Here is a 72,089-nt window from a genome sequence, read left to right as displayed (position 1 = left end):
GAAAATTTAAAATTGTGCGAAAATAATATAGAGGTAGAATATCACATCACACTACACAACTTTCAATATTTGCGTATATCATTTAAAAAGAAAATAATAGTAACAAAATAAGAATACAGTGCTAAATGAAAATTTAAAACTCACAACAATTCCAACAAAATATACAAATAAATTATATATATAGATGTATTTAAAATCGAAAGATAAACTTTATTTATAGATATTAAAAATAAAAATAATTAATTCGAATTGTATATAGGCTCCATAAATATTATGATGATCTTATAATTAAATTCGTAAACTCATCTCCAAAGCCACTCAACCCAGATTAATGAAGAAATTTTCTTCAAGTATTCTGAAATTAAATTCTTAGACTCGGAGAAATAAAGAAATTTATTTGAACCGTTTTCTATTATTCACAATTCTCAATGGAATCCTCAGTCACATTATTGATTGAGCATAAGAAAAGAATTGTTGTTTAGGTAATTGAATCTACTTCCTCTCATTTTGTCTTTCTCATCTTATCGTTTCACCTGAAGCAACCAAAACAAACAAACCAACCAATAATCAGACAAGCAAATCAACTGGAGATAAAAAAGAATTCAAAATCAAGTTTGTGAGCAATGCAAAACTGAGACAGTCGATTCCAAACCTAAAACTCTAGTTGCAATTACAGAGATTTGAGAGATTATGTGAAAAAAAAAAAAAAGAAGAATAATGTGATTTACGGCTCAATCTCCTTACACTATTGTCCCTTATTAGTTCACCAATTTTTATAGTGTTGGATAAATATTTTTAGATAGTTGAATATTTTTATTTTTTTTTTATAATTTTTATTTATGCCTTTATTTATTTTTAAATTTATTCTAATCTTTTCTCAACCGTTTATACCCTATGATATTTTTCAATTTCATGGTTAATCCATAATTTTTTTTTATCATCTTATTAAATTTATCTTATACTCCCTCCGTCCCATAACAAAGTATCAATTTTTTCATTTTAGTCCGTCCCATAACAAAATATTCATTTCCTTTTTTTAGTAACTGTACTATCTACCTAACATTACAAATACCCTTACAACTTACAATATATTACACAAATGTCATTACCTTTATATCACATATACTAATAAGGTTATTTTAGTCATTTTTACTTTATTTCTACTATATCCCAATATAATACTAATATTTCTAAAACTACGTGAAAAAAGCAAATGGATACTTAGTTTCGGGGCAGAGGGAGTATATTATTTTAATTTTCTATAATCAATAGATATCATCTATCATTAACATATTTATGCATATAATTATATAGAGTTAGGAATATTTAATAATTGGTACTGAATTTGAAAATTTGAAATTGTGTGAAAATAGTACAGAGGTAGAATATTTATCACATCATACAACTTTCAATATTTTGTATATCATTTAAAAATATATATATATATAGTCACAAAATAAGAATAAAGTGCTAGAATGAAAATTTAAAACTCACAATAATCCCAACAAAATATACAAATAAAATTGTATATATATAGATGTGTTTAGAATCGAAGGATAAATCTTAATTATAAATATTAAAATAAAAAATTTTAATTTAAATTATATGGGTTCCATAAATAAATCAACATTCAAAAAAATCAATATATATATATTATTGAAATTTTAGAAAATTAATATTGCACATGGTGGAAAATAAACCTTCAAATATCTATATATAATAAGTATAATATTTCATCCGTCCGCCTCTAAGAGTCATATTTACCTTTTGCATCATTGTATTTAATAATAAAAATATTTTTATATTTGTATAATTTTTGTATAAATGTACTTCTATTAGTATTATTATAAGACACTAATGAAAATATTTTTGCAAATTTTTCTTAATTTGTACTACGTTTTGATATAATAAATAATATTCAAAGATCAACACTTAAAAAGTAAATGAGACCCAGCTCTGTAGTATTAAATAATATAGATGAAGAAATATGTAATAATTTTTTTGTTATAAATAAAAGTGTATATTTTTTATGAATAAAATTAAAAACAAGAAGAGAAAAATAAATATATATTTGGTAAATAGAATGAATAATACCTTTTTCCGGCAAACTTTTTAACAGTTAGTTATGCACATATCTTCCCGATGAATGTCCCAAAACCTATTTTATTTTGAGTTGACATATTTTGTTTATGACTTATTTTGATAAATTTTTGTTCATGACATGTAGAAATGTTTCATGCTCCTTTTAGAAAATTTTTATTCTCCTTTTAATTTTATTTATATTCTGAACAAAGTAATCTAAATATTACAAGTTATTTAAAAAATTAAAATTAAAATTAAATAGGATCAAAAGTCTGAATTTGAATACATTATAGATTACCATTAAAAAATTTGAAATTGTTATATTTTATATAATTGATGTATATAATAATAATGAAAATGTGAGAGATGTAAAAAATAATTATATACATAATTAGATGAATAATAAGTAAATACAACATTTTAACAATATTATATTAACATATTTCAAATTAAACTCGAAATAATGTCATAGAAGTCCTTTTATATTAACTAAATAAAAAACTAACAAAAAGTGAATAAAAAATTGGTGAATACAATAGTAAAGTTAATTACCATAAATTTTTTATTGTAATTCTTTACGAGTCATAGGAACTCTAAAATAAATATTATTAAAATTCTTTAAAAAATTATTGTCATAATAGATCCTCTTTAGGGTTACAACAAAAACAGTACCCCCTTATGAATAACATGAATTTTTTTAAAAAAAAATTATAAAACTCTTCAACACGTTAGGATTAGAATAGAAAGTAGAAAATAAAAGATTCTTTATATTCACACATTGCAATAGTTGTTCAAAACTATGTCCGGTAGCAATTGTTGATGCAATAAAATCTAACTAGGGTGAATATGCACATTGTGATGATCTTAGAATTGAATTCTTAAGCTCATGTCCAAAGACACTCAATTCAGATGAATGAAGAAATTTGTTTCAAGTAATTTATTATGAAATCAAATTCTTAGACTTAGATGAATGAAAAAAAAAAAAAAAAAATTGCTTGAGCCCTATTCTATTCTTCACAATTCTCGGTCGAATCCTTTCACTCTCCTTCCTAATCGAGCCTTATAAAAGAATTGTTGTTCTGATACTCGAATCTACTTCCTCTCATTTTGTTATTCTCATATCATCGCTCCAACTGAGATAGTTGATTCAAAACGTAAAACTCTAATTGTAATTGAAAGAGACTTGAGACATTATGTGAAAAAAAAAAAAGAAAAAAAAAAGTGATTTACGATTCAATCCTCTTGCACTCTTGTCTTTAGGAACATTTGATAATTGATACTAAATTTGAAAATGTGTATAAATAATATAGATGTAGAATAATACACTATACCACACAACTTTCAATATTTTCATATATTATTTAAAATGAAAATAATATAGTCACAAAATAAGAATACAATGCTAAAATAAAAATTTAAAATTTACAACTCTCCCAACAAAATATAAAAATAAAATTGTATATATATTGATGTATTAAAAATCGAAAGATAAACTTTATTTATAAATATTAAAAATTAAAATTAATTAATTTGAATTTGTTTATGTTGGTCCCAAAATAAATTAACTTGCCAAAAAAAAAAACAAAATAATTATAAAATTAATATTGCACATGGTGAACTATAAACCTTCAAATATCTATATATGATAAGTGTAATAATATTGAATAATATACAGACAAAAGTATGTAAAAAAGTTTTTTTGCTATAAGTAAAAATTGTATATTTTTATTAAGAAAAGGAAAAAATGAAAAAAATAATACATATTTGATAAAAGAAAGGAATAATATATATATATATTTTATCACAAATTTTTTAGCAGTTAATCATGCACTTATCTTTCAGATGAATGTCATTTTTATTATGAACAAAATCATCTAAATATATATAGAAAATTAAAATTAAATAGGGTTGAAATTTTGAATTACCATAAGCACAATTAAAATGATTACATTATACATAACTTATGTATATATTAATAATGAGGATGTGATATATGTACAAAATAATTATGTACACAATTAGATGAAAAATAAGTAAATACAACATCTTAACAATATTATATTAGCATATTTTAAATTACCTAAAAAACACTAACTAGAAGTCAATAGAATTTTGTTAATACAATGGTAAAGTTAATCATTATAAATTTTGAATTATTATCCTCTACGAGTAGTAGGAACACTAAAACAGATATTATTAAATTCGTTAAAAAATTTAGAGTCAAATAGATCATTTTTAGGGTTACAAAAAAAAAAAAAAAAAAATAGTACCCATTTACAAATCACATGAATCTTGAAAAGAAGATTATAAAACCCTTCAACGGTTATAATTAGAATAGAAAATAGAAAAAGAGATATATTTCTTATATACATACTTTGCAACAGTTGACTCAAAACTATTTTCGGTAGCAAATATTGATGCAATAAAGCCCGACTAGAGTGAATGTGCATATTGTGATATCCCAATTTGAATTCTCATACTCATTTCCAAATACACTCAAACCCAGATGAATGAAGAAATTTGCTTCGGGTAATCTATTATGAAATCAAATTCTTAGATTTAGATTAATGAAGAAATTTGTTCATACCCTATTATATTTTTCACAATCAGTTGAACCCTTTCACTCTCTTCCTTGATCGAGCCTCATAGAAGAAATATTGTTCTGGTACTTGAATCTACTTCATCTCATGTTGCCTTTATCATTTGATCACTCCAACTGAAGCAACCAAAACAAACAAACCAACCACAATAAGGCAATCAAATCAACCAAAGATGAGAAACCTCAAAATCAAGTTCGAGAGCAACAAAAAATTGAGATAGTCAATTCGAAAGCTAAAATCCAATCGCAATTGCAAAAGATTAGAGACATTATGTAAAAACAATAATAAAAAAAAAAAAAAAAAGGAATCTATGGTTCAATCCCCTTGTACTCTTGTCCCTTAAAAACACTCATTAGTGGTTCATCTATTTTTATAGCGTCAGAGAGATGTTTTTAGATAGTTAAATATATTTTAAATTTTTTAGAATTGTTATTTGTGTCTTTATTTATCTGTCAATTTATTCTAAATTCTTCTTCACTTTTTATATTTTATGATGTCCTTTAATTTTTTGGTTAATCTTTTATAGTTTCCTTTTTTTATTTCTTATATATATTTATCCATATTTTTTTTATCATTTTATTCAATTTATCTTATAATTATATCTTATATAGTATTTTAATTTTCTATAGTTATTAGATATCATCTATCATTAATATATTTGTGTATATAATTATATAGGGTTATGAATTCTTGATGATTCGTACTGAATTTGAAAATTTGAAATTGTGCAAAAATATTAGATGTAGATAACAAACCACACCACACAAATTTCAACATTTTCTTATGTCATTTAAAAAGAAAATAACATATCCAAAAAATAAGAATAAATTTTTAACATTCACAATTCTCTCAAAATATACAAATAAAATTTTATATATATGGATGTGTTTAAACTCGAATGATAAACTTTATTTATAAAGATTAAAAAAATAAAAATTAATTAATTTGAATTGTATGTTTAAGCTCCATGAATAAATCAACCAATAAAAAAATAAAAATTTTAGAAAATTAATATTACACATTGTAGATAATAAACCTTTCATATACTAATAATAATAAGTGTTGTATTAAATGAATAGGTAAAGAAGTATGTAAGAGTTTTTTTTTTTTTTTTTTTAAGTAAAATTTTTATAGCAATTAATCATGGGCTTATCTACAAATGAATATCCTCAGAGCGTATTGTCTTTTGGATTGACATATTATTTGACCTATTTTGATAAATTGTTCTTGATACATAGAGATATATCATTCTCATTTTATTTTTATTACGGAAAAAACAATCTAAATATTACAAATTGTAGAGAAGATTAAAATTAAATAAAGTTAAAAGTCTGAATTTAAATAAATTAATAGATTACCATAAGCAAAATTAAAATGGTTACATTTAATATAATTTATATATATATATATATATATTAATAGTGAGAAAGTGAGAGATGTACAAAATCAATAAATACATAATTAGATTAAGAATAAGTAAATAACAATATATTAACATATTTCAAACTCAATGTAATGTCATAGAAGTCACTTTAAATTTCTTTTTTAAAAAAAAAAAAAAAACTAGAAGTAAATAAAAATTTAAAATTCTACTAGTCATAGGAATTTTGAATACAGTGGTGAAGTTAATCATCATAAATTTTGAATTATAATTTTCTACTAATCATAAGAATTTTACAAAGAATATTATTAAAATTCTTCAAAAGATTTTGAGTTAGAGCAGGTCTTTCTCAGGGTTACAACAAAAATAATATCCATTTATGAATCACATGAATTTTGAAAAGAAATTATCAAACTCTAAAACAATTACGATTATAATAGCAAGTAGAATGAGAGATGATTATTTATATACATACCATGGAACAGTTACTCAAAACTATATCCGCTAGAAAATGTTGATGCACGAAAGTCTGCCTATGGTGAACGCGAATATTGCGATGATCTTAGATTCGAATTTCAGAGTCATCCCCAAAGCCCTCAACTCAGATGAATGAAATTTGCTTCAAGTAATCTATTATGCAATCAAAATTTCAAACTATGATGAATAAAGAATTTATTATTATTATTATTTTATTTTGGCTAAACAATATTAAAGAATGTGCTTTAGCGTCTTTGTTCGATTGTTTTTAAATTTTTTTTTTTTTTTTTTGTGTGTGTGTATGTTGACCGAATACAATTAAAAAGCCTAAAAAGTATCTTTTGAATGTGATGCGCAAAATATAAGAATGATTGAATAAGAATAACGATAGTGTTGTTGGTTTGTTGTAATCGCATTGGTGTAAATTATAAGTCCTATTTGTCACTCAATTTGCATATTAATTTGTTGTTAATATTATTTTTATCTTTCTTGTTCAATGTTTAGTCGATCAATTCATCTTCTTTCATCCCCCTTTTTTTTTTCATTTATGTTGCAATTCGAATTGCTTGTGTCTTTCTTTGAATCATTTTTCTTGTTTTACTCAAGTCAGTTTTTATTTGTTTTGTAATGCGCTTTGAATCGATTGTCTTTATTAAAATCACTCATCTTGTTTATCTTTGTTTTAATAGTGAATGTGGTTAAAATTTTTACATTTGCTAATAGATTATGTTATACAAAGTGTGTATAATGAGAATATCGTCTTTGTAATTCAATTCTTTTTTTTATTTATATATATATTTTTGGTAAACAACAATACTATCTGTAGTTTGAGAGGTTAGAGATTATATTTTGCATTGTCAACTCATTAGCTTTAAATGACATAATGCATTTTAATACTTTGATCATGAAATTACCATGTTTTCTATTATATCTATCTTGGATATTGTAAAAACAATATTAGATGATATCAAAGTCTATAGAATTGATACGGTTGCGCTGAACCATAAACCATAGAAATCCAAGTGACTTGGTTTTTGTTTTCTTTTTCCATTTGATGTGCTTTCTTGTAGATATATATATATATATATATTTGATATCTAAAACAAGAAAAATTATTGACTTTATTGTCGAAAAATATGTATATGTTTGATGTCTCAAACATGGAAAATTATTGACTTCATTGTCGAAAAATATGTATATGTTTGATGTCTCAAAAATGGAAAATTATTGACTTCATTATTGAAAAATATATATATTTGATGTATAGAATAAGGAAAATTATTGACTTCATTATTGAAAAATATATATATTTGATGTATAGAATAAGGAAAATTATTGACTTCATTATCAACAAATCAAATGTAAATTTATGATATGTTTTGTAATGAATCCGAAGCATATCTTTTTGGAATATGATACATTGATGCTTATTAATGTCTTTGTTGATTGATTTATTTATTTATTTTTTTATGTATGTAGATGATTTAATTACAATGAATATATGAATTCACTAAAATTTCTTACCCAATGTGCTGTATGGTTTGCCCAAATATGCTAAGATGCTTTAAATCATACATTTTTTTCCTCATCTTCTTTTTTGTTGGTTGTAATAATTTTCTTATAATGAAATTTCAATTGTTGTTACAAAATATATATTTAGATTTACACTGATAAAAATATAAAACACTACATATTATTGTGCTATAAATATATTACAACATAAAATGCAGCATCTAGTAGTGAAAAAGTGTTATGTTGTGTGATAATGTAAATCATTTATTTTTTTTACTAGACATACGTATTGACAATCAATTTCTTTTATTCTACAATATTTTGTTTTTTCTTTTATTTTACAATCTTTTTTTAATGTATGCTTAGTGTGTAATTGTAAGCAATAGAACAAACATATGCTTAGTATACTTATCTAGGCATTATATTGTGCACAAATAATATATAGAACTTGTTCTATTTAAAATTCTGCAATGTATTGTATTATCATAACACCCTATGAGAAATAATAAATGAGTGCAATGTGTTGATAATAATAATAATAATAATAATAATAATAATAATAATAAAGCTTGCCATGCTTGAACTCAAGTTATCTATTATCATAACACTCATCATTTTGCAATACTTCTAATTTAAAATTATAATCATACAAGATCACTCCTCTCTTTTCTATTGTCTTAGTCTAAAATAATGCAATTTTTGTTAAATAAGTCTAGGCAAAATTGTTCTTAAATAAAAAGGGTCTATGACAATAATTTTAATTATGATAATTTGTCTTATGGAGTTATGTCTACGACATATGTGTTGACTTTTGCCGTTATACATTGTGCTATTTGCTTTTCCGATAGAAGATTTACTGTCACAATAAAGTGTAATAATATATACAAGTTTATCTCATTTACGTGACTACATATAACGTTATGGTTTTCTAATAATGGATTTATTTAACTATATATATTGTATTGGGTTTTTATATTATATAAATAATTGAATAATTTATTTAGTAAATGTACTCATTTGTACAAGTTCTCATTGTCTAGACATAGTTGGATCCTAAAAAAAAAATGATCTAGAGTGACTTGATCAAGTAAAGGAAAATTGAAATTGAAATTATTTAATGATGGCTTAAATAATACTATAAAAATATGCAAATTTTTGGGATTAAAACTCAATTAAAACAATGGTGATCTAGTTGACATTATATATTATTATTTGTTAATTTAACTTAATCAACAAATATTTATAAATAAAATAGATATATTAATATAATATATAACAATTATTTTAATAGTAAATTATGTAATTACATATAATAAACAAATTATACAACAAACACAATGTATAATCCACAAAACAAAATGTTAATACAATATAAATATCATAACACATTATATATATATATATTTGTATGTCGGACAATATATATTGATTTTATCACTAAATATAATACACACAACATATATTTCTATATAAAACAATATGTGACAACATGTTATCTGTCTTGTGATAATTTACTAATTGTTTTAAATTAATGTGCTAATTTAATAATATCTTATATATCTTGTAATTATTGACTAATTACTTCAAATTAGTTTGTTAACTACAGTGCTGATTTGACCAAATCCACATCTAACTATTGTCATATATATATATATATATGTATTTATGTACGTAATTGGATTATTAATTAACAAAAAATCATATTTACTACGGGTGATTGATCAAATTTTGATTTAAGTGCTTTTAATTTTCATTTCTCACTATCAATTAAATAATAATGCTTATAGGATTATGTATGTATGTATCCCAACGTCAGTAATTAGCTAGGTTGATTGATACTTCAGAATCTCCTAATTTAGAAAAAGGAAATCACAGTACATATATTATGCCAATAAATAGCTTTTATCGTATCAATTAAAAATAGTACTCCCTCCGTCTCAAACACATGCGACATTTCACTACAAAAAAATAGTATATTTGTAACGGAATTTCATTCCTAAAGTTCACGTAGCTAACGTAATTCCGTCCCTAATTCCGTCTCTAATATTATTAGTAATGGAAAAAGTGGATTTAAGAACGAAAAAATCTTGTTACAAAATTGATATTTTTTTGTAGTATTTCTTTTTTTATTTGTCCCAAACTCACTGCAATATTTCTAAATTTAGAAATAATTAATAATATTTATATACATATATTAATATATATTTCATTTTATCTCATTGCATCACTCAAATAAAAAAAAGTAAATAATCATTTATCTCTCCAATCACATCACTTAATATCCAAATTATCTCAAATTACCATATTTAATGGGAGGAGTATATCTTAATCGCGCCAATATTTGATACCGTCACATAAATGTTAATATCATGTTAAATGTTAAATTGATAAAAAAAATAATAATAATAAAAAAAAAAAGCATTATTGTTGTACCTGGCATTTGAGTTTTTTTTGGAAGGCTAGTAAATTGGATTGGTCAGAAGGTTGATGCATAAGGATCTTCCAAAAAACTCCAAAAACCTTTCGAGATAATTGATCTTAGTTAATCAATTCCCAAAGTAACTCACATATAGTGGTGAACAAAATATGCGAAATCCGAAAATTCATGTCGAAGCAAACCAAATTCTAAAATTTTGGTTCGAATTTTTGGATGAAATTTTATAAATTTTAGATTTTCAGATCAGTTTTGATTGGTATATTAATAATTCGAACCAATCTGAAATTCGAAATATAATATTTTAATATATTTTATTATTATATCTTTAATATTTTACTAGAAATAAAAACTTAAATTATTAATTATATTTTAATGCACTTATTTTTATTTATTATATATTTGATATCATAAAACAATTATAAAAATATAAAATAAAATTTAAAATTTAAAAAAATAATAAGAAAAAAATTAAGATTTCGTATATTTTGAATTTCAAATTTTCGGTTTGGTTTTTTTTTTAAAATTTGAATTTTGGGATCGGTTCAGATGCTGATTCCTACTCACATATTCAATGTTTTCGGTTATGTTCTATTACACCAAGCTCAATTCTTCCTCTTGATGGTTATTCTTTAGGGTGTGTTTGTTTGGGATTTGGATTTTGGATTGAGATTTAAATAGTAAAAAATTTAAATTGAAATAGTTGTATGATGTTATATAAATAAGTATTGATGTGATCTATGTAAAATTGATTTTTTCTTATAATATAAAAATAATAAATAAGTATTTGATTTGATATTTTGAAGCAAAAAATTTGGTTGAAATAGTACAAATTACCCAAAATTATTCAAACAAACACACCTTGACCAAATACTTGGGCTACCTTCTCACTCCATTTCTGAATTCCACAAAAATACTCACTTTGGGCTTGCCCCACATCACTTTCTAGCCCAAAAATATACCCAACAAAAGTAGGGTGTGAAACTATGATGACTTACACACTATTTTACACCTCAGTTTTTTTGGACAAGATTGTTGGTGCAATCTCCACGAAGAGGAGAAATCGTTGTTCCTTGTCACCAAGGTGTGCTTGTTTGAGTGTTTGGATTTTAAGTTGGGATTTGAATAGTAAAAATTTTAAATTTGAATAATTGTATAATATGATATAAATAGGTGTTGACGTGATGTTTTGAATATAAAATTAATTTTTTTTTGTATAATGTAAAAAATAAAAAATAAAAAATAAATATTTGATTTAATATTTTTGAAAAAAAAAATTAGATAAATAGTAAAATTTTACCAAAATCCTTCAAATCGAACACACCCTTGACAGAGAGTTATTTTCCAATTCGAAGACTGTCATTTCCCCTCGTTTCGGGCATTATCTTCACTTCCTTATTCTTTTCACAGCAAAAACTACATAGTGAAATATCGAATTGAATCAACAAATATTGTCTGCTTTTCGTTTATATCGCATTTGTCCAAATATTGTTCTTCGCTATATTTACACACACTGATATTATAACTACAATTTAAAAGCTAGTGTTGTGTTTACTTTTTACAATTGTATAGTGCTGCCGCCCAGAAATTCGAAAAAATTGGTCTCTTGTACAACAAGATCCAATAATTGTATACTATCAATAACTTTCTAAAAATATTATAAACACACAGCTGTACTATATAATTTATAGTACTCTTTTTGTCGGCTAAATTGCACAAAATCCACCCGTGATTTCATGAAATTGCATCAAATCCTCATATTTTTAAAATTGCGTCCAACTTCCTCGTGGTTTCATAAACTTTGCATCTAACCCTCTCAGCGGTCATTACTTATTATTTGTAGCATGTTAAATTTTACTTTGTATAAAACAATATTTATATTAAATACTTCCTTTATCCACTCAAATTTTCTAATATTTTTTTTAGTAAAATTATACTCTACATAAATATAAAAATATCTCTATTTTATTATTATATTATTACTTTTATACTAAAAAATAAGGATAACATTATCTTTTCATACATTATTTATACTATACTTCAATAAAATATTAATATACCTACATCCGTATGTCAAAATTAAATAAGAAGATATCCTTTAAACAACGAAGTATATGATATAGCTTTTAAAATATATTACTTCAATTAAATATATTTTAATTCAATTTAAATAGTGAATTTAATTTCAAATAAGATTTAATCATCAATTTACTATCATAAAACTTAAGTTGTAATAATATTGCAACTATTATTGTTATTATGAGAATATAATAAATACTAGTTTTTATACTTATCAAATTTTATTATAAACGACATTTATAGTCGGATAAATTATTATATAAACATTCAATTTTAAACGCATATTTCACACACACATATATATATATATATATATAGTTGGAATTGTTGTTCTAAGCCATCAACTCAACACTTCTTAGAACATTCGCAAGGGGGATCTCCAAAGCCGATTAAACAATGTCCTTCATCCAAGTTTTTTCTCTTACAGGCTTTGTCGCATTGGTCCAGATCACAATGTTGTCCAATATTAATCAACATCTTTGAGCATATTTTGTTAGATGTCTCGGCTATGGCATTAGATCACCTGAGTGGAGGTTGTCTGTTGCCCCTGTCTGGAGGGTAAGCCATGTCAATGCTTTTTTATTTAATTTTAAATAAAATTTTTCATTTTGCATTTTAGTCCCTCGTCCTTTTTTTTTGGCGGGTTTTTTTTTGTTTTTTCTTGTGATATTCTATTTCACATTATTAAGCTTACTTCTCATTCAATATTTTATAATTGATTTTGCCAGCGATTCACACTCGGTGGTTCTTGTATTTATATTTACTTTTTCCGGAGCTCTCGAATTTCACAGTCGTTCCAGCCTTGTTTTTTTTTTTTTTAATCTTCAAATACTCGGTCATCGTCTGTGTATTTTAGGTGATCAGAAAGCATATATCCTGACGAATTTATTTCTTTTTTTCGTGTTTTTTACTGCTTCAGGCTCTATTATTATTATATTTTTTTTGTTACAGTTTTTGTTTATTATTATAGTTGAAAGCATGTTTGTAATCACCAAAGAAAGAAAAATATTAAATATTTGTTGTTGTAGAAACACATGTGTATAGTTTTTATATTTTATAAAATTTAAAGAACTTATTATATGAATTATTTTGAGTTTTTACATCAATTGAGAATCAATACTAAAGCCACGACATCAAAATTTAGCACAAGATCAACAAAACCTAAAAGCCCTAAATCGACAAAATCAAAACCCTTTCGAAATTGAAAAATTCAAAACACGTATTCAAATTAGAACCAAGAACAACGAATCCTAAACCCTAAAACAAAAAAAAATCAAACATAAATTGCAAAAAATCTCAAAATTTTACTGAATTTTAAATTTTCTAGACACTAACGATTAAGACTGCAGACGACGACAGAAAAGTGGGTTGGGCTCAGCAACCGACAGCAGCACGACAGACGGACAGAAGAGACGACCGCGATGATTTCTGATCTCTTAATCGATTTCAGAGTGAATAACGTTTAATCATTATTAAATCAATGTGAATCCCAAATTATTAGAGGGCAAAGTGTAATTTTTAAAAATTTATGAATTTTAAAATAAAAAATAAAAAATAATAAGATTGTCATGTATCTCCCTCTCATAGGATGAACAGAGGCCACAGGAAAACCCTCCGGATAGGTGATCCCATGCCCGCGGCTATAGACATTAATGTCACTTCCTCTGCCAAAGAAACAAATAATTGCATTTTTTTATTAATGACAACCTTGCGATATATATATAAAAATAAAAAATAAAAATAAAAATAAAAAAAAATTAAAAAAAAAAAGAAAAAAAAAGGCTTACCACAAAGCAAGACAAGGAGAAGAAATAAGAGAAGATTTCGAAGTTTGAGCGCCATAAACAATAATGTTATTATATCGAAATTACAATGATAGGAATACAATGCATATGTCTCGTCCTTCCACCTGTTTTATAGATAAACATAATTATATTTCATTGTAATATATTATATAGAATTGTATAATATGATACTTTTTGTTATTACTAATATTTTGTTATAATTTTACTAATATTTTGTTATAATTTTAATAATTTTTTTGTAATATATTTTAATTTAAAAGAAATATATGAATATAAAAATTACTTTAATTATATATTTTAAGGTTTATTAGTTGGATAGAAGAACAAATTTATTCAATTTACCTAAATTTTATGATTTAAAATTGTATTTGATATATTTATAATATTTTATAAAAAAATAAAAAATTGAAAATTGAGCTTTTTTATTTTTTTTTTTCAATATTTATATTGGACTTTTTAATGTAATTGAATAATTTATAAAATTGTTTTTTAAAAAAAAATGGGTATAACTAACTTTGTTGGAATAAAAAATCATCTTTGGGCTATAATTTCAAACACAAATTTATACTATTTAATTTACACAATTTTCAATAAACCATTTCTTTCTTATTAAGAAGACATATACTTCCTCCGTCTATCGCTTTATTTTGTCTCTCTTTTTAAAAACAAAAATATTTTTTTGTTTCCTTATATTATAAAAATTTTATTCTCTACAAATAATATCTATATTAAATATATTTTTTAATTACTATATAATTTTTAAAAATTTTATTTTTTACAAATAATATCCATATTAAATATATTTTTTAATTACTATATAATTTTTAAATATTTAAATATATATTTTAATTTTTTTAATTATATATGTTAAATTTATTTTAAAATTAATTATAAAAATAATATAATAATATTATAATTAATTATTATTAACATCAGTTCAAATATCCTATCCCTAAAATCACGGGAATTAAATGGTTCAATTGCTGTGAGTGCAAGCGGGAGGGGGAGTATGAGAATCACAATCCCAAAATTCAAATACTAATACCAAAGAAACTATATTTAAAAGAGCACATATACAGCAACGGGAATATCTTCTAACCGTCGTCTACATTCGCTAAACCCACCCAAACTACGTCGTTTTGATCTCTATCCTACCCTAAACCGAAACTACGTCGTTTTGATCTCTACCCTACTCTACCGAAACCACGTCGTCTTGATCTTCTTCTACCCCTTCCCTACCCGCTGGACAGGTAGTTGGTAACAGCTTTGGTGCCCTCGGCAATGGCGTGCTTCCCCAACTCCCCCGGCAGCACCAGCTTCACCGCCCCCTGCACCTCCCGCGACGACATCGTCCGCCGCCCTGTCTGCTTCTGCAGCCTCGCCGCCTCCTCCGCCAACCTCTCAAACATATCTCCCATCAGATTGTTCACTATCGTCATCGCCTTCCTCGATATCGCCATATCCGGGTGCACCTGCTTCAGCACTCTATGCACGTACGTCTTGTACTCTCCGCCGCCCACGAACGCCGCCCCGACCATCCTCCGCCGCCGCCGCCGCCGATGCCTTCCTACCTCGCCGCTCGCAATTTTCCCCTTGCTCTGCTTCCTTGACTCTATTTCACGCCGCTTCTCCCCCGCCGCCGGTTTCGAAGGCCGCGCCTTCCTCACCGGAGTCGTCGCCGCCGGCTGAGTGTCACTGCTGTCGATTTGGACCGAAACCGACTTTCCGACCGGCGGTTCTCCGTCCGTCGGGGGAGGAGAAATCCGCACGCTGTGGTCCTGTTTGGTGGAGGAAGAAATCAATTTCACCCTCTCCGACTCGTCTCCGTCGGGGCTGACCACCAGTTGTACGGTCTCCTCCACCACCTTCTTGGCGGTGACCACCGCCTTCGCCGCCGACCGCCGCTTCGGCGCCATTTGTGCACTAATTTGATTATTTTAAAATAAAAATTTACTGAATATTCTTCCCTCTCTTTTTGTTTTCTGAGTGACCTGTGAACCCTAAAAAGGGACGGCAGACGAACCTAAAGCCTGCCACGTGCACAGCACGTGTCGACCGGTTATCATGTTACTGCTACGTGGTTAAAATGTGCCGGTGGCGAATTTACCGTTTTGGGCCTTTGTGCATATTTGAATTTTGGCTGTCAATGCTCAATTATTCCTGTGTCTCATCTAATATGGGCATTTTACTATACATATATAAATTTAGGGAAAATGAAATTAGTAAATAATTAAAAAATTTATTAATAAAAATAATTATAGTATAATAAAAATAATTGTAGAGTAAAATTAATCTAATTAAATAATTTAATTAAAATTAAAAAAATATATAAAATCTATAATTTATAATGAGATTAAAGTGTATGAGACTGACGAAAATAGACGGAGGGACTATTATCTTTAATATAATGCCGAAATTTATTTATAAAATTTAATGATTGGTTTTTGTATTATTGTCTTTGAAGTGTTGAGAAAGATCAATAATAGGGCAAAAAATAACAAAAGTTCATCGGACAAGGACACGATCTTAATTTTATTATTTTAAAATATATATATATATATATATATAAACAAAAAATTGAAATAAAATCGAATCCAAGGATAGAGCCATGGCCTTCGATATTCCCCACAAAGAATTGAATTAAATCGTTGGATAGTTTTGACAGGAATTTGGACAGGCAGGTTATCGGACAATACATACATACATTAATAATCAAATAGAGAATATGACGTGGAATTTTGATTTAATTTATTTTGTTCCCAAACCATGCATTTCTGTTCTTGTGCTACATACAAAGAATCCACCCAAATTAAATATTCAAATGTTTATTATTATTTATTTATTAACCTTAAAAAAAATTAAATAAATAAAATTGATGCCAGATATGGGATTAAATTTTACTTATAAACGGCATTTGGTATAAGAGATTTCGTAGAAGGTGATAAGATTGGATGGAATCAATTATTGCATGAACTATGGATAATTACGACCACGTCGGATTAGCCACCACATATACATTTTAATTTTGCTCAATAAATAAACAGTAATATACTAATATTATAGTGTAGTGTTACTGAATTAACTCAAATTTTTCTTACTTACCGAAATTAAAAAATATTGTATCTGTTAGAGTCTTGGGATTTTCAAGAACATAAGAAAAAAACAAATTGATTGATTTATACGATTTAAATTATTTATAATAGTATTGAAATTGATTCAGAAACTATTTTCAAAGGATATTAGACAAATTTTTAGTAATGTTTGCTTTGAAAATTAAGTGAAGTTTGTTTAAATATATTTTGGAAATATTTTCAAAAGTTTTGATAACTCCAATAAATTGTGTAAGAAAACAAATATTCATATATATATAATCAGACAACAAATTTAAAATGTCAATTTTATTTTATTTTTCTATAAAATATCTCTATTTACATACACATTTTAGGAGATTTTGACATCTAATAAAAAGTAAAATCAGTAGACTTGATGGATTAGATGGTTTTTATTATAAGACTTCACTATGGTTTCATACACTTAAAAAGTCAGTGGTTTAGTTATTTTTCTGTTGTATTTTTCTCAACTTTAATTTTCTTCTTCAATTTCCAAAAAAAACAAAAAAAAAAAAAAAGAGGGAATCCAAGAACACATACGTGTGCCTACAATAATTAATGCATCCTTGTCCTAATATACATTCATCAAATAATAATATTAAAATCCAAATTAAATAAGCAAAACAATTTCATCAAAATTTAGTCAAAAGCATTCATTAATTATTTAATTCTATAGAAATTACAACAACGAAGTATCACTAATTGATGATCATATATATTTGCTATAACTATAACCTAATTTGTATACAGAATTTGATAATGCCTAAGTGATTAACAAATGTTGGGGAAAAATTAAACAACAGCGATTGATACCTGAAATTAACGCAGCTGAAAATCTTCCTTCAATCAATTCGCCTCTTCTTCGCGGCGGTTATCGCCTCCGCCTCCGCCTCCGCCGGAACCCTAGATTCCGCAACGAACGATTGGAAGAACAATTCCAGCGCTTCGTCATCGAGCGGTGATGTCCCCAACCTCTTCGATTTCTTCCTGTGAAGAAAAAGCCTCTTTCGCTTCCTCGGCGCCGGCGGCGGACAGCTCCAAGCTACTTCCGGAATTCTGTGCTCCTCAGACGTCGGCGTTTCGTATCCTCCTTCAACGATGCGATTTTCCGGTTGAGGCTCCTCCTCCTCCGCCGCCTTGCTATCTCTTCCGTCTTCGGCTTCCGAGGCTGCGCGCTGATCGTTGGACATGATTTAACTGACTTTGGAGAGGTAATTTGGATTTTGATTGAAGGAAGGGTTTGTAGGGTTTGAAATCGGAATTTGTGGGGAAGGTGTTTGACAACTGTGGCTTTTGGGGGTTAGCTCTAAACTATTTCTATATATATGTATATATTAAATTTTTTTTTTTATATTTATAATAAATAGTTTTCTTTTTATTTATTTTTTCCTTATTATGATAAGACAGTTGTACACGGAATTTATTAATTCTATAATATTTTAAACATATTGTTGTAAATTGAATTACGTTATACTACTATTAAGTAACAATAAAAGCAATATATATATAGTAATGAAATTAAACATATTACAATCATATAATTTTTAAAACTTTATTATTATATATTATTAAAATCTGTATACAAAGATTTTGAAGTTTTATTTTAAAATTCTGATAATAATAATATAAAAAATGTTTAATGTAAAATTAATAAATATTTAATAAAATACTTTTAAAATATTATCATTGGCAAATAGTATTTAAAAAAAGAAAAAAAGAAAATGTTAAGAGAATATAATATATTACAATATATATATATATATATATATTATTGTATGTGTGCACGTGCACGTATATGGTTAATGAATGATGAATTGTTCAAAGAATAATTTACCTTTGCTATTTATGTTACAAAAATTATTTTAACACTTGGCTAAACTTATATATAACCCTAAATAATTTCATCTACATACAATTTTATTACTCTCAATTTAAAAATAATATTCAACTTGTCATTATTTATTTTATTTACTCCAGTATTTTATTATTAACCAATACTATAACTTTATTTTTACCTATTCAATTTTTATATTAAAATACTATTATTTTTTAACCCATATGTCTGAATATTGAGACATAATTAGCTCAAAACGGAGTGGGGTATTTTGTAAAAAGAAAAAAGATATATGAATTTGTTTGGTTGTATTTATTTTTTCACTATTTATTAATATTAATTTAATTTATTTTCCTTTAGAATAACGAATCTTACATCTATTTTTATTTAACATACAATATAAAATTTTTATTAAAATTATCACATTAAATAGTATATATTATCAATATCATTATAATTTATTTATTTTAGCATTATAAAATGTACTAAAATATCAAAACACAACCATATAAATTTAATATTAATTTTATATAAAATCATAGAAATTATTAATTAAAAGGTTAAACCAAATTTTTTAGAACATCTGTTTATAGTTATTACCTTAACTTTATCATTTTTTATATATCTCATATCTATATCTTATTTATTTCAATTTTTACATTACCTCATTTATCATCATTATAGTAATTATTATAAAATATTATTCGCAATACTTATATATTTTTATCATGTAATAACATATATATAAATAATTTATTTATTTATACATATTTCTATATATTTTTATTGTCTGATAATATTTTTATATAATATTATATTTTAACTTTTAAATATTAATCAATATAAATTTTAATAATTTAAAGCATATAATTTATTATGTTAAAATTAAATATTCTCCCCGTCTCGTATTTATATATCAATTTACTTTTTGCACAAAGTTTTAGAAATATTAGTATTATATTAGAATGCAGTAGAAGTAAAGATAAAAAGACTAAATTGCCCTTATTTGTATTATATGATATAAAGACAATGACATTTGTGTGATATATTGTAAATTAGAAGGATATTTGTAATGTTAGGTAGATAATACAGTTACTAAAAAAGGAAATGAATATTTTGTTATGGGACGGAAGAAAATAGAAAAATGAATAGATTGTTAAGAGACGAAAAAGTATAAAAATAAGAGAAAAAAAATAAATTTATAATATGATAGATAAAAAGTGATAATTTTATAATAAAATTTAAATATATTTATAGATAATTTCCGTTGAATTTAAAATTTAAATTTCTCAGATAATATTTAATTATTTTTTATTATTTTTCTTAAAGATAATCAGTTTTTTTAGAAAAATAATAAATTTATATAACTGTATTTGTTATTAAAGATAATGAATACTATTATAGTAAAAACTGAAAAAAATAATTATAAAGACAATGAAGAAGGTAATCATAAGTTTGTAAAGGAGGCTCTTTAAATACCTAGTTGATTCTTATTCTTAAAAATTCTTATGAATTGCAATAAATTAAATAATACTTCATCTGTCTCACATTATTTATTTGTTCATTAATTTTGTTTCTATCCATCTAATTTTATTTGTACTTTTCTTTTTTTTTTAAAAAAATATATATATATTTTAATCTTATTTTAAATTTTATAATCAATAATTTTTAAATTTTAATTTTAATGTAATTAATTAATTAACTTAATATTAATATATAATTATTTATATTATATAATAATTATTTTTACTAATATATTTTTTAATTATATTTTATCTAAATTATAATATCTACAATATAATAGATATAAAATGTGGGAGGAGGAAGTACTCCATTTCACTAACAAAAATTTCAATATATGGTCTGTTCTGTCTATTTTTTTTTTTTTTTATAATAATGATTGTTAAATAGTTTCTTGAAAATCAATAAATAATGTTATCCTAAACCAGCTCCAGTTTAAGTTTAGGGTCTTATTTTGTTTATTTGTTTTTCAACAAATACACTATAAAATATATATATATATATATATATATATATAATACAAGTGGGTTCAGTCTTGTCAACGATTAATTATTCACACTTAGATTTCTTGCTCACATTAAATTCTTAATTAGTCCAAATTTAATTTGGACACATTGGAATTTATATAAATAATAATCATTTCAATAATTCCATGATAACGTTGATAATTATAGTTTGTTTGCCGTATATATTTTATTCTTTCACAAAATAAAAAATTTAATATAAAATATTATTTTTTATATTACTAACACAAATTTTTTATTTACATAAAAAAAATTTAAATCAAAACACTAAACAAAAGAATCCTTACTTTTTAAGATATGTACATTTTTATTATCACCACCAGTGAATTTGAATAATTTTACAAATGTCTTTATATTAGTATTATAAGACATTAATGAAAGTATTTTTGTAATTTTTTCTTAATTTGTACTATATTTTGATATAATAATAATATTCAAATATCACCACGCAAAAAATAAATTGAACCCTTAGAGCCGGATGAAGGTAGTATAAACTTAATTATATGCAATTTTAATTTGGTTAAACATAAAGACTAAATTGCATAGTACTTATTTGTGTTTTGTTACATATGTATAAAATATATGGTATTTATTACGTAAAATCTGTATATATTATATTAAAGTGTGCACGAAACATCATCTTCATCCAAAGGCTAACATTGTTTGTAAATGTATATCTAATTATACAATTGTTATATAAATGAATAAGGTGAAATGTCTCAAATATTATTATTTGAATAAAATAAATAAATAAATATTTCACAATTTATAAAAATTAAGTTACTTTATTTTCATTTTATAATTTGTAAAATGAAAGATAACTATAAAATGAATGATTGATTTTTTTATTTATTTATTTTTATTCAAATAATACTCTATTTGTCTCAATTGAAAATATATATATATTTTTTATTATCATTTTTGTTTGTCATATTCAAAAGTATTTTTTTTTTCTTATTATAGTAAGGTAAAAATACATTGTTGGCATATTCAAAATTGCCAAACCCTTTTGTTTCTACTTTTGGCATATGAGCAAGTTGCAGGATGTTGTTGCAGGTTCTGTTTGACACCATTTCGGGAAACCTGCCAACTGCAGAGTTGACCGAGTTACAGCTTTTGGATGCATCTTGTGTGTTCTACACTCAATGGAATAGGACAAATGAATATGCATTGGACAGAGGACGTGCAGGAGAAGCTGCATGTATTGTCCTCTCATATTGGATGGCATTAAATGACCTTGAACACACTGCCCCAAAAGTTGTCACTGTCAACTTTTGTCTTTTGTGTAATGTGTATATATTTGACATGGATGTTTGTTTGTATTCGTGGGTGAGCAACCAGAACTTAGAGAAATATTCTCTCCACCTGTTAGAGTGTTGAGAGAGCTCATCCATGGAGGATTGAAGACGAGAAGAAGGATTCTTGGAGTCGAAGCCGAAGAAGATATTCATCCGGTAAACAACCTTATTCTTAGCTTGGTCGCTGGCCTGCTGGAGTTGTTGCGGTAGAGTAACAGCCAGTCCATGAGAGTTTGTAAAACTAAATGGAGCTTGGGTAGAAGATAGGTTGGGTAGTTCGGTTTGGTGTCTTATATGGTGTAAACCAAGTGTTTGGTTTAGTTAAGACTCCTGGATTGGAATCCCCCAGACGTAGGTTGGAAAACCGAACTGGGTAAACAAACTTGGTGTGTTGTTTTTCTTTTTGCACATATTCAGCCATCGATTCGTGCATGAACACACACCTCTGTTATAACCGCGAGACAACTACGTTGTAAAGCTGTGTTTACGTCAAACGTTTCACAGTTCCGCTGTGCAAGGTACTCGGAGGCGTTGGACCTCTTTCGCGCCCCTCTCCGCGACTTCCAACATCTGGTATCAGAGCAGCGTGCTCAATACCCCGAGTAGATCTGTCCGTGGTTCAAGATGAGTCGTGAAGTAATCTCGTCTATTCGTCCACCTGTGTTCGATGGGAACAACTACACCTACTGGAAAAACAGGATGGAGGCCTATCTGTTAACTCTTGGTGATGAAACTTGGGAAGCTGTAGAGCTTGGATGGACTCCTCCAACCAAAGTTGTGCCTGGAGAAACTCAGAACGACCCCCCAACTATCATTCTAAAGTCAAAAAATGAGTGGACACCTGAAGAAAAAATTGTTGCTGGTGGAAATGCCAAAGCCGTAAATGCCATATTTGCTTCTGTCGATGAAGTTCAGTTTCGTGTCATCTCAAACTGCAAGAAAGCAAAAGATGCATGGAGAGCCTTGGAAAATGCATTCGAAGGGACTGCTGAAGTTAAAGAAACAAAACTCCAAAGGGTAGAAAGTATGTTCGAAGCCCTGAAAATGACTAATGATGAAACGATGTCTGAGTTCTACACTCGATTCAAAGATGTGGTAAATCAAGCATATGCTCTTGGCTTAGTATATGATGAACAAAGGCTGATTCGAAAGATGCTGAGAAGTGTGAACAAAAAGTTCAAAATCAAAGTCTCTACTCTTGAGGATAAGAAGAAAACCAAGAACATGAATCTTGAAACATTGAATGGTATTTTCATGAATTGGGAGATGAATCATATTGAAGAAGAAAGTTCAAAAGGGATTGCTCTTACTGCCGAAGATCTGGAGCTTGTCGGATCTGATGAAGAAATGTCTCTGCTGTCCAAGAAGTTGTCTCGAATGATAAGTGAAAAACGTGCTCGAAAATACCACAATTCTGGAAACAGAGGTCACTATGGTGGTAAAACAACTGGAGAACAACGAAAGTATCCAGAACACAAAAGTTTTGGTTACAACAAAGAAAAGGGAGCTTATGATAAAAGCTACAAGAAGAAGTTCAACACTGCTTCTAGGCCAGAAAACTCAAGTGATCCGAAATGCTTTGCATGTGGCGGAGTTGGTCATGTGAAAGTGGAATGTGCTACATTCAAGAAGAAAGGTAAGCATGCATTTCAAGCTACCTGGAGTGATGAAGAAGGCGGTCAAGAATCTGAAGATGAAAGTGATAATGAAAGCGTTGTTGCTTTTGTTGCCAAAGAAGGAGAATCTAGCAAAGGAAAAGAAAGTGTTCCTGAAGAAGAATGTAACAGCAACGACACAATCGAGATGGATATCTATGAGCTAATGGAAGCTTATGAGGAAGTTGTAGCTGAACAGAAAATTTGTGTTAAGAGAAACAAGGATTTGATCAACACAGTTTATCGTTTGGAAGCTCGAGTTGAAAAAGCTGAGGAAGTGAATCAAGAAATGTTCGAAATCAATGAAGGACTTCAGAAGGACGTCAAGCAGTTGAAAATGAAATGTGATGATCTGAGAGAAGAAAATGATAGACTCAGAAAAGGAAAAGACAAACTCGATGAAGTTTTATCAATTGGAAAGCCATTTGGAGATCATCGTGGGATTGGTTATCAAGAATCCATGAAGGTGAATCCAACTACCTTTGTGAAAGGAGGTTTGCTTACTGATGTGAAGATTCCAGAGAAACCTGCAAAGGGGAAGAACACTGAAGGTCCCAAAGAAAACAGAAATGAGAGACAAAATCAAAATCGCAGAAGGAACAGACGTGTCAACGCGTCGTTACAACAGAAGAGTAACTGCAAATACTGTTTTCGATTTGGTCATGCTGAATCTCACTGTTTCAAGCTGGCTAGGGATTTGATGTCTGGAAAGAAGGTTAATTGGCCCTCAGATGAGCTGAAACAAAGGGTGAATTTCAGAATGGAATGGAGACCTAAGAAGAATCAATCTAAGATGATGTGCAATGTCATCCTATCTAGTCAAGAAGCAACAAATTCATCCCGATGGTATTTCGACAGTGGATGTTCACGTCATATGACGAATCAGAAGCATCTATTGAAGAACTATGTAGCTGACACTTGTGGAGAAGTGATATTTGGAGATGGAGCCAAAGGAAAAATTGTGGGCTATGGTTCTCTCGAAGCCAAAGGTATACCGAAGTTGACGAAGGTATATTTTGTTGAAGGCTTGAGTACTAATCTCATTAGTATCAGTCAGTTATGTGATGATGAGATGTTAGTGAAGTTCACTAAGGATGCTTGTGAGGTTTTCAACAACAAGAAAGAGTGCGTGATGACTGGAAAAAGGTCAAGGAACAACTGCTACTTACTTGACAAACCAGTGGATGTTGCATTGATCTCAAAAGATAATGAAGCCCTTCTATGGCATACAAGACTTGGCCATGTCAACCAACAGAGCTTGATGAAGTTGAGCAAGCAAGGAATTATCAGAGGACTTCCAAAGTTTTCGAAGTTACCTAACTTCGTTTGTGGTGATTGTGCTCGAGGAAAGCAGAAACGTGTCTCTCATCCGCAGTCGGAACATCAAAGCAGCAAAACTTGTCTTGATTTGCTGCACATGGATTTGATGGGTCCAGTGGATACACCCAGTCTTGGAGGTAAAAAATACATACTTGTTTGCATTGATGATTTCTCGAGATATACATGGGTTGATTTTATGAAAGAGAAAGGAGATACTTTTGATACCTTTGAAAAATTGTGCAAAAGACTGATGAATGAAAAGAGATCAAAGGTTAATCGAATTCGTACCGATCATGGTAAGGAGTTTGAGAATCAAAAGTTTGATGGTTTTTGTTCTGATCTTGGAGTACTGCATGAGTATTCAGCCCCGAAGACCCCACAACAAAATGGAGTAGTCGAAAGGAAGAATCGAACACTTCAAGAAATGGCTCGATCAATGATGCAAGCCAAAGGTGTTGCAAAGTACTTATGGGCTGAGGCGATCAACACTGCATGTTATGTGATCAACAGAGTATATTTGAGACCCCACACTGAGATCACACCGTACGAGCTATGGAAAGGAAGAAAGCCGAATGTGTCATACTTTCACACATTTGGATGTCGATGCTATATTTTGAAGGATAGGAGTCATCTTCAAAAATTTGATGCAAGATCAGATGAAGGAATATTCATTGGTTATTCTCATAACAGCAAAGCTTATCGCGTTTATAACAAGAGGATGAAGAAAGTTATGGAATCGATGAATATAACTTTCGATGATTCTCGTGTGGAAAGGAAATCAGTCAATCAACATGATGATGAAGACTTGATACCTCTTCCTACTATTCAGAATCAGAATGTCTTACCTGAGGTTCAGAATCCTCTACCCCAGATTCCAGAAACCACTCGTGATGAGAGTTCGATGTTGTTCGATTGGAGTGAAGCAGATGAATCTACTGAAGTTACCACTGCTGCAGAACAACCTGGAGAATGTCAATCTGAAGCTGAAGTAAGGAGATATGGTTCAAGAATTCCTAAGAACCACCCTATTGATGCTGTCATTGGAGATCCACAAGAAGGTCGTCGAACCAGAGGAAAACAAATTGATTTTAGAGAATTTGCTGGCATGAATTGCTTTGTGTCTAACATTGAGCCAAAGAACATTGAAGAAGCGCTGAAAGATGAATACTGGATCAGTGCCATGCAAGATGAGTTGAATCAGTTTGAAAGGAACAAAGTATGGACGTTGGTAGAACGACCAGATGACATCAATGTGATTGGAACAAAGTGGATATTCAAGAACAAATCTGATGAGAAAGGGAATATCACAAGGAACAAAGCTCGGCTAGTTGCACAGGGATACACTCAGATTGAAGGAGTTGATTATGATGAAACGTTTGCCCCCGTTGCAAGAATTGAAGCCGTAAGGTTATTACTCTCAATCTCATGCTCACTTGGATTTTCTCTATTTCAAATGGATGTCAAAACTGCATTTTTAAATGGCTGGATCAAAGAAGAAATATATGTGGAGCAGCCTAAAGGATTTGAAGATCCATTCTATCCAAATCATGTCTACCGATTGAGGAAAGCTTTGTATGGATTGAAGCAAGCACCCCGTGCTTGGTATGATCGATTGTCTACCTTTTTTATTGGAAAGGAATATACCAGAGGATCCACAGATAAGACGTTATTCATCAAACATAAAGGTACTGATGTTATGATTGCTCAAGTTTATGTCGATGATATTGTCTTTGGATCAACGGCAAAGAAGTTGAAGGATGAATTTGTAGAGTTCATGCATTCAGAATTCGAGATGAGTATGATTGGAGAGCTGACATATTTCCTTGGATTACAAATTAAGCAATGTCCTGATGGGATATTTCTGAACCAAACAAAGTATGCAAAGAATATGGTTGAGAAGTTTGGTATGAAGAGTTCTAAGACTGTTAGAACACCGTTGGGACAACAGGACAAGCTGTCTAAAGATGCTGAAGGAAAGGATGTCGATCAGAAGTTGTATAGGAGCATTATCGGAAGTCTGTTGTATCTTACAGCTAGCAGACCCGATATCACATTTTGTGTTGGTGTTTGTGCTCGATTCCAATCAGCCCCGAAAGAATCTCACTTGAAAGCCGCAAAGAGAATTTTGAGGTATATTAATGGAACATCCGAACTTGGATTATGGTATTCAAAGAGATCATCACTTGATCTAATTGGATTTACTGATTCCGATTGGGCCGGATGCTGTGATGACCGGAAGAGTACGACGGGAGGATGTTTCTACATTGGTGAAAATTTGATCAGTTGGAGTTCCAAGAAGCAAAGTTCGATTGCTTTGTCTACTGCTGAGGCGGAGTATGTAGCCGCTGGAAGTTGCTGTGCGCAATTGTTATGGATCAAGCAAATGTTGAAGGATTATGGAATTGAGAAGGAGTCGTTTGTACTGTGGTGTGACAACACTAGTGCAATCAGCATATCGAAGAATCCAGTTCAACATGGTCGAACGAAGCACATAGAAATCCGATATCATTTTATCCGAACGCTTGTGGAAGCTGAAGTGTGCAAATTGCAGCACATTGGAACTAATTTTCAAAAGGCAGACATCTTCACCAAAGCATTGGATTCAGAGAGGTTTGAGAAATTAAGAAGAGAATTAGGTATGTGTTCATACCTTAACTAGTGCGAATTATTGAAGGAATTAAGTCCAATATTCATGGGATTTTATCTGGATATATTTTGGAATATTGGGTAAATATAAGGAAAGGAGAAATACGTGGCAGAATATTATTGGAAGGGAAATTAATAGCCTTTTTAGGGTTGCAGAGTCTGCAGCCTTGGACAGTGTTCCGACGTCAAAACGTCGCTCTGACATCCCACGCGCCTGGATTGATGGGAATTAATGGAGGTTGCGTGTGAAGGTTTTTTAATTCCCCTGTATCTATATCTTCGGATCAGAGTGCACATACATCACTCATCATTTCTCTCCAAACCCCAATTTCAACTTGTGAAGGAGTTTTTCTCTCAAAATCTCCAACCATGGTGAAAACACGTTCCGGTGGAGTTGCCAAGGATGTTAAGCAGAAATCTATTTCAAAGAGGAAAGTTGGAACTACAAAGAAAGGGAAAAAGTTGTCTGAACGTTTTTCCCCTGTTCTTGAAACCGTTCATGAACATGTGATGGAAAAACCTGATCGTGAAGTTGAGATTCCAGCAACTGATGTAGCCCATGATGAGGGAACCGCTGTCTCAACTGCTGAAGATCATTCTCTTTCTGAAGGACTTGAAGGTCATGTAGCGAAACATGCTGTTGTGCATGAAATTGATCTAAATGAAGTCGCACCCATGGAAACTGCAAATGAAGATGAAGTCGCTATTGAAATGGCTGGGACACAAGAAGAAAATACTGAGGAGAACCCTGTTGATGTTCAAGAAGTTGAAACTGTTACTGGCGGTGATGCAGAGGATGCTACAATCACAAAAGAGGTTCCTGCTGTTGATGAACCTGGAAGTGAGGCTGTGCTTGAAGAGGTACCTGATGAAGACATTGAAGGAGTTGGAACAGAAGTACCCCAACCCGTGGATATGAATTTTGAAGCTACAGAGGTAGAACAAGTCATTCCTGAAAATGTGATTGAGGAAGAAGAAGCTCTTCCTATGGAACACCCCGATATCGATGAAGAAGAAGAAGATGAGTTGGACTCTCTTCGTCTGTCCTCTGCTTTGGACAGACTCCGAAAAAGAAAACATGGCAGTTCATCTCGCAATGCCCCTGCCCTTGTCCCTGCTAAAAAGACTTTCAAAAGGACTAAGGCAAAGAGTCGAAAATCTAAAGGAGTTTCTGATCCTCCTACTGTCCGTGAAGATAAAGCGTTGAATGAGGCATATTATTATGCTTCTGGGCGTCGTTATGCTCAGGATATTCTTGCTGGAATGACTGTGATTTCAGAAGCTCAGTTTATTCGGAGAGCGTATACCGACGTAGGATTTCGTGCGTTCCTTGAGGAAAAACATTTGTTGTTTTGGGCGACCGGATTGGAGCGTTACTGTCCTCGCCTTGTCAAGGAGTTTTATGCCAACTTGAGTGGGAAGGTACTCGATCCGAACTCTCTATGGTATCATAAGATATATATTCGTGGCAAAATTTTGGAACTTAGCCCTGCAGTGATCAATGGGTTGTTACAACTGCCGGCGAATGATGAAAATAAGCTGCCATCTGAGCTGATTGATGAATCAACAAAGGAGGTTGCCAGAACCATATCTGCTGGAAATGCTTCGTCATTTGGACGTTCTGGAGTGACGGGAACAATGCTGACAATGAAATATCAGTGTCTCTTTAGACTTTGTGGATGCAATATCTTACCTACCGCCAACAATACAAGTATCAGCACTGATATGGGTACTCTCATCTTCTCTATTGATAAACATTTTGAGCTAATTAATTTTGGCTATTTGATAATCAAGAAGATGATTGACTTTTGTTCGGATTCAAAAGTGGAATGGACACGATTGCCCTATCCCGGTTTAATTTGTTTGTTCTTGAGTTCTAAGGGAATTCATCCAGAACCGGATGAGGAGGTGTTTCCCATTCGATCATTTATTGCCCAGTCCAACCTCAAAAAGCTTCACAATGACTTTCTTCTCGGTGCCCCATTGGATGCCGATGCTCGCATAGAGAAGTGTAGGGCGCTACTGACTGAAGTCATGAGGGAACAATCTGCTCTGTCTGCTTCTCTCATTGCTCAGAATAGAAAAGTGGCACAGGCCATGAGACTGATGCCTCGCAAACCTGGAAGCGTCGATGATGAGGACGTTCATGCAGATGATGATGGAGATGGTAATGGTACGGAGGAAGCCGACCCTTGACCACCTCTTTTTGGCCTCTGCTGCAATGCAAGGGGGAGAATGCAGCAAGCCAGGGGGAGTGTGTGCTGTTGAGGAGGAATTTGGTATTACCATCTATTGTTTTCTGCCTGTTTTTTGTTGTTAACACATTTGGATGTTAAAGCCGCTTGTGGCTTGTTAGAATTGATGGTCTGTAATAACTCTTAACCGGATTGTGATTGTGACTGTGGATGTGTGAATGGTGTGTGTGTTTGCTGCTTATTATGCCTTGCTGCATATGCCAAAAAGGGGGAGATTGTTGGCATATTCAAAATTGCCAAACCCTTTTGTTTCTACTTTTGGCATATGAGCAAGTTGCAGGATGTTGTTGCAGGTTCTGTTTGACACCATTTCGGGAAACCTGCCAACTGCAGAGTTGACCGAGTTACAGCTTTTGGATGCATCTTGTGTGTTCTACACTCAATGGAATAGGACAAATGAATATGCATTGGACAGAGGACGTGCAGGAGAAGCTGCATGTATTGTCCTCTCATATTGGATGGCATTAAATGACCTTGAACACACTGCCCCAAAAGTTGTCACAGTCAACTTTTGTCTTTTGTGTAATGTGTATATATTTGACATGGATGTTTGTTTGTATTCGTGGGTGAGCAACCAGAACTTAGAGAAATATTCTCTCCACCTGTTAGAGTGTTGAGAGAGCTCATCCATGGAGGATTGAAGACGAGAAGAAGGATTCTTGGAGTCGAAGCCGAAGAAGATATTCATCCGGTAAACAACCTTATTCTTAGCTTGGTCGCTGGCCTGCTGGAGTTGTTGCGGTAGAGTAACAGCCAGTCCATGAGAGTTTGTAAAACTAAATGGAGCTTGGGTAGAAGATAGGTTGGGTAGTTCGGTTTGGTGTCTTATATGGTGTAAACCAAGTGTTTGGTTTAGTTAAGACTCCTGGATTGGAATCCCCCAGACGTAGGTTGGAAAACCGAACTGGGTAAACAAACTTGGTGTGTTGTTTTTCTTTTTGCACATATTCAGCCATCGATTCGTGCATGAACACACACCTCTGTTATAACCGCGAGACAACTACGTTGTAAAGCTGTGTTTACGTCAAACGTTTCACAGTTCCGCTGTGCAAGGTACTCGGAGGCGTTGGACCTCTTTCGCGCCCCTCTCCGCGACTTCCAACATACATTAATACCATAATACGTTTTAATTTTTACATAAATTACAAAAATATCATTCTATGTTATATAATTAATTTACACGTAAAGTATGAAAAATAAAAATATCAAATTATTTTACACATTTTTTTAACTAATAAAATATTACTCCCTTTTTCCCCAATCTATCTATCCATTTTGTTTATGCACGAGATTTTAGGAATATTAGTATTATATTGGGATAAAGTAGAAATAAAGGTAAAAAGATTAAATTAATCCTATTAGTATTGTATGATATAAAGGTAATAGCATTTGTGTAATATATTGTAAATTAGAAGGGTATTTGTAATGTTAGGTAGATAGTACAATTACTAAAAAATGACGGATACTTTGTTATGAAACGGACCAAAATAGAAAAATGGATAGATTGTTAAGGGACGATTGGAGTATTATTTATTAATATATTACAAAATTTTAAAAGACATCTTTGGATTGAGACAAGGGAGTAATATTTAGGACATTTTTTTTATTATTTATATGTATAATTAAATACATATTTATGAACAACGAAGTGTTTGGAGGAATATGTTATTTTGTGTATACTTTAATATAATAATAATAATAAATAAAATGCAATAAATAAAATGTATAATATTTTATTCATTTATAATAAAACACAAAATAAAAATAGTGCAATTTGCTCAAAAATAAATATGCATCTTACATATATATATATCTAAAGGAAAATTTACGAAAAATATAATGTACGTATAATTAATTATTATTTTTGATTTTTAATTATTATTCTAGCAAAATATATTATACATGTGTCAAAGCTTTGTTATTTAAGTACATTGATTTGACCGTGCGTGAATTTTTATTTGAATTGCGGTGACTTGTATGCACTTAAATAGGCATCATAGTAAAATATATCATATGTATATAACAATTTTGCTAAAAATATCGTAAATATTTTATATTATTCAATATTATGTCACATGTCATTCAATGACAGTTGTATGCATATTTGCATTGTGAACTCAAGCACGACACTTTATTTAAATAGTAAAATTATGACACTTGCAAAATATATTTTTATCTGGCGAATAAAATTGATAAATAGACATATATATCAAAGAATTTTTTATTTTTCTTTTTAATTTTTCCAATAATGTTGGTGTACAAAACTAGATGTTGACCCTAAATATATAGGGTAGGTGTGTTTGTTTGATGTAATAATATATATTAATGTTAGAGTGTGTTTGTTTGGAGGTTTGAATTTTTAGTATGAATTTAAATAGTAAAAATTTGAATTAAAATAATAGTATAATGTGATAAATAGGTATTGACGTGATGTTTTAAATTAAAAAAATAAAAAATAAATTTAAATTTCATATTTAAATACAATCTCCATCCCTCACACTACACTGTAAACACGGTATTTTAGGAGGGGTGTAATTAGTAAATAATTAAGAATGTATTAGTGAAAATAATTATCCTATAATATAAATAATTATAAATTAATATTAAGATAACTAATTAGTTTAATTGAAATTTAAAAAAAAAAAAATTAAAAAATTTAAAATGAGATTAAAGTGTGTAATTATTTTTCAGAAAGTGACATGGTACGTGGATGTAACGTAGACATGGTACGTGGGAGGGAAGGAGTAATATTTAATATAATAGTTTAGAATTTTTTTCCGATAAATATAAAATTCAAATAATAAATCTTATATTTTATATTTTAAAAAATTATAAGCAAATAAAAACTTTTTTGATAATTAATTAGGTAGAAATAGTTGGGCAATACGGGCAGCTTCGGGCTGTGCGACTGTACGTTATCCAAATGTGACGGTCACGGTAGCTTTATCGCTTCTCCTTTGGATATTAATTGTCCATATATATACATACAAAAATATTTAAATTATTTGCATTGGATACCTTCCCCATTCCAAAATTAATGTATTTTTTTATATTATATATTTGCATAATAATGTATTTAATTGTAAGAAAATTATGCCAGAAAAGTATAAATAATACATCTCTGTATATAAGTGTTTTTTTTTTCCCAAATGTTTTGGGACAAACTAATTCTTGATCAAAGCTTTCTTTATTTAATTATTTGATATAACATTTTAAATAAAAATTGAATGTAGATATGTTTAACAATAGTATAGTAGATTTTATTTTATATTTATAACTGGGCACCAATATATATTGCAAAAATTAAAAAATACAGTTAAAATAATGATTGAACAACTAAAAATATATTGTTCATGTTCCGTACGATATGATCTAGTGGTGTAGGGGTTGGATTTGTGACCGTAAAGTCATGGGTTCAAACCCCCGACGCCTTAGGTCACCTGTCACGTATGATTCGCCTAGTGGGTAGCGGCTGCAGTCATAAAATAAAATAAAATTGTTAATAAGTGATATAAATGTATATAAAGACAGCTAATGAATTAGTACATAATTGTCACATCAATCAATTTTCAATATTTCATATATATTACCTATTTTAAACTTAGTCAATGCAATATGGATTACATTGAACTTATAAAATAGTAACAATGATAATTATTCTATAATATAAATAATTATAAATTAAAATAATTAATTAATTTAATTAAAATTAAAAAATTTAAAATGAGATTAAAGTGTGTAATCATTTTTTAAAAAAAGAAAGTGACATGGTACGTGGGACGGACAAAAACGACAACGTGGACATAGTATCGGAGACCGAGAGAGTATTTAACAAGTTCTTATTCTTCTACAAAATCAAATGAGGCAACATTTAAATTTCTATCTTGATCGTTGATTTGATTTGATTTGCAATTTGAAAATTTTGAACTTGATCTTCAATTTCATCTGAACCTTTTTTTTTTTTTTTTTTTTTTTTTTTTTTTTTTTGTTTTTTACAACAATGGCCTGCATGAGTCTAACAGGTTTATCTCATTTTATATTATTATTGTTATACGTTTTTTTTTTTATTACTTTATAAAAACCACATTACATATATAGTTATCTTTTCTTATTAACAAAACTCTCAAAAATTGCAAAATATAGATAAGCGGAACCTTAAGTTTTGAATGTAACATTTTAAATACTCCATTCGTCTCATATCTATATATCAATTTGCTTTTTGCATATAGTTTTAGAAATATTAGTATTATATTGGAATAAAATAGAAATAAATGTAAAAAGACTAAATTAACCATATTAGTATTGTATCATACAAAGGTAATGACATTTATGTAATATATTGTAAATTAGAAGGGTATTTGTAATGTTAAGTAGATAGTACAATTACTTAAAAAATAAAATGAATACTTTGTTATTGTTATGGGATGAATCAAAATGAAAAAATGGATAAATTGTTAAGGGACGGAAAGAGTATAAAATAACATTTAATTATTTCTTTCATTACAAAATCGTAACCATAATTTTACCAAGTATATATTATCTTAATTGCAATCAATAATTTTTATGTCGAATATAAATTAGATTAGTAGGAAAGATAAAACAACAAATCGCGGAGGGCGCATATGAAAACGCAACGAATACATGGAGCGGGCTCGGGGAGGTCATCTATGCCAAAAGCAATAATATAGTATCATAATTACATCAATTAATTTGATCGAATTGTAAATTAGCATCGAGTTAGGATTTGTTTATTGAGAATTAGTTTCAAGATTTGATTTGAACAGTCATTTAAATATAATATTTTAATTTGTAAAAAAAAAAAATAATACAAATCAAACTTCAAATAAATGCAACGATAAAATTCTAGATATATAATTATAATTATACATGCTAATCGACAATTTGTGCTTTTGTTCATTATTAGCAATAATCAAGTGTTTTGTTGTAGGACTTTTATAATTTCTTAAAGGATGCAGGCGTGAGCGCTTCATCTTTTTCGACTTCAACGTTAAAAAAATCAATCAATGCAAATCGAGATTCTAAATATCCAAACTCACAAAGATTTTCCGAATTGGAAAAGATCTGTGATCTTAGTTCACTAATGAATGTCGTGATTAAGAAAAAACTCAAAATTATTCCTAAAAATGTCACGTAAGTATAGAAGTTTATTTCTGTCGCATATATATATATATTTGGCAAAATTATTAATAATTTATTTGTAATTTGAAAAGTCAGAATCATACTCTTCCGTGATTTAAAAATTACACAAGACTCACTAGTATTTTAGAAAATATTGCAATTTTCTAAAAAAAAGACAAATGACGTTTCATTTAATTTTTAGTTTATAATGAAAAATTATGCAAACTACAAGTAGGATATAAATAATTTTGTCCTTTATTATTTTGTTTTTTTAGGTCAATGTCATTTGCTTGACAAAGGGAGCCTAAGCATATATTAAATTAAACATATATTTTTATTTAATATATTATATTATATAAAAATTTAATTTAATTTAAAAAAAATCATATTAACACATATTTATAGCAATTATTTTAATTCAAAATTTTACTATTCAAATTCAAATTTAAAATCCAATTCTCACAAATTTAAGGTGTTTATTTGAGAAGTTCTTTTTTTTTTTTAAAAAAAATATATATCTATATATATGTATATTCAATGCTCATTCATTTATAAATATTTTTAAATAAAAAGGGCTATATATAAAAATAAGGACACTTGCGCGAAAATAAAGTGTACAAATTGTTCTATGAAAAATTTAAATAAAAAATATAATTTCTTCTCTATATTATTTTGATTGGTATAAATATATATTATATTGAATATTGCATAAATATAATGTAGTTAAAATATAAACTCAACTTTATGTTTACATATATGTATAATACATTTTTAAGGTGCCATTGGATCAGCCATGCATGGCATTGGAAATGGTGGGCCGCATTACAGGCCGTTGATCTTTGACGTCAACAAACATCAGCCGTGGATCTTCCCAAAAAGCAAGTACTCCGTAAAATACAGTTTCCTAGATATTGGCCCATTTTCTTTAGGCCCATCAATGATCTTTATAAAATTGGCCCAATATTCAAATGTGCTAGTTTCTTTTTATTTTTTTTTTATTTTTATTTTTATTTTGTCTTATTTAGTTGTTGCTATAAATATATACTAGTGTTTAAACCCATGCTATGCACGGAATTATTATAATTAAATTTAATTATTATATTATTTTTATTTAATTTTATAAATATTTGAAATAAATAAAAAATATATATATATCTTTACTTAAAAATACATAAAAATAAATTATTTTATAATTAGAATTTTATTGTTAATAATTTATCAAAAAAAAACTTTCAAAAGAAAATATATGCTCGTATCCTCTTACTCTTTTCGACCGAAGAATTTAAGTATATTAATATTTTATTAAATTAGAGTACAAATAATATATAAAAAAACAATTTTATTTTACTTTTTTTATGTAAAAGAAATAAAAAAAATAATAAAATAGAGATATTTGTGTATTTGTGAGATATAATTTTACAAAATATTATATCAAATTACTATTTAAATAAAAAAAATAATTCAAAACTCATATAAAAAACAAAACCTATAATTAATAATGGCATTATTGATTGGTAGGATACGTGTATGTATATAATATTTATTTATTTATTGTGGCAACCTCAAAACTAAAAATGAACAGGTGTACAGTTTTTTTCAAATGTTAACACTTTCTCCCTCAGTCCTATATATACCGTATCTGTTAGACACGATATTTTAGCAGAGGTATAATTAGTAAATAATTAAGAATATATTAGTGAAAATAATTATCTTATAATATAAATAATTATAAATTAAGATAAAGATAATTCATTAGTTTAATTAAAATTAAAAAAAAAATTTAAAAATTTAAAATGAGATTAAAGTGTGTAATATTTTCAGAGAAAAAGAAAGTGACATCGCATATGAACGGACAAAAATGGCAACGTGGACATCATATCTGGGACGGAAGTAATATATATATATATATATAAACATAATCGTAATTAGTAAATTTATACAATTGATTAGTTTTGATAACCGAATAAATAAAATAAAATATTTGTTAGGGTTACTTCTCGTTTCATATTTAGATTGTGCTCTCAACTTTGGATTTATAAAATTAATTTATATTTATTTTATTTTATATATTTATTTAAATACTTAAATTTAAAAAGGATTATCATCTAAAAAGCATTTTTTTAGTTCAAAAAGGTCAGTGGACTTTGGAGGTCGGCTTAAACAGCCAATAATGACGTCATTAATTAATATTATTATTTCAGATTAACATAAATGTGTTATTTAGAAAAAGAAAGAAAAAAAAAAAAAGTGTTATTCGCCAAAAAGCTTTGTAAAATCAAGCTCGATGCCCCGATCCACGTCTCGACAGATCGATCTTCCAATCAATTATTTTTGATCCGCGGCGGAAGGGAAGGTATTCCGGTATGTCACCGAAGCCGTCGGAGAACGGAATTGAAGGCGACGACGAGCGGGAGGAGGAAACAGAGGAGGAGGAGGAGGAGAATTCCGAGGATGAGGAAGAAGAGGATGAGCCGAGGCTCAAATACCAGCGGATGGGAGGCAGCGTGCCTACGCTCCTCCAAAGCGACGCGGCTTCCTGCATCGCCGTTGCCGAGCGGATGATAGCTCTCGGCACGCACGGCGGTTCTGTTCACATTCTCGATTTTCTCGGCAACCAAGTGAGCGAGCACAACCTTTTATTTTGTTTTATTTTCACTCTGTTCTTTCGGTAATTAGGAATTTGGTGTTTTGAGAATTGAATTGTGTAGTTTGATTGGTTGAGGGTGCTGCGATGTTGTGTGAATGAGTAATCACGAACTGAATTGGTTGAGCTCGCTGAATCTCGATAGTTTTCCGCATAGCTGATTTACACTTTTGGGGATTTTACTTACTTGTACCTTAGGACATTGATTTGAGTTGGATGATTAATAAAATTGCAAGCATACGGGGTAATTTGTGTGTATTGTTCAAGTTCACATACTTATGATTGAAGTGCTGCATTGCATCTGAAGTAGAAACATCTGTGACTTATTTTCTCCCTATTTTTAAAATGACAAGTCCCAGAGTTGGCACTGTAGCAGTATTTCAGTGGTTACACTCAGTGCAGCTTCTCTTGTCTCCTTGCAATTATCCATTTCGATAGAAGGGGATAAGAAAATGAATATTGAGATACCTCTTTACTGAAAATTGGTATCTGCTGCAAAGAATAAAAATTATGGTAATGGAAATGAATATTATGTACGTGTTAAGATTGGATGAAGAGTTATGGTGATTGCTAATGTAAGCACAGGGGTTTTCTAGCGTAGGGAGACTTGTTATGGTCAGATGCGCCTCTTAAAATCTTGCGAGATCATATATTGTAGGTTTTTGTTTTTTGTTTTCTTTCTCCAGTCAAAGGATAGATAAGAAATGAGTTTTATTTGATATTTCTGGAGATATGCCAAGTCCAAACACGCTTGATTTTGTATAATAGTTTTATGTTGAATGCATTTCTATGATATCAACATGCGATACATCATAATGGAATGTTAGGCTGACCAGAAGTTGCTCGACATCTAAATATACATTGCTTGACCGGTCAACGTGAAATGATTTAGCTAAAATGCCTCTATTAGTGGTTGAAAGTAAATTTTGTTTTCTTTAGAAAGAGTTTGCATATAGATCTGCCATTTAATATATGCAAACAGATGTTTTGTTCTATGTCCAGATTAGTATCTCATGATCAGTGTAGGTATAATACATTGTTAATTAAATGCAAGGTTTCCATTTACGGACTCTTTCGAAAAAGATGTGTTGTACCGCTAATGTGTTTGTCTGATTGCGTAGATCAAGTAATTGCACACGTGAGATGAATAACAAGTTTCTTTGTCTTTAATTTCATCAGGTTAAAGAATTCATTGCACATACTGCTGCAGTTAATGATCTTTGCTTTGATATCGAAGGTGAATTCATTGGAAGCTGCTCCGATGATGGATCTGTTGTAATTAATAGTCTTTTTACTGATGAAAGAATGAAATTTGAGTACCACCGTCCTATGAAGACTATTGCATTGGACCCTGATTATGTGAGGAAATCATCCAGAAGATTCGTTGCTGGAGGTTTAGCTGGTCATTTGTATTTTAATGTGAAGAAATGGTTAGGCTATCGAGACCAGGTTTATTTAGGTTTCTGATGCTTCTACACTTGTGTTCTGTGTTAGAGAATCTTAAAAGCTTTTTGAAACATCTAAACACACTGAACAAATTTTTTGTCACAGGTTTTGCATTCTGGTGAAGGGCCTATTCATTCAGTGAAGTGGAGGTCTAGTCTCATTGCCTGGGCCAACGATGCAGGCGTAAAGGTTTATGATGCTGTTAATGATCAACGAATAACATTCATCGAAAGACCTCGAGGAAGTCCACGCCCTGAACTTCTGCTGCCCCATTTAGTCTGGCAGGTCAGTGAGTGATGGGGATCAATATGAAGAATGTGACATATCTATATGGCGTGAAAGAAAGAAAACATGAGGCTATGCTAAGCACACATAAACTGTAACTGCATTAAATGGCGATTTGTCTTAAATGCTTTTGCTTTACATTCAGGATGACACTCTACTGGTCATCGGCTGGGGAACATCTGTTAAAGTAGTATCAATAAGAAATAATCAGAATAGAGGCACTAATGGGACATACAAGACTATTCCAATGTCTAGCATGAGCCAGGTGGATATTGTGGCCTCTTTTCAAACCAGCTATTTCATATCAGGAATTGCTCCCTTTGGTGATTCTTTGGTTGTTCTGGCATATATTCCTGTGGAAGAAGATGGAGAGAAGGATTTCAGCAGTTCTATTCCATCGCGCCAGGTATGATTTTACATTTTGATTGTCCAATTTTCTAGTTTTAGTTTGGTTGATGTTATTGGTTTGTCCTTACAATGTAAGACCAATAGTTTTTGGACTTCTTTTGTTTCCTGGGTACATTTTCAGCCAGGACCTGTTTTGACTTCCGTATCTATTCTATTTATTATTGATAACCAAACTCTGGTTGAACTCTGATTTGATTTCACTTTGCTTCTGTTAGGCTATATTGTGGATATCACATCTCTTAGGATTTTATCTATTCTATTTATTATTGATACTCAAACTCGATTGAACTTTGATTTGATTTCAATTTGCTTCTGCTAGGCTATTTTGTGGATATCACATCTCTTATGATTTTAACTTAGATTCATGTGTAGAGGAATTCCTTTAAATGACCTACATATATAACCATCTTATGGTATCCACATTTTTGGTGAAAGTTTTTCTGGATACTCGTTTTCATCCTGCATTTGAGTTGTCGGTTCTACTTTCCTACATTTGGTTATTATATTATTGCTAGACATTATTTGGTGTGTGCTTCTTTAACATAGTACTATGTATGTTTGATTTCTTGCTGGAGGAATTCCTGCTTTTGTAGGTCGGTGCATGCTTATGTCTTCTCTACAAAAGCTATTGTGTTTGAATGAGATTCCCTACACACTAATTGCCTTTTTGTTCGTGTGTAAGAACAGGGAAATGCTCAGAGACCTGAAGTGCGAGTTGTCACTTGGAATAATGATGAATTGGCAACTGATGCACTTCCTATTCATGGTTTTGAGCATTACAAGGCAAAAGATTATTCTCTTGCTCATTCCCCTTTCTCAGGTATTTCTTGTTTTATGTGCAGTAATCTCTTCACAATTGTAGGTCTATGCTCATCACTCTCAATGTCTGTTTGTTTGTAACCTAGGTAAATTAGTTTGGAATAACTGATGATGACATTGTGTTCTTGATTGTAGGTAGCAGTTATGCTGGTGGTCAATGGGCTGCTGGTGATGAACCATTGTATTATATAGTGTCCCCAAAGGATGTAGTTATTGCCAAACCTAGGTTGGTTCCTTCATTTCCCTTCTCTCCCATTAATATAGCCTTCTAGTTATGTTCTGTTGATGTTTTTGTGACAGACAAGTTATATATAACTGTTCTTTTGCTTTCCAATATTTTAAACTTAAATATTTTCATACTAAGGAAAATCAATGTGTATCCTTCATGTTTGTTGTATTTTGCCATTGACCACATCATTATTAGCTAAGGTCAAACTGAATAGTGGAGCATAGGATTGAGATTTTAAAATTTTGGATAAGAAACATGTGGATAAATGTTCAATTTAGCTTGCTGGTTTAGGCTGCATGTTTCTACAGCTAATGCAACTCAGCAGAGTATGAGAATGTTGTTAGGAAGTATGCCAAAGATTGTTGTTTGTAGATTATTGAGAATGGTGGTTGTCCAAAATTTGGATGATACTCTAGAATTTATCTGGGCGTGGCTGCATCCTGTTGCACCAGGAGTATGCGTTCAGTGACCTCTGGAAGTCTATCACAAGGGGATTGTTCTGGCTAGTATTCCCACAAACAGTAATATGCTTTCCGCAATTGCTCTTTTTTTTTTTATTTGACGTAGGAACTCACGGTCTCTACACTTTTGAGTGCAGAGTGCAATTTGTGTAAACCTCCTGCCGAATCTGATAGCGTGCTTTCTTCAATTATTGTTTGTGTTGTTGGTGGTAGAGAACATTTATTACTAAAGACATCTTATTTCTCTGTCTATTTTCTTTTTTAAAAGAATTCAATGTTTTCTGAAATGTAGTATGTGTTTTTCTTTCTAAGACCTGACAATATATATATCTTTCATAAATTCTGATCATGCTCTGTTCAAGGTTCTGAACTATATAAGAAAAACTTTGGATGTTAGGGATGCAGAAGATCACATATCTTGGCTTCTTGAACATGGATGCCATGAGAAAGCCTTGGAAGCCGTTGAAGCTGGTCAGGGTCGGAGTGAGCTTCTTGATGAGGTAGGTGTTTTCTATTTGTTTTGACTGGGTTTCAGACTTTACATAACTCTGTTAACACTGGTTTTTTGGCTCCATGAGTATATGTTTTGTTAGTATATCACCAACTTTCCTTTGTTTCATGTTCTACTTCTCATTGCCACAGACATTCATTTTTCATTTGTTGGGTGTGTATGTCACATCCTTTCCTCTACGTTATATGCCTATAGATCTGTTGGCGACTTCTAAATTTGGTATCACCATGAGACTATATAATTGTTAATTTCAATATGTTCATGAAATCTACTCTGTTGTGAATTAATAGAATTCTATCTCAGAAATCTACTGGAAGATGGGGTGCTATCGTTTGTGTTTTCGGTTTTGTTTTCGTGTTATTCAATATACAATAGACTATTTTTTTTCCCTAAAAACATTACAGCTAACCCCTATTTTCCATTAAAAAATCACATCCAACACATTTTCCATTTCGAACATTACATCAAAACCTAATGTTCATTTAAACCTTTCAGTTTCAAAACACACTAAACACAAACAAACATATCCTGTCTATACTTTTCCATTTAATCAGAACAAGTGTCATGGTTAGTGAAGGACAAAACAGCTAGTTGGAACCAATAAGCAAATGTGATGCTAAAATTCTGTTGCTTCCGGTTCATCTTCGACTGTCTAGCTGCTCTCAGATATATATATATATATCTATGAAAACCATGCTTTTCAATTTGCATTTATCTTGTTATGCTTTCTCATTTAAACAGGTGGGATCTACCTATCTTGATCATCTGATTGTGGAACGCAAATATGCTGAAGCGGCTTCCTTGTGTCCCAAGCTACTGCGAGGATCAGCTTCTGCATGGGAAAGGTGAAATAAGACCTGGTTACACGTTGCGTTCACATGTATATAATTACTTTGATGATCTATTTTAGTTTGTTCTCTTAATTGGTTGGATTAACTCATACAGGTGGGTTTTCCACTTTGCCCATCTTCGGCAACTTCCTGTTCTGGTTCCCTACATACCAACTGACAATCCAAGATTACGAGATACTGCTTATGAGGTTTGCCATCCCTGGTGTTGAATTTCCATTGCATCTTTCTGGGTTCCTTACTCATGTTAAACTGGTTGCTGGTGCCTGAATTATTTTTCATGCACTAGGTAGCTCTTGTTGCTTTGGCGACAAACCCATCATTTCACAAGGATCTTCTGTCAATCGTTAAAACTTGGCCACCTGCAATTTATTCTACTTCTTCTCTAATCTCTGCCATAGAGCCTCAGCTGAATACTTCATCTTCAACTGATTCTCTCAAAGAGGTTAGTGACAGGAATGCTGTCTAATTCTTACTGATTTTTCTACATATGGCTTACACAGTGCTATGTTTGTGTCAGGCTTTGGCTGAGCTGTATGTAATTGACGGACAAAACGAGAAGGCATTCAGCTTGTATGCTGATGTAAGTTCTTCACCTGATTTCATTCCTTGGCATTACTATCATCCATGCACTTCCTCCAATGCTCGAGAGTGTATATGCCATAGTTTCTGCTTAGTTTAGTTGACTTGCTTCCCCTAACTTATATGCTTTCCTGTGCATTTCAGCTTATGAAGCCAGACATTTTTGATTTCATTGACAGACATAATTTGCATGAAGGGATTCAAGAAAAGGTAAATTTATCATCTTTTTGCATAAAAGTTCTTTTCCTTATTTCTATTTTCAAATTTAATATACTCTGGCTCCCTTCATGTTATTACATCAACAGTAAATCTTTGGATCTTCGTCATTTTGTGCAGAATTTATATATTTCTTTAATGTGGCTTTGCAGGTTGCCCAGCTTATGATGATAGACTGCAAACGTGCAGTTCCATTGTTTATCCAACACAAAGACCTTATAAGCCCATCTGATGTAGTTTCACAGCTTATGGCTGTAAAGAAGAAGTGTGACTACCGACTTTTTTTGCATATGTATCTGCATGCACTGTTTGTGTCAAATCCTCATGCTGGAAGGGATTACCATGACATGCAGGTTTGTATGGATTGGACACTCCATTATCAGAATTCAACCTGTTTGATAATCCGAAAATTTGAAGAGAACATAGCAACAAATTGTTTTTTTCAGTTGTGCAGCGTTCTTTATTGAGTAAATTCTATGCACTCTTTTCTGGATATCTATAAAGTAGCAGTCTGTGCCAGTCTCATCTTGTAACCATGTTAGGAAAATGCCAAAGATAGAAATTGGTGCTACTTCAGTGACGTCTACTTTGGCTAACCATTAAAATCATCCCCATTTTATAAACCTGTCCACCCGAATGAACTGGAGATTGGGTAAATCTATCATTTAGTTTCCTCTCTGACATTGAAATCTCTTCGGATTTTCTTTCTTTTACATTCTAAGGTGTTTGGAGCCATTTTAGGATTTGTTTGAAGTCATGTTACTTAGAAATTCAACTATAGTAAGTTAGTAACATGTGGGGATATACTGACATGCTTAGATCACATATGTTGTGTTTACTTGAAGATACAAAGTAATCATCTCCTGGGATGGTATTTGTTGTTGACCTCTGGCGTCATTCCATTGACCATCCACAGGTTGAGCTGTATGCTGATTATGATCCTAAAATGCTGCTTCCATTTCTTCGGAGCAGTCAGCATTACACACTGGAAAAGGTTTATTCCTCACTAGGCCATTTCTCCTTAATATTCTTCCACATTTGAGTTGTTGACAATTCATGAAATTTGGTCTCAGGCTTATGAAATTTGTGTTGAACGAGATCTACTAAGAGAGCAAGTTTTTATTCTTGGAAGAATGGGAAATTCGAAGAAAGCTTTAGCCGTAATTATCAACAAATTGGGGGATATCGAAGAGGTACCCAATTCAATACCCAAATTCATCCCTTCCTCTCTTTCGAAACTGGTGTCTTTTAAGATGTCATATTACTCTCTGCAGGCCATCGAATTTGTAAGCATGCAGCACGATGATGAACTCTGGGAAGAGCTGATTAAGCAATGTCTGAACAAACCTGAGATGGTGAGTTCTAAAGTGATCATACTGATAGAAATCCGCAAATTTCCTTTGCTTCAATTTCTTCTAATTATGTCGATGTTGGCAGGTTGGGGTATTGCTGGAGCATACGGTTGGCAATCTTGATCCCCTATATATCGTAAATATGGTGCCCAATGGTTTAGAGATACCTCGGTAAGCATGATTTATGGTATTCAATCTGTGTTTGTAAGCTTCATTCCCTTGTCATTTATTCGATGAATTATATAATATGGTGCAACCGAATCAAACTATGTGTGAAAATTTGTATAGACTCAAAATGGCTCGATCAACATTATTCAAGGGGTTCCCATTTATGAAACACTTTTCTATCAAGATTCTTTACGATTAACCTGCTTGAATCTCTAGGCTGCGAGACCGCCTTGTCAAAATCATTACTGACTATCGGACAGAAACTTCTCTAAGGAACGGGTGCAACGACATACTCAAGGTAAAAATCCTACAGAAGAAAATCTCTTATCGGCTAGCTGAAGTAATACATTTTTTATTGTCTCGACTGTGATCAAATCCCAGGCGGATTGCGTCAATTTGCTAATTAAGTACTACAAAGAAGCGAGGCGCGCAATGTACTTGAGCAATGAAGAAGATGAATCCCGCAGCAAACGCGACAAAAGCAGAGCTTCTTTATCGTCCGAACGATCTCTGAGCGTCAGAAACATGGAGGTCAAGTCGAAAATCAGCGCTGGCACACGATGCTGCATGTGCTTCGACCCGTTCAACATACACGACGTGTCGATATTTGTTTTCTTCTGCTGCCATGCCTACCACGAGACCTGTCTGATGGATTCCATCATTTCTGCCAGTAGCAAAAAGCAGAAGCCGGCAGCCCCCGCACGGGATGAGCTGTCGTACTACGAATATGATAATGGCGACGACGACGATGATGATGAGGGTCACAATGACGAGGATGATGATGATGCGCGGATACGTTGTATCTTATGCACTACAGCTGCAGGTTGAGACTTCTCGATAACCTGTTTTGTCGATGTGTTTGTAAGATTATATGCACATATATATATATATACATACATGCATCGTATAGTTTTGCTCGTTTGAATGTCGGGAGATGTTCCGTTGTGTGCAGTATTTCGATTTTTGAGGATTTTTTCGTCGGCATTTTCGGTTTTCTTCGTTGGATAGATAATATAGTAGGCTTTCTCTTGAAACTTTTCCTGCAGTTGTGTTGTTTTTTTGCCTTACAATTGGAGATTGATTGATGTAAGAATGCTGTGGGAGGTTTGCTTTGATTAACTCTTGTCAAGATATTTATATATTTTTATGGATTGAAATATAGGAGGCTGTTTTGATTTGTAGCATGTACGTAACGTAGTGAAAGAGCCAATTTTGGTGCGTATAAAAGAATGTTTGGGGTAAATTTATGGAAATGCTAATTAATGTATTTATAAGTTGATTGTATTGAAGCAATTTTTAAAAAATCATAAAAATTAAATGCTTGAATAATAAATTAAATGTGATATTTTATAAGATTGAAATAACATCAATTTTAAAAAATTATAAAAATTAAATAGAACAAATAATAAAAAAAATATACTACATTAATATTTATTTCTCTCTATTTTTACAATATGAGAGAAAAATTAAAATAGAAAAATTAAAATAATTTATTTATCACATTTGATTTCTCTCTCAAAAAAATAAAAAAATAAAAAATAAAAATTCAATTTCCTATACCAAATACATTCTTAGATTAGTATTTGAAACTGACTATTTAAATATGTGCAAGAGTAATACTATATTTTTAATATTAAATTAATATTATTTCATCCCCTCCAAATATATATATATATATATACACCAAATAGGTCTACTATGAAAGAAGGGTCTTTATATATATATATATAGTTTGATTTGTTTATTTTTATTGTATGATAATTGTAATTTCTTATAAATTATATTATTATTTTATTAAAATATTATATTTAAATTATTATTCAAATAAAAAACTAAATTTGTAACAATACAAATATTAGCATAAATACAAAAGAGTATGTACTTAGTATTTCAAATCAAAATTAATATTATTTAGGAATACAATTTTCAATAGAAAAATAATATTTTTCTTTTCATAAAAAAACTCATATAAAAATATTATTTAAATTAAATTAATATTCTATTTCAAATCATAACAACAAATTAAGACAACCAATATTGTATGGTAATAAAGTTGTATTGAAATTGATGATAAATAATGGTGGTTACGGTTAACCCTGTCAAAACGGATTAGCGGAACGGATTGAGCCACAATCAACCATAACCCGCAAATAAGTGGGTTGTTTATGGGCCAACCCGCGGCGGGACGGATTAAAATTTTATCAACCCAATCCAACCCATCGGCGATGGCGAGTTAAGCGGGCTAGCCCATAGCTTTTTTAAAATATTTAAAAAGTATTAATATTATAAATATTTTCGTAAAATTAATATGTAAAAATATCTAAAAATAATTTTATTGTAAAATTTAAATAACAAATATTTTAAAATAATTAACAAATATAAAAATTTTTAATTCTAAATATTATTAGTTAGCATATTTAAAAAAAATTAATAATAAGAAATATTTTAAAAATAAATCATAATTAATTTTATGAATGTGCGATTAGAATCTAAAATAAAAAAATATATAAAACAATAAAATGAAAGACGAACAAAAAAAATGATAAAAAATTAAAATAAATAAGAGTGATATTGATAACAGAGTGTACAATATGATTTTAATAATATGTTATTTATTAAATAAAAGTGTACAATATGATTTTAATATTTTTTTTACTCTTTGTAACGTTATTTATAAATTAATTGTATTTATAATGATATATGTAATTTATATAAAATTAAAATATATTCTGGTATTAATATTTGATTACTTTTATTATAATTTTTTAATATGACCATAAAAATATGGTAAAAAAATGCATTTTAGCTGAGAATGGTAACTACTTATTATTATATTTACTTGGCCCGCAGGCTAATCCGTCCCACTGCGGGCTATCCCATTCTCAACCCACGGCCCACGTGGGTTGACCCGTTTAGGCCCGTATTTTAACAAATTTAAAAAATCACAACTCAATCATCCTTAAAAATGAGACAAAGTGGACCAACCCGACGGGCTCAGCCCATTTTGACGGCTCTAGTTACTGTGTACACAAAATAACCCTATTTTAAAGACAAAAATAGTGCCAACATTGAATTTACATTTGTAACTATAAACATTATATTTGTGTACAATACACAAGAAGTCATTCCAATGAGTGCGTACTGGGTAAATTTTCACCTTACCCGACCATCTCTTACTGGATAAACAAATTGTTCCTTTTTGAGCATGCACAACGTAGGTTCTCTAATGTCATCTCATCTCACCTCATGTATGATTCTATTGGTATTGCTATTGCTATCCACAACTTAGTTTGGTTATGATTTCATTTGGGACCGTTTGACCACTACATAGATACATACAATATAACAAATTCATACTTTGAAATTTCTTTTATTACCTTTTCTTTTCTTACCACATAAATCATGAATTATTTCTTCAAACCATCTATTGTTTGGTCAAAAGTGATAGGTGAATAAGTATGCAGGTTATTACTTCGGCCGAAAGTTTACATAGAGTGGATTCGAATAATAGCGATTGGAAATTCTCACGTAATAGCGGTTGCAAATTCTCACGTAATAAGAAAAAAAAATGGTGGCTAAATATGTAGGAAGTTCATGTAATACGGCCACCGTTCAAATTCAATGTATTATTTTTATTATTTTCGTTCGTCATACTCAATATTATTTATTTTTTATTTATAATAAAAACAATCAATATACAAATAGTATAACATTCTTAATTTTTAGAAAAATATCTTTTTCCTTTGTATTAGGTGCAAAAATATTAAAATTATATATTTTATATACTTTCATCAACCAATAAAATTAAACACTACTAATTCTTAATCCATTAAAAAAAAAAAAAAGCACTTCCCCTAGACGGGAGAGTATATAATTAATGTTGTATATATATATATATATATATATATATTATCAAATTAAGTTTTTTAGTTAAAATAATTATTTAACATAATGGAATTACATTAATATCATTTTTTAAAAACGGTGGAGTATCCAATGTGTGTTTGGTTTGTGAAATATTTTAAAGAAATATTTTTTATATAAAATATAAAAAATTGTATAGATAATATAAAAATACTGAATATGTGTAATATATTAATTTTTTTGAAAAAATATGCGAAGAAAATAACAAAAAGAACACACCCCATTCTTTACATATATACGCGTGTGTAGATATATATATATTTTTTAAAAAAATACCCAAAGAAAATAGAAAACCCAACACATGATATCTTATTATTTAAGTGTGCACTGCAAAAGAAAAATTATTTTTGTAACAAAACTTTTTTGTCTCTAAATCTACTTTTTCCGTTACTAATGACATTAGAAACGGAATTAGTAATGAAATTACGTTAGCTACGTGAACTTTAGGGACGGATTTCCGTTATAAATATATTATTTTTTTGTAGCATGAAAATTGACAAGAAGCTTTGGAATAAGAGTGGAAATTGAAGGACCATTGTTATTATTATTATTATTGCATGCGTGATTGGATTGGTTATCTAAATAAGTAAACTTCAAACATGTGTATCTATATCATATTTCTTCCCGTCCCATATCTATATATCCGTTTGTTTTTTTGGAGTTTTAAAAAAATATTAGTATTATATTGGAATACAACATAGATAAATGTAAAAAGACTAAACTAACCTTATTAGTATTGTATGATAAAAAAGTAATAAAATTTGTATAATATATTGTAAATTGGAATGATATTTGTAATGTTAGGTAGATAATACAGCCACTAAAAAAAGAAATAGATACTTTGTTATGGGATGAACTAAAATAGAAAAATAGATAGCTTGCTAAGAGACGGAGAAAAGCATATTCTAACACATTATTTCACTTTCCACTATATACATATATTTGAATTTTGTAATTCAATATGATATTGACAATACTACACATCACATTATAATAGACAATATCTATGTTAAACACCACATAATTTATGTTAATATATACAAATAAATACTTAGACTAGACGTCCATGATAATGCTTCACAAATCACATACTATCATAATTATCATACTGTTACTTCAAAATGTATATAGTCTATTAATTTTTCATGTATTAAGTGAGATAATTAAGAATGTATTAGTGAAAATAATTATTTTATAATATAAATAATTATAAATTAAGATTAAGATAACGTTTAATTAAAATTTAAAAAAATAAATTAAAAAATTTAAAATAAGATTAAAGTGTATAATCATTTTCCAAAAAAGAAAAGTGATATGGAATATGGGACGGATAGAAACGGCAATATGGACATGATATGTGGGACGGAGGGAGAATTTTTTATGCACAATTTTTCATCTTTGTACTTTTTTGCAGCAAAAAATTAAGTCATAACAATAAATATAACACATAAATATAGAAATTATAACTATGGACTAAGATGAATATTAATTATATAAATAATTTATTTTGCATTATTCGTTACTATTTATATATGTATATATATATTTTATAAATATCACATAAGTACTTACATTTTATTTAAAATATGATATTAAAATATTTTTAATACAAAATATTATATTCAAAATTTATTTATATCATCTCAAATATTTTATTTCACGTTTTACTATCTTACATTTTTTAAAAATTATTTTGAAAATATTTTCGAAGTGTATCTAAATACAACATGATTACGATCAGATATTTAAATTTTATTTTATTTTAAAAAAATATGTATTAATTACTTATATATAACATCGTATTACATTCAACATCTATTTTATTATTATTATTATTATTATTATTATTTAGTTAGAAATTTGAGTTTTGAAGTGAGAAAAAGTGAGATATTACTAGCTAATAAAAAAATTCTAAATCTTTTGAAAGAGAACAAACCCTTTACACACCATATTCATATACCAATTCAATCAAAGCTTTGTCCTTTTAATTATATGGTCAAACTTTTAATATAAATAATATTCTAGTTTGGCCACGATTGCATGTTTTGTATATTTGTCTTTGTTTTATTTTATAAATTTTAATTTTATATTAAAATAATTATTGGATATAATTTTCGTATACAAATAAATATTAGACATCATTTATAGAAAAACAAAAGATTAAATAATAGAGAATATGAAATAAAAAAACACAGGCACAACATTAAAACAAAACGAAAAATAATAATAATAATAATAAAAAATTTCAGACAGTATCATATCCCAATTTAATTTAATTGTTATCCTTTCAATTATAAATAGGTTTTTAGTTATATATAGTAGAATGGCTGAAATGTATCTTGATTATTCAATAACAATAATAATTTATAAAAAAAATTGATTAAGTTTTTTTAATATATTATATCAAATACTTATTTCTATTTAAAAAAAAAATTCAAAACTTAACAAATCAGGAGCATAATAAGTATAGCTCAAATTAATAAGTATGTATATATAATTATAACATATAGATTTATATACGATATGTTGATTTATTTAATATACAATTGATGAATGATATTTGTATACAATGAGTTTGTTTACTTTGTGTTTTCAATATTAAGTATAAAAAATTATGTTTAACAATATAAAAAATAATATTTTGTGTTAAAAATAATATTTTGTGTTATATTTGGCTTTTGTAAATGAGTAAAATATATACTTATATTATATGTATTGTGTTAATATATATATAGATATACTTAATCTTTATATAATACATCATGATTGTTCAATTTTCACAATTGCTCAATTTGATTTTGGTTACTCTTTCCGTCCCATATTTATATATCTGTTTGCTTTTTGAATAAAATTTGAATAAAATTTTAGAAACATTAGTATTATATTGGAATATAGTAGAAATAAATATAAAAACATTAAACTAACTTTATTAGTATTGTATGATATAAAAATAATAATATTTGTATAATATATTGTAAATTGGAAGAATATTTGTAATGTTAGTTATATAATACCGTTACTTAAGAAAAAAGAAATGAATACTTTGTTATGAGACGGAGCAAAATGAAAAAATAAATATATTGTTAAGGGACAAAGAGAATATTATTAATTAACTAGACAAAGTAATACATGATTTCAATATATTAGAAATTTTTGTAGAGGTATCGATCAAGTGATTAATTGATGGGTGAAGGTGGGAATCACAATCAACTTTACAATAATTTCTAAGTCAAACAATTTAATTTGACAAATGAAATTCTTTGCGACAATGTTGGAAAGACAGAAAAAAAATAAAATTATAATAGTATATCTTACAATATTTTTCATTTTGATCTATCTCACATACTTTGCAATATTTTCAAAATAAAAAATAACTAACTATATTTTATTAAAAAAGAGTATAAAATATGCTTTTTTATTTTTCTTTAATAGTTTTTTTTTTTTTTTTTTTTTTTTTTGCAAAAAAAATCTAGTTTACCCCAAAAAAAAGAGTGAATTATATATATATATATATTTATATATATATATTTCAAATTAAAATGTGTTTCATGGCCAACCAAATTGTCTAGAAACAATGATGAATAATTTCCTTTTTTTTTGTTGGTTCCCTTTTTAAATAAAAATAAGATGTGATTTGAAAATAGGGACAAATTTAAAATGTGTTACATGGCTAACCAAGTTGTCTAAAAACAATGATGAATAATTTCCTGTTATATATATATATATATTTTTTTTTTTTTTTTAAAAAAAAGAAACATAAAAATTTGATTTGAAAATAAAGACAAATTTGAGCATTTTGGTTGTAGCGTAAAACAATACATGGCATCAATTGGAAAAAAACAAAGGACAATATTGTTTATTTATAATTTCAATTTTGTTTTCACATTATTTGTCATTTTTTAATACTAATATTTATATTCACATTTATCTTTCTTTTTATTTTTAAATATTTTATTACTTATTCAAAGGATTAATCCAACACATAAATACATCTACCAAATGCTAGATTTTATTATTCTCAAAATAATTTATAACTAAATATCAAAATACTTTCCAAATATATTTAACTGCTGAATAGGATAATTCATTTTTTTCCCAATAATTTCAGATTTTTTAAAAATATAATTTATATCAAACTTTAATAATTAATTAAACAAATTTCCACAATAAAATGCTTTTTTCCAATACAACCAAATTTTTTCTCTTCCTCATATCTTTTCACGGCAAAAGCTGCTAAAATATGGAAAAAACATCATTCATTCCAAATTTGCAATCCTTTACAGTTAGTAGTATGAATATATTTTATGTGTTGAAGTGTGTGCTGCATTGAACAATTATCACATGCTAAGTGAAACTATGTGCTGACAATTTTATTTATAAAGCATACTGTATTAATCTATTTTATGTGTTGAAATTAATAGTAACACGTGGTGTAAATAATTATTATATATTGTTAATTTATATTATATATTTGTACATGTTAACATATATAATATATTGCCTATTCAAATATAATGTCAATGATTTATTTATATATTTATTAATTTATTTTTAAATGTCATGTTTTTTTTTGATAACTTTTAAATGTCATGTTTGTTGTTACATTATGTTGTTAATATTGTATTGAATTTTTTTTTTTTTTTTTTTTTTTCATATATCATACTTCCTCCGGTCAATTTCAAAGGGGTTCTTTGAAAATTTGTAGTAAATTAAAAAATAATAATATTTTATTGTGTTGGGAAAGTGATTTATCGAACAAAACACATTCAAACACTTTAAAGGGCTAACTCCCTAAGCGTGGGCGGTTCACAGTTATAACAACGTTTTAATAACGAAAGACAATGCATAACATAAAACAACAATAAGACAGTTGTTTGTTGACCCGGTTCGATTATCAACAAATCTACATCGGGGATACCAATCCAGGAGGAATTCCACTAACCAGTGCTGATTAAGGACACAAACAACCACAACTCATTTGACTTTAACACTTGTCATGGTTAACCCAGGGAAATACTTCCTCAGGTTCGCGTTGCTACAACCTCGTACTAACAACGATGATGACTCCAAATATAAGCATATTCTTCGCTTAACAAAACTATCTATTACTTGAATTTCTGTATAAAAATCATCACAATAACTGGTTAATGACATACTTTATTGATTTATATCGCTTGGCATGACTCAGAGTTGGTTTGTTGAGATTATTAACAACTTTCGCCCTTTTTAAGCGGTGTTTTGGAGCAAGAAAAGCTAAGGCAGACGTCACAAGCGACAGCTATCTCTGCTCACAAGCGGTGTATCCATCGTCCAGAAAACTAAGGCAAGAGAGGTAAGCAGTAGCTTCCACCGCTCACAAGCGGCAGCCCCTCCCGCTCGCAAGCGATGCCCCAGACATCCACCGCTGCAGAGTGATGGCAGCCCTACTCAAATATTAACTAAGTGTCCCAATTGCAGTGGTACAACCATTCCACTATCAGCCAACACAAGCAAGCCCGCCTAGCTGCGTTGATGCCCTCCAGTCATCTGGCAAGCGAGGAAGATCTGTGCTCTTACAAACCCATGCAAGCGGAACAAGCACACTAGGAGTTATGACCAGCAACTGCTTCAACAGAATAACCGTCATCAACTGCCTAACTGCCTAGCGGTTGAAACCATCTTGTAACCGTTACTTTTACTTGCTATAAATAGGGTTAGATATCTGTATATAGATATACTTCGATTAGAGTATACTAGCGATTTCTTTTCTGTGCATTCTAGCTGTCTTTCTATTCTTCGAGATCTCCAACCCTGTAAGGGAGTTCTCCACATGAATGACCAAGGGAGTAGGGATTCCCCTTTCTCTTTTGGCCAATACTTTACTGCTTACTTTGCTTACTTAGTGTAGTTTATCGATTTCATTTACAGTTTTGTAGAATTAGAAATTTCAACTTTACAAGTAAGTAATGAAATATCATTCAGTTCTTCATCTCCATTTCTTTCACATTTTTTCACACTTATATAAACCCCGATTTTAAAGAATTTCACTTCACTGGTTTAGAGCACAGAAAAATTGATTATCTAAGCCTTGTCTTTTATTACAAACATTTTCAAGGTAGTTCAATGTAGTTGAGTACGTGAGAGCTTTGTCGACCTGCTTAACTACTTATTCAAATTCAATTTTGATTAAAAAGAAGTAACAGAAGGGTAAAGCTACTAATGAGGCAGAATTTTAGATAATTAATGGGGCATAGGCGGTGGTCTATTAGGTTGCAGAAATTCCTAGTGACAGTAGGGTTTCTTTCTTATAATGTTCCGATTTTGGGTGTCATTGATGTCTTGTTGTAAATCTCTTAACGTCAAATACCAGTAATAAAGATTCTCTATAATCTGGTTTATATATTTAAATCACCTCATCTCCCCGCTTTCGTATTATACATATATGTCCCGCTTAAACACCAACACCACTCGCTCATCTCATCCAAGAAAACCTAGCAATTAAGTAACACACAGTTCTTAAACACAACACCTCTCTTTCACTCTCTACCGCTTAAATATGTATATATATATACATTGTGCCATCCGCTCATGTCCCGTTTGCTCGACCATCACTGGCACTCCACCGCTCACCTCCGCTCCGCTCGCCTCCGTCTACTTTACAGTTTTTACTTACAGCTTTTAGTAGAATAAGAGTTTTGATCCATTGCAAAACGGATCCCCCTATTGCATTTTCCGTCGCTTTTATAAGATCTGTACTTGATTTAAAATTCGTGACTTAAAATCCCTGTGTTTGACCTGAAAACTCACCAGTTAAAGAGTATAAACAAATTATGATAACTACTTAGGGTCTACAACCACAAATGTTTGCCATATCTGAGCTTTTTCAATAATCCACCACATTATTTTCTTTGAATGAAAATTCCCCGTGAATACATATACACTTAAGACATAAAAAATTTTTAGCTACCAAACGACCACACAACAAAGAAGTCCAGAGATTGATCATTCCCTCCGGTTGGAACTCCATTAATTCCGAACATATTCGACATCTCCATTTGATATCAGTGTAGAACACACATTCAAAATATGGAGAGTTGAACTGGATGGGTGGTGAGAGCTTTTCTCAAGAATCTTCTCTCTAAGATATGCACACCAACTCACACCACACCAACTTGTTTGTCTTCTTTGGTTATATATTCTATGCATCTTTGGAAAGAACACATTTCACATTAATTTCCCTTAGCATAGAAAAGAATGGAGTGTTCTTCAATGATTCTGCACGATTCTGACCATCCCCTAAATACCAAGCTTGACTCTTGTAGACATTTAATGTTTGAACAAAATGAATAATGCAAAGCACACAGATTCAGACTGCAGCAGGATTGCAGAGACAACCTTCCTGCAACCTACGAATGCTAAAAAAGGTAAGGTGGCTGCAGCGTGAAGAAAGCCTGATGGACCATATGCCAAAATAAACTTACGGAATGTTTATTCACATATTGATTAATGAACATAATGTCGAATGCATTGGTTGCAAACACAAATGAACATACCCTTATTTTATTTTCTTAGTATGAAATTAATTTTTTTTTTTCTATTGTCGAATGCATTGAACATAATGTCAAATGTATATAAATTATTGTTGGAGGGCTTTTGATCCTCATACAACACCATAACATTGATTTAGTTATAAATGTGCTGACTTTGTGTTTTATGATATCTTTATTTATCTTCTTTCTCCCTTTCTTTTCTTTTTTTTTTTTTTTTTTTTTTTTTTTAGATACGAGGATCACATTTGTAATATATAAAATAATATTTTATATTAAGTAAGTAAATTTTTGCAAGTAGATATAATATATATTGTATGTGTATATATATATATTATATTTTATAATATTCATAGGAAATATATAAAAAAAATTATTGGGTGAACAACCACTAATATTTCTACAAAATACCTAAAAGTTATAAAAATTTAGAATAAAAATGCATTTTTTTTTTCAAATTTTTCTATTCAACACTATTTTATCATATACAATATCACATTTAACCAATATTTTTTAGGTAAAGAATAAAAAAATTAAGTAAACTTAAATAATTGAATACAATTACCATTAATTTCTTTCAAATTTAATTACAATTTTCCAATTATATTAAAATTACCATATACATTATCATCACCTACAATTAAGTATATTAATGATAATCAAATTTCAATATGATATATATGGACTTAATTAAATTCTATTTTTATAATAACTATTTAAATAGATATATAATAATTTTTTTATTTAAAAATTCAAATTTTAAAAATCAAAATTCTGCTTACACACTCCACACTGTCATTATTGTGTGTGTATGATTCTTAAAGCTTCCAATCCTATAAATATCACTTTCCGACTAAACCCAAACCCTAAAAATTTGCAGAGTGCAGAGCAGCCATGGCCATGAATTTCCAAGTATACCCTTCCCTTCTTCTTCTTCTTCCATTACTGCTCCAGCTTCCTTCGGTGTTAGTTTCCGGCACCCGACGTGAAATTCCAATACTGTCCCTACACAATAGAGACGCGGCCGCCCTGAGAAGCAGCGAAGGTTTCTTGTCGGACTACAAGACGTATTATTACAATCAAACGCTTGATCATTTCAACTACGCGCCGCAGAGCTATGTAACATTCCGACAAAAATACCTGGTGAACCGGCGATATTGGGGAGGTCCCGGATCTCCCATTATAGCATCTCTTGGGGCGGAGGAACCCATCGATGCTGACTTGGCAGTCATTGGCTTTCTTGACGATAATGCCCCTGTCTTCAATTCTCTTTCTATTTTCATCGAGGTAATTTTGATTTTCATTCAAATTTAATAATTTATTTAATCAATTAATTAATATAATAAATTATATGTTGATAATGATAATTTAGATATATTATATATAATATATATATAGAGACTATGGAAATTCAATTTTGTTGGATTGTATATATACTATATGAATGTGACAAATGATATATTAAATTTTTGTTTAAGATCATACCCTAATACTACTTATTTATTTTTTATTTTATAAAAATCTTGGCTTTACTTTGCAACCTGTAGTTAATATGTCATTTTCATCTCCTTAGTATAATCAATACACAACTTTCATTTTATGTATTTATTTTAAGTAGTATTAATAAATAATATTATTGAAAGAAAAGGTTTGACTATGACTTATTGCCACTAATTCATTTAATTTATTGGCTAATGCTTTAATAAATATTTTCAGCATAGATTTTATGGACAATCAATTCCTTTTGGAACAACATTTGAGGAAGCATTGAGAAATAGTACGACTCGTGGCTATTTTAGTTCGGCTCAAGCTTTAGCCGATTATGCAGAGGTTTTGTTGCATATAAAGAATAAATTCTCGGCTAAAAAATCCCCCATTATTGTAATTGGAGGATCCTACGGAGGAAGTATGTATCTCTAAAAAATTATAAATAATTTCAAATTTCAAATTAATATTAAATTATATCGACTTATGTAAATAGTTATTTACGAAATTTATTTATTTATTTTGTTACTCAATATTAAGGTTATTTTATTTTATTTTTCATTTATTTCAGTGTTAGCTTCGTGGTTTCGGCTCAAATATCCACATATTGCTCTTGGAGCGCTTGCCTCGTCAGCTCCTATTCTTTATTTCGATAATATTACTCCACAAAATGGATATTATTCTGTTGTAACAAAAGACTTCAGGGTACGTATTCATATATATATATATATGAGAATTATATTTTATGTTATTATATTTAAGTATGTCTTAAAAATTATATCTATAAACATGTTTCAATTAATATTGCATATCGTTTATTTTAGTTTTGCCATGATTTTTAGATAATATATTTTAATTTTTATTTTTATTTTTTTGAAGTATGTTTGAATTTAATAATATTTAATGTAAAAGTGATTTTTAGATATCTTGAAGTTCAAAGATATTTATTGAGTATGATGCTTGTTTATGAAGACCACATTTTGTATGATACAGACACATTGAGATATATATGTTCATTTTACGTTTGCACTGTATTTTGATCATTATTAATTTTTTTTATGCGAAATAATTATTAGAGATAGATATTTTGTATAAGAAATTTTATTTTATAAAAAATCTAGTATGATACTGTACAATAAAAAAAATGAGGAAAAAAATAAAAAATCAAATAGAGTAGCTTTAATCTAATTTTCATAAATACATTAAACCATAACCCAACATTTCTTTGATCAACATCAATGCAGGAAGTGAGCGAGAATAGTTACCAAACGATAAAGGATTCATGGGCTGAAATCGACAAAATTGCATCCCAACCCGATGGGCTATCCATACTTAGCCAAAAATTCAAGACTTGCCAGTAAAATTCTTTCATGCGTACAAAAGTATATCGTTATATGGTTCGATTAAACAAAAAAAAAATAAAAAAAAACTAATTTGCAGGAAACTAGAAAACTCGGATGAGCTCAAGGATGCTTTGGATGCAATGTACGCGACAGCTGCGCAATACAATGAACCCCCAAAGTATCCGGTCACAGTGATCTGCCGGGGGATAGATCAACATTCTTCTTCGGAGAATACCACCCACCCCGACATTATTGGAAGGATCGCGGCTAGCGTCGTCTCGTACTTTGGCAACAAAACTTGCTACTTCAATTCAACTAAAGCCCCTACACAAACCTCTATAGGATGGAGCTGGCAAGTAAGTCTCAAATTTCATATTTACATATATATGTTTTGAAAGTATTTTAAAGTACAGAGAATTTTAAAAATAACAAAAATCAAATATAGGTTTATTATTATTATTTTTTTATATAGTATTTTAATTGAAGGACATATATATATATTATGTATTATGATGATTATTAGTGCTAAAATGATTTAAAAATTATACTATGTAAATATTGTCATATTTATATGTTCTATTTATGTAGTATTATAATTTCTTTGAAGAAAAATGATACTAACCTTATTAACATATTTTTTTTTAATATTTTATATATAATATATTATGTGTTTATAGACTTGCAGTGAAATGGTGATGCCTGTTGGGAGAGGTGTAAACGACACAATGTTTCCGCCCGATCCGTTTTATTTAAAAGAATTTGTCAGAAGATGTAAACATTCTTTCGGTGTCGTGCCACGGCCACATTGGATCACAACTTACTATGGCGGATATGTAATGAAGCTATTATTTATTTATTTATTGTTTGTTTGTTTGCTCAAAATTATAAGTTTTGCTATGTAAGGTTATTGAATTGAATCCACAATTTTGTTTTATTTATTTTATGTCTTTGCAGGATATTAAATTGGTCCTTAGCAAATTCGGGAGCAACATTATATTCTCCAATGGCCTTAGAGATCCGTACAGCAGTGCTGGGTAATTATATAGTTCCATTTTTGGTTGATCATTTTTAAATTAATGTTAAATATATCTTATTCTTCTTATTTTAAATACTTTGATTTTTCTTATTTTTTCCCAATACTTAATTATGCGACACATTAATTTTCTTTTTATTTTTGTGTGATATATGTAGGGTCCTCGAAGATTTATCTCCAAGTATTTTAGCTGTGACTACACACAACGGTATGGTTTTCTAATAATGGATTTATTTAATTGTATATATTCTCTTGGGTTTTTATAGTTTATATATGTAATTGAATAATTTATTTAATAACTGCACTCATTTATACAGGTTCTCATTGTCTAGACATAATTAGATCTTCAGAAACTGATCCGGAATGGCTGATCGAGCAAAGGAAAATTGAAGTTGGAATTATTCAAGGATGGCTTAAACAATATTATGAGAGTATGCAGTTTTTTGGGATTAAGACTTAATTAAAACAATGATGGTCTAGTTGACATTATATATATATATATATATATATGTATGTATTTGGATTATTAAATTATAAAAAGTATATTTACTATTGGCGATTGATCTAATTTTGCGTTTCGTGCTTTTAAGTTCCATTTCTCACTACCAATTACTTAATCATGCTTTAAGGATAATTAATTCTCTGTTTACATTTATCGACTGAGTTTTTTGTTTTATCAAACAAGATAATTCATTTTTATTACCAAAACTGTGTTACAAGGTAGCGACAACAGGTCAGCATGCTTGTTTGTTGGAAATCGCAATCGGTCCTAAAGAAGTCCAACACCTTTGAGTTTTATGCGCAGCAGAAAATATGAAATCGTCGGTGGTCGACACAACTTTGAACGCGTGGTTGCCTTGTGGTTGTAACAACACTGTGTATTTGTGCACAAATCGATGGGTGAGTGAGTGCAATGTTTACCCAGTTCGATTTTTCAACCTACATCTGGGGGATTTCAATCAAAGAGACTTAACTAAACCAAACACTTGGTTTACACCATATAAGACACCAACCCAAACTACCCAACCTATCTTCTACCCAAGCTCCATTTAGTTTTACAAACTCTCATGAACTGGTTGTTACTACACCGTAATGACACCAGCAGACCAGCGGCCAAACTAAGAAGAAGATTGCGTACCGGATGGTTATCTTCATCGGCTTTTCAGCTCCAAAAAATTCTTCTTCTCATCTTCAATCGTCTATGGATGAGTTCTCTCAACACTCTATTTGGTGAAAAGAATAACACTCTCTAAGTTCTGGTTGCTCACCCACAGAAACAAAGATACATAATCCACAAAAACAAATCCTGCACACAAGAAGACAGGTTTGACTGCATGCTGTCTTTGGGGCAGTAAAGACGAGATATTAAATGCCTTCCAAGATGAGTGCAACACGCAAGTGTCAACTCTTGGATGTCCTCTACATGGGACATGTTGATTTGTCCCAAAACATTAATTATCCAACAAGTTTGACCTGCACAAAGGTGGTAACTCGGCCACAGTTTCTGTCTGTAAAGTATTTGCCAAAAACTGTGTCACACAGCTACTGCGACAACCTGACACATACCTGCATATTGCCAAAAATAGAAAAAAGAGGGTTTTAGCTTTCTGCTTGTTCCAACAATTTCCCAATTTTTGGTAATGAAGCAAGGCATACAAAGCAACAAGCAAACACACCATACATACACAGACATAATCAATTCACAGTTATTACAAGCCATCAATTCGAGAAGCCACAGACGGCTTTGACATCCAAATGTTGTTGTAACATCCAACAAACATCAATAGATTACAAAAATACGACATAAATTAAACATAGTCAGCAAATGACAATACCAACATTCAAGCACTCCCCTTTAACTGCACACGCTCCCCTTGGCTTGCTGCATCTTCTCTCCCTTGCATTGCAGCAGAGCCAGAAGGGAGGATCAAGGGCCGACATCCTCATAATCATGCAATTTCTCCCCAACAACATATAAACTCAAGTAGAAGGACAACAATAATGATTTCTTTTCTTTTTCCTTTTATCCTTTTTTTTGTCTATCCCCTTTTTATAATCGGGAACAAAGCAATAATTGCTAGTGAAATAAGGGGATAGAATTTCATAACCTTCAAGTGGAGCAATAAGAATCCAATCCACGACATAAGTTGGTTCATTGTTGATCATATCGTGAATGAATAACATGTCTTTTTGCTCCATCATGTTGTTGTTGAAGACCACCTTTGCATCTTAAGAAAACAATATTGCATCTCATTAGTTTCTGATTTTTTTTGGTCTCCACCCCATTCTGAATTTGATACATTGCTTGAGCTCTTCAGAAGACCAATGAACATTTCTCTTAGCCATCAGATCTTTTGCCAACTTAAAACAATGAGATTCAGCATGACCAAATTTATAGCAGTACATGCAGTTACTCCGCTGTTGTGACATCGAATTAACATGTATGTTCCTTATGAAATTTCGGTTCTACCTCTCCTTTCTGTTTTGTTTAGGAATTTCAGTTACGTTCTCTTTTGGGGGTTTTTCTGGAATTTTTACATGAGCAAGTAAACCTCCCTTCACAAAAGTAATGGGTTTCATCACTATTGATTCTTGATAACCAATTCCTTTATGATCTTCGAATGGCTTTCCGATCGACAATACTTCATCAAGTTTGTCTTTTCCCTTTCTGAATATCTCATTTTCTTCTTTCAGCTTGTCATTATACACTTTTAGTTATTCGATTTCCTTTTGAAAACTTTCACAACTCTCAAACATTTTTTCATTCATTTTTTCAGCTTTCTCAACTCGAGCTTCCAATCGATAAACTGTGTCGATCAACTTCTTATTTTTTGCAACACATATCTTTTGTTCAACAACAACCTCTTCATAAGCTTCCATCAGCTCATAAATATCCATTTCAACAGTTTCATTGCTATCCCCATAATCATCTTTGGAACATTCTTCAAAACATGCATTCTCATGGATTTTGCTTGTCTTACCATTTTTTTACCATAAATGCACAACTTCTTCATCATCAGAAATAGAAGTACCTTCACCATCTTTACTCCATGTAGCTTGAAATGCATATTTTCCTTTCTTTTTTAAATGTTGCACATTCCACTTTCACATGACCTACTTCACCACATGCAAAATATTTCGAGTCACTTGAGTTGTCTGGACTAGAAGCTATATTAAACTTCTTTGTTAGACCACTTTGAGATGAACCTTTGAGCTTACTGACATTTAGACAATTTTGCTCAGAAAATCTCCGTTGTTGTCTTGTTGCTTTGACATCTATCCGATTTCGAGTCTGGGACTTACCAAAATATTTTCAAGCTCGTTTTTCACTTATCATTCGAGACAACTTCTTTGATAGTAGGGAAATTTCTTCATCAGATTCGACAAACTCCAAATCTTCAGCTGAAAGAGCAATCTCTTTTGAGCTTTCTTATTCAATGTGATTCATCTCTCAATTCATAAAAATACCATTTAATGTTTCAAAAGATATGTTCTTGGTTTTTTTTTTATTTTTTTATTATTTATCCTCAAAAGTAGAGAATTTGACTTCGAACTTCTTGTTAACAGATCTCATCATCTTTCGAACCAACCTTTCTTCATCATATTTCAAGGCAAGAGAAATATTGCATTAATAGAAACATATATGTTTGTGTGTGACTGTGTGTGTTTTGTTATTTTTTGTAATTTTGATGTGATTTTTTAAAGTTAAGTTAATTTTTTAATATAATATAAACAATAAAAAAAGAATTTGATTTAATATTTTAATGAAGAAAAAATTATGAATTATTAAAATTGGATGAAACATCCACAAGCAAACACTCAAATCATTTGTATTGTATATTTTTAAATAAAAATAATTAATTCAATATAATATTTTAGAGGAAAAGAAAAAATTAAATAATAACTATATGTTGAGAAGCCTGCCCACCGCGACATACTCGGTAGGATTCCCGCGGGCATCATCTCCTACAATGGCAACAATACATGCTACTTTATTTCAACCGAAGATTGATCTCAAATTTCTATTGGATGGATATGGAGATGGCAAGTAAGTCTCAATTTTCACCTCTATCCCTTTCAAATATGTTTTACAAATATTTTAGAGTTTTGAAAATAATGAAAATTAAATATATAATAGTTATTTGATGTAATATAATATGATATTTTGATGCAATATTTTGTATAAAAATAAAAGTTTTTTTTTTTTTAAAATATACATTTTAAAATATTTATAAACATAATATTTTAAAAATATACATAAATAGAAACTTAGATAGTTATATATTTTATTTAGATGTATTGTATAATTTTTTTGGAGAAAAATGTTACGGGTTACATAACAACAATTTTCAATTTATACATAGAAAATGTGTATATATTTTAGTTTAAAGATAAGTTTATTTATTTATTTTTTGTATTTTAATCTTTAGATGAAATAATTACTGGAGATAATATTCTATATATAATATATTATGTATTTGTAGTCTTGCAGTGAAATGATAATGTCTATTGGAAGTGGAGTAAACGACACAATGTTTCCCCAACCCCTTTTCCTTAAAGAAGTTTGTCAAATGATGTAAACATCATTTCGGTGTAATGCCAAGGCCACATTGGATCACAACTTACTATGGAGGATATGTAATAAAACTATTATTTATATATTTATTTAGTGCTAAGTAAAGCTATTCAATTTAATTCAACAAATTTGTTTAATTTATTTTCTGTGTGTGTAGGATATCAAATTAACCCTCACCGTATTCGATAGTGTTAGAAATTTTGGGGGAAAACAATGAAATTGTCGTTTTAATCATCAAAATAAGGAGCCTATATATATAGGCAATACATAGCAGACTCGATAGACTCAAATCTAACTAATCTAATCTTTAGATAATATCAAATCTAAATATAAATCTACTAAATGTAAAACTGAATATCTAAAATATCTCAACAACGTATAGTAATATCATATTCTCCAATGGCCTTAAAGATTCGTACAGCGGTGCAAGACAATTATATATAACTCCATTTTTTATTGTACACTTTTACATTTTTCTAAATTAGTAAAATGTAATCTAACCAACTATCAATCAACATAGCTAGCTAATTACGGATGTTGAATACAGACATATAAATAATCCTATAACCATGATTAATTAATTGGAAGTGAGACAAGAAGTACTTTAATACTTTATAGTGTATACATACAAAATTTTATTAGTAACCCATAGTAAATATACTTTTTATAGTTTAATAATCCAAATACATATATATATATATATATATGATGTCAATTAGATCACCATTATTTTAATTAGGTCTTAATCCCAAATATTTATATATTTTGATAATATTGTTTAAGCCATCTTTGAATAATTCCAACTTCAATTTTTCTTTGCATAATCAACCACTTTGGATCTGTTATTTTTGCTTTTGCAATGTCCGGAGCAATGAGAACATGTAAAAATTATACAACAGTTATTAAACAAATTATTCAGTTATATATAAATAAATTATAAACCAAAACAATATATATGTAAATAAATGCATTATTAGAAAACCGCACCATTATGTGTAGTCACGGCTACAGTACTTGGAGATAAATCTTTTAGAATCCTGAATACCACACATATATTAAATAGAAAGCAAATTAATGTGTCAAAAACCTAAGTAACCAGTGAATAATATTGATTTTAATTTAAAAAAAAATACGAAAAAAACAAAGTATTTAAAAAAAGAATAGGAAGAAGATATATGTAGCATAAATTTAAAAATGAGCAACCAAAAATAGAGTTATATATAATTACCTTCCACTGCTGTACTGATCTCTAAGACCATTGGAGAATATGATATTGCTCCCAAATTTACTGAGGACCGATTTAACATCCTACACACACAAAATAAATTAAGCAAAATAGCTGAATTAAATTGAATAGCTTTACTTAGCAATAACAAATAATTATTTTATTACATATCATTCATAGTAAGTTGTGATCCAGTGTGGCCTTGGCACAACATCGAAAAAATATTTACATACTCTGGCAGACTTCTTTAAGTAAAACGGGCTTGGCGGAAACATTGTGTCGTTTAAGCCTTTTTCAATAGGCATCACCATTTCACTGCAAGTCTGCAAATACATAATATATTATATATCGAATATTATATCAATAATCATTTCATAAAAATATATATATATATTTTTAAAAGACCTCGTTTTTAAACTAAAATATATACACATTTTCAATATATCTATTTCAACATCTAGTTATTAATGTAACCCTTATCTTTTTTTTTTTCAAAAAAAAATTATAATACATATAAATAAAAATGTATAAATATCTAAAGCTCTATGTATGTAATATGTTAAACTGTTGCACAAAAAAAGCTCTTATTTTTATACAAAACATTGCATTTAACTACCAATTTATATTATATCAAATGACATTTTATATCTATTTTTTTTTTCAAAACTCTAAAATATTTTAAAAAACATATATAAATGACGTAAAGGTCACTACAAGAAAAAATCATTTTTGTAACAAAAATTTTTTGTCTCTAAATCTACTTTTTCCGTTACTAATGACATTAGAGACGGAATTAGGAACGGAATTACGTTAGCTACGTGAACTTTAGGGACGGAATTCCGTTACAAATATATTATTTTTTTTGTAGTGGGTTGAAATTGAGACTTACTTGCCATCTCCATCCAATGGATGTTTGTGTTGAGGTTTGTGTAGGGACACCAATTTGATTAACAAAGCATGTATTGTTGCCATAGTAGGAGACGACGCCGGCAGCAATCCTTCCGATGATGTCACTGTGGGGGTACTTCTCCAAAGAAGAATGTTGATCTATCGCATGGCACATCATTGTGACCGGAGGATTGTTATACTGCGCAGCGTGCGAGTACATTGTGTCCAAAGCATCCCTGAGTTCATCGGAGTTCTCTAGTTTTCTGCAATTTTTTCTTTTTTTAGTTCAACCTAATTGTATAACAATATGTTTTGTACGATGAATCTTACCGGCAAGTCTGGAATTTTTTACTAAGTACGGAAAATCCGTCAAGCTGCAATGCAATTTTGTCAATTTCAGTCCAGGAATCTTTTCTCGTTTGGTAACAACTTTCGCTCACTTGCTGCATTGTTGTCATTCAAAGAAATGTTGAACTATAGATTAGGCTATTTATGAAAAAAATAGTTCCAAAGTTTTACAAATTAAAGCTATTCTATTTGAGTTTTGTTTTTCTTGTTTTTTTTATTTTTTATTTTTTATGATTTTTCTTACAGTATGATACCATGCTATGATTCCCTATACAGATTTGAAAATTTTCAGATAACATATTATTTCACTATAAAATTAAATTGCAGCACAAACACAAACCGAACATATCTTAAAAGTATCACTTTGTATTTTTTATTTATTATGTCTTGATAACAAAGTGTCTCTTTGTATTTTATTTATTTATTTATTTTGTGTGTGCGGAGGAAAGGAAAAATAAACATACAAAATAATACTTTTCAGATCTGTTCACTTTTAAAAGTGTCTTTAGCTTTTTCTTTTGATAATTATTTTGTATATATATATCATACAAAATATTATATATATATATATATCTTTTAACTTAAGATATCATATTAAAAAATTAGGTTTACATTAAATATTATCAAATTCAAAATTTTACTTTAAAACACAAATACACAATTTTAAATAATATAATCTAAAAAATTATTTCAAAAATAAATTAAAGAACATATTGAAGTTTTAATTGATATATATATATATAATACAATTTTATAAGCATATTGAAATATCATAACACAAAATATAATTATCACATATATATAAATATGTACCTTGAAGTCTTTTGTTACAACGGAATAATATCCATTTTGTGGAGTAATATTATCGAAATAAAGAATAGAGACTGATGAGGCGAGGACTCCAATAGCGATGTGTGGATATTTTAGCTGAAACAATGAAGCTAGCACTGAGATAAAAAAAAAATAAATATAATAATAAACAAACTTCATAAGGAACTACATACTAGCACAAAAGATATCAATGTAATTTAATATTAATTAAAAATTAAAAATTATTTATATTTTTTTAGAAAAATATATACTTCCTCCATAGGATCCTTCAATTACGACAATGGGGGATTTTTGAGCCGAGAATTTCTTCTTTATATGTAACAAAATCTCTGCATAATCGGCTAAAGCTTAAGCTGAGTTGAAGTAGCCGCGAGTCGTCTCATTTCTCAATGCTTCATCTAGGATTGTTCCAAAAGGAATCGATTCTCCATAAAATCTATGCTGAGAATATTTATTACAAATTAAAAGATAAACTTAGATTAGCCGTGGCAACTATAAAATGTAGAACAACTTTTATTTTTTAAGTTATATTATTAATCTTTTTTAGAAAAATACATAAAATGTGTAGAGATAATACTGTGGAGATGAAAATGACATATTAAGTACAATATTTGAACAATGTAAGATTTTAAAAAATAATAAATAAATGGTATAAGGGTCTAATCTCTAACAAAAATTTAATAAACCATTAGTCATATTCATATACTATATATACAATCGAATCAAATTAAAATTTCATAATATATATTTTTTCTAACTTATCATCATCAATATATAATTAATTAATTGAATAAATTAAATTATTGAATTTGAATTACTATTAAAATTACCTCAATGAAGACAGAAAGAGAGTCGAGGACAGGGCCATTATCGTCAAGGAAGCCAATGGCTCTCAAGTCCTTATCGATGGGTTGCTCGGCTCCAAGATATGCTAAAATAGGAGATCCGGAACCTCCCCAATGTCGTTGGCTTACAAGGTACCTCTGTCGGAACATCGAGTAGCTCTGAGGTGCATAATTAAAATGGTCGAGTGTTTGATTATAATAATAGGGCCGGTAATCCACTGAAGAATGCTGCAGCAGTAATGGAAGAAGAAGAAGAAGAAGAAACAGAAGAAGAAGAAGAAGAAGAAGAAGAAGAAGAGGAGGAGATGCCATGGTCGTACGGTATACTCTACAACTGTTTTAGGGTGTGAGTTTAGCTGGATAAGGAAAGAACGATAGGGCTGAGGGTAGTGATGTTGATTTTGAGGACATCAGCCTATGAAGAAGTTATGCTTGAATGATCTAAGTTATGCTTGTGTTGTCTTAATTGTGAAAGCAGTTCGAGAAGTAATTGGTTATCTCAACAAGGTTGAATAAATTTGCTATCTGATTGATGTATTTCTGGAGTTTTAATCCTCTAATGTCCAAGTATTTATAGACTTGGCGGTTGGTGGTGGAGTAAGAAATGACGGTTCTGGTTATTTTGCCAAACCGTGAATCGCCGGATTACAGTTTGAACCAGGCTCGTCATTAATTATAATTTTTCTTTTTCTTTTTTGTTTTTGTTTTTTTTCAATCTAGAAGGATAGCAGCACCATGGCAAATTGTGTATTTTATAATTTTTTTTATTATATAAAAATACTCCGTCCGTCCTATAACTAAATATCAATTTACTTTTTGCGTGTTGATCTTTGCATGTTAATTATTATATCAAAACGTATTACAAATTAAGAAAAAATTGCAAAAATATTTCTATTTGTGTCTTATAATACTAATATAATGATATTTTATACAAATATAAATATATTTTTAACTTTAAGTACAATGACTGCAAAATATAAATGAATACCTTGTTATGGGACATAGGGAGTATTTAATTTAAGCTATCTTATTATTTAATACATATATGTTTCTATGATTTATTCTAATTCAAAATTCAATAAACTACTTATTAAATTTATTATTTTTAAATATTTTTATATTGTAATTGGCTCATGTTATGAATTTATATATCAGATCAATGGATTTTATTAACAATACCTGGTAAGCAAATACACATTTTAATTAATTAGCAGAAGAAAATTCAAATAAGTCCAAAACAGGAAAAGGGAATCAAATAGTGAAAGTTAAACACAATAGAATAAGGCTAAAGGAATAATATCTAAAACCAAACAAACATACTTTCAATTAAATTGAAGGCAACCATATTCGAATTAGGAATTGAATAAATTTGATATCACTTTGACTACTGCGTGTTTCTTTGTGTTATTTTCAATTTCCATAAATGGCATTATGCCTTAGCTTTAATTGCAATAATTTTTTTATTTTCGTTTTGGTTATAGATATAAATGTTGGATTTTATTTCATTATTGCGGTATTAAATCGATATACTAGGTTTGTCAAATAAATCCAATGATCCGGAATATAAATTTATAACAACTCATAAATTATTTTATGTCTATAATACAAAACTCAATATTACAAAAAACAACCAAACACACAAGAACACACCCTCTCGTTTATATGTCTATTAATGCATTTTCATTCGATTATTATGAATAATATTACCATATATATTAAGGCAAATATATATCTTTATAACATGTTTAATTGAAAAAATAATACTCCATTTGTCACCAAATATTGTTTTCGTTTCCTTCGCATAGTACAAAGTATGTGCAAGTTTCATATAGTGGCGTATCCCATTTGTATACAAGGAGGAGTGTTGATTACCTCACGATATGTAGATAAAGATGCATATCATTATCAACTTAAACTTTTTGATAAGATAGTTATTTGATCCCATGATTTTACGGTCACAAATTCACTCACCACAACACCATGCCATCCTTACTGGACACAGTACCAATTTCTTATTTTTAGTAATTGTGTACTCTACTACACATTACAAATATTCTTACATATATGCTTATTTATGTCAATGCTCTCACAATAACTTTACAAATCATGGGTGTAAAATATTCTTTACATACAAAATTATCATCCACTATCATTAAAATAAAATATTTATTATATTAAACTATGTACTAAAAGTAAACATTTACCTTTTAAGTGATCGAGAAGAGTCTATTAAAATAAACATATATATCTTTATTACATGTTCAATATTGAGAATAATATATAATTGACTCATTAATTTCTCTATGTTCACAACACAATACAATTACAAAAAATAACAAAACACACAAGAAGATGCTCTCTCAACTATATTTCTATTAATGCATTTTTACTAAATTATTATAAACAATATTACCATATATATAT

At 29.5% G+C, this 72,089-nt stretch overlaps 5 protein-coding genes across 5 annotated transcripts; 3 read left to right on the top strand and 2 right to left on the bottom strand.

Moving 5' to 3' along the window:
• Positions 1-15,375: 15,375 nt before the first annotated feature.
• On the bottom strand, positions 15,376-18,409 carry LOC127244470 (uncharacterized). Its single transcript, XM_051265026.1, has 2 exons — positions 18,294-18,409; positions 15,376-16,558 (listed from the first exon to the last, which is right to left on the bottom strand). The coding sequence occupies exon 2, from the start codon at positions 16,284-16,286 to the stop codon at positions 15,606-15,608; it is 681 nt and encodes a 226-aa protein (XP_051120983.1). The 5' UTR covers positions 16,287-16,558; positions 18,294-18,409; the 3' UTR covers positions 15,376-15,605.
• A 10,238-nt stretch (positions 18,410-28,647) lies between these two features.
• On the top strand, positions 28,648-30,474 carry LOC127244422 (uncharacterized). Its single transcript, XM_051264955.1, has one exon. It carries the CDS (start codon positions 28,648-28,650, stop codon positions 30,472-30,474), a length of 1,827 nt encoding a protein of 608 aa, XP_051120912.1.
• Positions 30,475-37,916: 7,442 nt separating this feature from the next.
• LOC127244166 (vacuolar protein sorting-associated protein 41 homolog) lies at positions 37,917-46,800 on the top strand. The gene is made up of 19 exons (XM_051264566.1): positions 37,917-38,290; positions 39,496-39,765; positions 39,868-40,047; positions 40,193-40,453; positions 41,143-41,275; positions 41,410-41,500; positions 42,362-42,464; positions 43,217-43,320; positions 43,421-43,514; positions 43,613-43,768; positions 43,844-43,906; positions 44,050-44,115; positions 44,274-44,474; positions 45,038-45,115; positions 45,195-45,314; positions 45,396-45,476; positions 45,559-45,644; positions 45,858-45,939; positions 46,023-46,800. The coding sequence occupies exons 1-19, from the start codon at positions 38,036-38,038 to the stop codon at positions 46,467-46,469; spliced, it is 2,871 nt and encodes a 956-aa protein (XP_051120523.1). The 5' UTR covers positions 37,917-38,035; the 3' UTR covers positions 46,470-46,800.
• Positions 46,801-57,952: 11,152 nt separating this feature from the next.
• LOC127244049 (uncharacterized) lies at positions 57,953-61,520 on the top strand. The gene is made up of 9 exons (XM_051264343.1): positions 57,953-58,378; positions 58,808-58,997; positions 59,148-59,281; positions 59,821-59,933; positions 60,017-60,275; positions 60,597-60,752; positions 60,874-60,953; positions 61,111-61,160; positions 61,270-61,520. Exons 1-9 carry the CDS (start codon positions 57,986-57,988, stop codon positions 61,410-61,412), a joined length of 1,518 nt encoding a protein of 505 aa, XP_051120300.1. The 5' UTR covers positions 57,953-57,985; the 3' UTR covers positions 61,413-61,520.
• Positions 61,521-66,091: 4,571 nt separating this feature from the next.
• Positions 66,092-70,189, bottom strand: LOC127244231 (uncharacterized). Its single transcript, XM_051264674.1, has 7 exons — positions 69,651-70,189; positions 68,803-68,916; positions 67,972-68,084; positions 67,643-67,904; positions 66,987-67,076; positions 66,757-66,836; positions 66,092-66,565 (listed from the first exon to the last, which is right to left on the bottom strand). The coding sequence occupies exons 1-7, from the start codon at positions 69,975-69,977 to the stop codon at positions 66,502-66,504; spliced, it is 1,050 nt and encodes a 349-aa protein (XP_051120631.1). The 5' UTR covers positions 69,978-70,189; the 3' UTR covers positions 66,092-66,501.
• Between the last annotated feature and the right edge of the window lie 1,900 nt (positions 70,190-72,089).

The sequence above is a fragment of the Andrographis paniculata genome, unplaced genomic scaffold, assembly GCF_009805555.1.
Source record: "Andrographis paniculata isolate CXL003 unplaced genomic scaffold, ASM980555v1 Contig9END, whole genome shotgun sequence".
NCBI lineage: Eukaryota > Viridiplantae > Streptophyta > Magnoliopsida > Lamiales > Acanthaceae > Andrographis > Andrographis paniculata.
Note: the sequence above shows the minus strand (reverse complement) of the source record. Positions and strands in the feature narration are given on the sequence as shown.

Bases quoted from the DNA above. Each gene is read 5' to 3' on its own strand.
- LOC127244470 (XM_051265026.1), bottom strand. From the start codon at position 16,286: ATGGCGCCGAAGCGGCGGTCGGCGGCGAAGGCGGTGGTCACCGCCAAG.
- LOC127244422 (XM_051264955.1), top strand. From the start codon at position 28,648: ATGGTGAAAACACGTTCCGGTGGAGTTGCCAAGGATGTTAAGCAGAAA.
- LOC127244166 (XM_051264566.1), top strand. From the start codon at position 38,036: ATGTCACCGAAGCCGTCGGAGAACGGAATTGAAGGCGACGACGAGCGG. The intron at 38,291-39,495 runs GTGAGCGAGCAC...TAATTTCATCAG, and splicing joins TCGATTTTCTCGGCAACCAA to GTTAAAGAATTCATTGCACA. The intron at 40,048-40,192 runs GTCAGTGAGTGA...CTTTACATTCAG, and splicing joins TGCCCCATTTAGTCTGGCAG to GATGACACTCTACTGGTCAT.
- LOC127244049 (XM_051264343.1), top strand. From the start codon at position 57,986: ATGGCCATGAATTTCCAAGTATACCCTTCCCTTCTTCTTCTTCTTCCA. The intron at 58,998-59,147 runs GTATGTATCTCT...CATTTATTTCAG, and splicing joins TGGAGGATCCTACGGAGGAA to TGTTAGCTTCGTGGTTTCGG. The intron at 60,276-60,596 runs GTAAGTCTCAAA...ATGTGTTTATAG, and splicing joins CTATAGGATGGAGCTGGCAA to ACTTGCAGTGAAATGGTGAT.
- LOC127244231 (XM_051264674.1), bottom strand. From the start codon at position 69,977: ATGGCATCTCCTCCTCTTCTTCTTCTTCTTCTTCTTCTTCTTCTTCTG. The intron at 68,917-69,650 runs GTAATTTTAATA...TCATTGTTTCAG, and splicing joins CTCTTTCTGTCTTCATTGAG to CTAAAATATCCACACATCGC. The intron at 66,566-66,756 runs GTAATTATATAT...TGTGGTATTCAG, and splicing joins GATCAGTACAGCAGTGGAAG to GATTCTAAAAGATTTATCTC.